Below are 72,089 nucleotides of genomic sequence, written 5' to 3'. Positions count from 1 at the left end.
TGGAGAATTGAGAGGATGCTGTGCTGTTACTTCTCTAGACCTCGCTGTTCTAAATGTTTTGGGTTAAATTTAGCATTTTTTGCACATTTGGGAAAGCCAGTTAGGTGTACTTTCATCAACTGTCTCATTTTTCAGCCTTTTAAGTTTAAAAAAACAGGTTAACTGTTAGTTATAACAACTTGCTACACAGATGGTGAGAATGCTGAGCACCATACAGGAAGAATTTGAATGAACAGGCAGTTTAGCCAATCGTGATTAAAAAGGTCTGAAAAGCTTGAGAGCAGAAGCTTTAAGTTATTAAATGTATAGATGGTTGGATGGATGCTTGGATAAATGGATAGATCTAAACCAAATTTCATACATTTGGTCAGATATCCCCCCGAGTCTCCACTATTCTGTTCCCTATTCACTTCATGTCAGTAACTTGCTTGCCTCCTTTAGTATTTTACAGCAGCCAGCAGGCAAATTCTGTATTGCGCATTCACAAGAGAGCCAACAGCTTATTTGAAGAACTCAAGCAGGGCTCACTGGAGAGAGAGTGCATGGAGGAGAAGTGCAGCTTTGAAGAGGCACGAGAGATTTTTAAAACCATGGAAGCCACGGTGAGCCACAAACTGTCAGGTGGTGTCTCTTGTGGGGCTGGAGACCCAATGGGGGTGGGGGAGCATGCTAGGGGGTCAACACAGTCATGTCTTGGTTGAAAAATAAAAGGTTCATAGGTTCATTCTGAGCCACTGACATTCTGTTGAGCCATCTGGCTTTATTTTTACTTGTAAAGTTCATCCCACTTAAAAGGATAATACTACACAGTAAGTAGTTAAGATAGATTGGTAGCATTTATGTGTCACAACTCCAGGGACCTATTTTTGAATGCAAGGCTGGGTATCATCTGTATGGAATTGACATGTTTTATTAGGCCCTTGTTTTATAAAGTTCCTGAGATTTTCTTCTATCTCCCAAAAATATGAGTGAGTCAGTCCTGCAAAGCACGTGTTCCCTGGCCAGGGTTTTTGTAATCATATTCTTGAAGCTGCTAAAACAAGATCCTTTTGAGGAACAACTGAGTTGGGAAAATGAATGCATAATATGGTCCTCCAGCTGGGACTAATGTCTCTGACTTGCTGTGAGACGCTATGTCCATTGAAAATAAAAACATAAGAATATAAGAGATTTGACAAATGGGAGGAGAGCATTCAGTTCATCAAGCCAGTTTGTTTAGCTAATAGCTAAGCTGTCCCAGTGTCTCATCCAGATTCTTTTTAAAGGTTATCAAGGTTTCTGTTACAACTACATGTCTCAATCATTTGTTCCAGATTTCCACAACACTTTCCGTGAAGAAGTGCTGTCCTAAATGCACTTCCCCTTAATTTCCACTGATATCACAAGTACGTGATTCACCATTAAGTTGAAATAATTCTGCTAGAGCTCAATGCCTTTGAGAATTTTGAAAACCTGATTATGTCTCCACACTGTCTCCTCGTCTCGAGACTAAACAGGTTTAATTCTCTGTGTCTGTCAGGGTACGACATGTCCTTAAGGTGTGGGATGCACTTGATTGCTTTTCTCAACTTCAATTGCTGCTATGTGTGGTGACCAGAATCAGACAGTACTAGAGGTGTTGCCTCCCTAGTGCATTATATAGCCCAAGCATAATATCCCTCAATTTATATTCAACAGTTTTTACAGCATTTTCATTTGCCATTTTAATCATTTCTGCATGTTATTTAGACAACGAAAACTTTTTTTACCAACATAAACCCATAAATCCTATTTCAGAGGTTGCTTCCTTTATGACAGAGTCTTCCATTTTGTATTTATAACTCAGGTTGCTTCTGCAAACATGTGTCACTTTGCACTTTTCTACATTAACCCGTATTATCAAAGCGTTCATTCAGTTCTGAAGTTTTTCTGAATTGTTTTTGCTGCTTCTTCAGTGTCTGCCATTGAGTTACATGAATGCACATTTGTGGTTATCAAATAACCACAAGGGCATTTAAACTGTGTGTGAATGTTAGTTACAAAGAAAGAAAGTAGAGTGACCCAGTAACTTGGCTTTGGGATGAAGGCAGGACAAGAAAGAGGTGGTAGAAAAGAGAAAGAGAGGAAGGAATTGAGTGCATGTGTTTATAGTGCATTACCGCACCCACCACACGACAAACCACCTGGATTGGGACCCAAGAGCAGCGTGTGACACCTCAGCACCACACTGGAACAGTGTGAGTTTTTTTTTTACGGTGGCTAAAGTGCCAATCCTGCCGCCAACCCCCAACTTTTTCCTGTAAGTTGGTGGACCTGCTTGTAAGACAGTGGGGTGGCAGAAAGCAGATTATTTTATCAAGCGAAGAACAAAGAACAAGGCAATAATAAAAGCAACTGTTTACACCAATCTATAAACCCCTCAATGTTCTGACCATAAGGGAAGCCCTATCTACTGAATCCTTGTGCAGAACTTTCTGTTTGGTTTGTAGTTCACTTCTCTACCTTCTGTCTTCTGACTGACTCCCAGCTCCAGGTCACACCACTACCATCCCTCATACATTTTCCACACCCATCATGCTGCAGCCTGGCCAATATATTCATATTCTGCCTGGCTGCATTCATAGATAAAAGCTGTCCTAACGCTATCCTAAACCTACAGTGGTGTGAAAAACTATTTGCCCCCTTCCTGATTTCTTATTCTTTTGCATGTTTGTCACACAAAATGTTTCTGATCATCAAACACATTTAACCATTAGTCAAATATAACACAAGTAAACACAAAATGCAGTTTTTAAATGATGGTTTTTATTATTTAGGGAGAAAATAAAATCCAAACCTACATGGCCCTGTGTGAAAAGTAATTGCCCCTGAACCTAATAACTGGTTGGGCCACCCTTAGCAGCAATAACTGCAATCAAGCATTTGCGATAACTTGCAGTGAGTCTTTTACAGCGCTCTGGAGGACTTTTGGCCCACTCATCTTTGCAGAATTGTTGTAATTCAGCTTTATTTGAGGGTTTTCTAGCATGAACCGCCTTTTTAAGGTCATGCCATAGCATCTCAATTGGATTCAGGTCAGGACTTTGACTAGGCCACTCCAAAGTCTTCATTTTGTTTTTCTTCAGCCATTCAGAGGTGGATTAGCTGGTGTGTTTTGGGTCATTGTCCTGTTGCAGCACCCAAGATCACTTCAGCTTGAGTTGACGAACAGATGGCCGGACATTCTCCTTCAGGATTTTTTGGTAGACAGTAGAATTCATGGTTCCATCTATCACAGCAAGCCTTCCAGGTCCTGAAGCAGCAAAACAACCCCAGACCATCACACTACCACCACCATATTTTACTGTTGGTATGATGTTCTTTTTCTGAAATGCTGTTTTCCTTTTACGCCAGATGTAACGGGACATTTGCCTTCCAAAAAGTTCAACTTTTGTCTCATCAGTCCACATGGTATTTTCCCAGAAGTCTTGGCAATCATTAAGATGTTTCTTAGCAAAATTGAGACGAGCCCTAATGTTCTTTTTGCTTAACAGTGGTTTGAGTCTTGGAAATCTGCCATGCAGGCCGTTTTTGCCCAGTCTCTTTCTTATGGTGGAGTCGTGAACACTGACCTTAATTGAGGCAAGTGGGCCTGCAGTTCTTTAGACGTTGTCCTGGTGTCTTTTGTGACCTCTCGGATGAGTCGTCTCTGCGCTCTTGGGGTAATTTTGGTCGGCCGGCCACTCCTGGGAAGGTTCACCACTGTTCCATGTTTTTGCCATTTGTGGATAATGGCTCTCACTGTGGTTCGCTGGAGTCCCAAAGCTTTAGAAATGGCTTTATAACCTTTACCAGACTGATAGATCTCAATTACTTCTGTTCTCCTTTGTTCCTGAATTTCTTTGGCTCTTGGCATGATGTCTAGCTTTTGAGGTGCTTTTGGTCTACTTCTCTGTGTCAGGCAGCTCCTATTTAAGTGATTTCTTGATTGAAACAGGTGTGGCAGTAATCAGGCCTGGGGGTGGCTACGGAAATTGAACTCAGGTGTGATACACCACAGTTAGGTTATTTTTTAACAAGGGGCAATTACTTTTTCACACAGGGCCATGTAGGTTTGGATTTTTTCTCCCTAAATAATAAAACCATCATTTAAAAACTGCATTTTGTGTTTACTTGTGTTATATTTGACTAATGGTTAAATGTGTTTGATGATCAGAAACATTTTGTGTGAGAAACATGCAAAAGAATAAGAAATCAGGAAGGGGGCAAATAGTTTTTCACACCACTGTATATATGCATTTAAGTGGTTTAATTTGGTAATAGGCTTGTTTGTAAATGCATGTCTGTCTCCTGCACTCAATTATTAGAATTATTGTCAGACAAGTAATACATTATTGGTGAAGAATGGTGACATAGAATTGGTGACATACTGGTCAACATTGCTCAGTCATAGGATCCTAGGTTCAGACCAGGATCATAGTCATTGAGTTTGCCTTCATAAATACATGGCTTTTCTTTGCATGCTCCAGTTTTTCTTTAACATCCCAAAGACTTGCATGTTAAGGTAATCAGAGATGGAAAATGTGTAAATGGCTTGGGGTGAGCATGTGAATGCACCTTGTGATGGATTGGTCCCTGACCAAGGGCTACCTGATGGTGTCAGGGAAGGCTTTGGCTCCCATAACCTATAACTGGATTAAATGTGTTAGAGGTTGGAAGGCTGGATAGAGCTGCATTGAGTGCTACAGTCAAGGAGTGTGATTATATATTCTTGAATTACTGGCACAAACCACTTAGATTGATGACTGGATAGCCCTTCACCATAGAATTTGAATTTATGTAGGACTGTGTGTAACAGATTTAAGGAGTGAATAGGTTACACTGAGCAGTACAATGTTGTTATCCCACCACCCTGAACATAGTGAAAGTAGCTGGACAGGTTTTGGGAACACTCCTTTAACTCTGTATGCTGGAATGAGCCTCCCTGTTGCAATTTTTTGTCTACTGTTCTCTCTGTAATAAATCTGAAACCTTTTGCAGTCTTCTTCCTGTCTCGTTTCCACTAATTACATTTGGGGCACATTTGTCAATGTAGGAACTACCACCTTCTTGTGGGGTCCTTGAGATAGCCTCCTGGTATGTTTAAATATGCTGCCCTTTCTGGATTAATGTCATGTCATATTCAAATCTGCTTAATGCAGACCAGGATCATGGGGGATGCCACAGCCAAATAGGGCATAAGATAGGAACAAACCATACACACACAGACACATACAAACCAAACACACAGAGGCCAATTTAGCATTGCCAGTTCATCAATCTTCGTGTCTTTGGATAGTGGGTGGAAACTGCAGCAGCAGGAGGAAGCCCACACAGACAAAAGGAGTACATGCAAACTCCAGGTAGGGAGAATCCAGGACACAAACTCCGTTCCCCTTACCATGCAGCAGGAATGCTACCATGCTTGCATCCTTTCTGGAGTCAACTTTGTTATTTTTTGTGAGTACCACTTAAGGCCCCCTGTTATATTATGTCAATGTTTGCCAGGCACATATCTCCAACGTTTAAAACAAAATTATTGATAAATTAAAACATAATTCAAAATTTTAGATTTGACTGATGCCCCACCCAGTAGGGTTGGTTTTTGTTCTGTGCCCAGTGCTGCTGTAAACCCTAAAATTGGATTAGATGTGTTCAGTACCTGGATAGATGGATGGATGGATGGTTGGATGGATGGATGGACAAAACAAACAATTTTTAATATACTTTTATGATATTTCTCATAGCATACAATGTGTGTAGAAGGGAGGATTAGCTCCACAAATGGACCAGATTCAGTGCTGGCAATATTTGTGTCACCTTAAAGCTATAACAGCTCAATCTCCTGTCAGGTATACCAGTTGGCCACCTCAGCCAGTCACCACAGACTCTCCTGTAGTGCATCACACAGATCCACCACCTCTGTCAATCACCATGGATCCAAATTGCTACCTTTGTCTGTCACTGCACTTCACTTCACGGATATGTCACCTCGGTTGGTCATCACATCTCCCATTTCCTTATGCCATCACTTGGGTGCCGTTACCCAGATACATCCACAGGCATCTGTCCTTCTCCTTTTAAATGCCCAGCAGAGCAGATGCTGTCCATCCCGACCTTGCATTTAACCAACTGTTCCTTGATCGATCTTTACCCTTGTTTCTTTCTCTCTTTGTCTGTTCTTGATCTCCCCTTTTCTAACGCACTAGCCTCCTTTTTATCTTCATAGCAGACCCAAATGTTGCTAATTAATTACTCATGCTTCTAATTACCCCAGCACAGGGAATCGCACGCTTTCACACTTATAGCACTTGTTGCGGTGGTTAAGCCACTAGTCTGTGGTTCAAACTAACTAAAAACAAATAAAACTCAATAAAACACCTCCCAGATTGGCTGACCACATGTAAGGTATGCTCATGCATTGGTCAGGATGCTCTTTCTCTCACTCCTCCTGTTAGTTTTTGAAGCACAAGCTGCTGTCTTGTTCAGGTGAAGTCAGAGCATGCAGAAGTCTGGATTGTTGAAGTTATTGAGAGCTGCAATTTAAAAATCCCAGATTTGAGCAGGTCAGCAGTCATGCCGTTCCAGCATGTCCAGAGTCCAGTGGTTGTGGAGTCTCAAATGCCAGGAAGTGGAAAAAACTTTTTATAACTTTACGATCATTTTCTTTTAGTACAATAAACCAATCAGTGTCTAACTAGTATTGAAGATTATTTATCCCAAAATTAAGTCCAATCCAATGTGTTAACTATGTGAACATGCAATACATATACAAATGGGGCATTTGATTTTAGCACTGTTTTATTGTGCCATAATTAAAAAATATAACTAAATGATTGATTTTCAGTACAGTGCCCAGTTTTATTGTCAGTTTAAAATACAATACAAAAGCATATAGCATTTTAATTCATATTAATGAATTAAATAGTTAGATTTTAGAGTGGAGCTGATCTTGGTTGTCCTTTAGTTGGTTTCCATACAAATATCTGTAACCCACTGGCAGACAGCCACCTCCACTAGTGTCGACTGTTAAGTGACTCGCTTCCAAGGTCTACAAGTTCTTTTATTCCAAGACATCTTGGAGAATTCTTGGAAAACATCAGCCAATTTATTATTTCTTGCCAATTTGATAGGACGTTTGTACGATTTGGCAGCTAGAATTAAATACTTCTTATGAAACGAGTTTCATTAAAAACAAAAAGAAAGTCCAGTTTCAAGTTAACTCTGTTTCTATGAGATATACAAATCCACAAATTGGAACACAATGTCAAAAATATTCGGAGAAAAGGCAGTTTTGGAGCACATAACTGAATGTTGTACTTTGGGCACACCATTGTTTACAGTGTTTTAGGATTTATGTAGGTAAAAGTGAAGAGCAATAAAATTCAGTGAGTCATTGTGGTTTAATAAGCCTTACTCTCATATAACTAGCCTGTTTAGTAAATATTATATATATAGTACTTTACTACTACTTATTCAATTTCATTTCTACATATTATTGATATTCATAATGGCCTGTGTCTAAAACAGAATTTAAGTAGTGGTTACTTCAATATGCTCAGTTTTTATCCATATAAATATGGTTCTTTTATTTAGCACAATTGTTACTTCTTTTGTAAAGCTTCACATGTTGTATTTTAGTAAATATTTCAATATTAATGAAACACAAAGATTCTATATAAAAAATCTTCTTGACCACTATTATAATAACCAATATTTACATTTTGTCATTTGCAGCTAAATTTCTGGACCAGATATTATGGTAAGTACTCAAATAAAAGCCTCTGGGTTGTATATGATGAGCAACACACTAAAGGGAAGTAAAAACACAGATTTTAAATGGGAAAAACGTTGTGTTTTAATGATGGGTTCTGGGATTCTGTCTAAAAATATATTAAAAATGATGATGCTTCAACAGATCTGACCAGACTGGTAGATTGTTTTATTGGGTGCTTTTTATAAAGAGAGGAATAAAGGGAACAAAAGAAATCACATAATAAAAAAAGAAAAACAAAACTTTTTTCTCCTTATACAGATGGAGACCAGTGTGACCCAAACCCCTGTCATAATGGAACCTGCATTGACCAAATTGGGTCTTTTCTCTGCCGTTGTGATCCTAATTTTGAAGGTCGTCTCTGCGGATATGGTATGTGTTCTCAAGGGCTGGGAGCCATCAGGGTCCATTCATTTGGTTTCAGTTGTCAAAGTGAATGGTTAGACTGCATCAACTAATGCTTGCCTTTTAATGTAGTTGTTATCAACATATACTCACCGGCCACTTTATTAGACACACATTGCTAGTACTGGGTTGGACCCCTTTTGCCTTCAGAACTGCTATAATTCTTTGTGGTGTAGATTCAACAAGGTACTGGAAACATTCCTCAGAGATTTTGGTCTATGTTGACATGATGGCATCATGGCAGTTGTTGCAGATTTCTCAGATGAACATCCATGATGTTAGTTTCCCGTTCCACAACATCCCAAAGGTGCTCTATTGGATTGAGATCTGGTGATGGTGGTGGCCATATGAGTACAGTGAGCTTATTGTCATGTTCAAGAAACCAGTTTGAGGTGATAGATGATATGAGCTTATTGACATGGCACATTATCCTACTGGAAGCAGCCATCACAAAATGGCTACACTGCGTCATAAAGAGATGGATGTGGTCAGCAACAATACTCAACTAGGCTATGGCATTTAAACAGTGTTCATTTGGTACTAAGGGGCCCAAAGTGTGCCAAGGAAATATCCCCCACACCGTTACACTATCACCACCAGCCTGAACTGTTGATACTTTAAATGTTTTAAATGCCAAATTCTGAAATCTACCATTCGAATGTTGCAGCAGAAATCAAGAATCATCACACCAGGCATTGTTTTCCAATATTCTATTGTCCAATTTTGGTCAGTCCATGTGAATTATAGCTTCAGTTGTCTGTTCTTACCTGACTGGAGTGGAAGCCAATGTGGTCTCCTGTTACTCTAGCCTGACAGCTTCAAGGTTCGATGTGTTCTGTATTCAGACATACTTTTCTGCATACCTCAGTTGTAAAGAGTGGTTATTTGAGATACTGTTGCCTTTTTATCAGCTCAAACCAATCTGGACATTCTCCTCTGACCTCTGAAATAAACAAGGCATTTTCGCCTATAGAACTGCTGTTCTCTAGATATTTTCCCTTTTTTGGACCATTCTTTGTAAACTCTAGAAATGGTTGTGAGATCAGCAGTTTCTGAGATACTCAGACCACCCTTTCTGACACCAACAACTGCTCCACATTCAAAGTCACTTAAATCCCCTTTCATTTCCATTCTGATGCACTTTTTGAACTTCAGCAGGTCATCTTGACAATGTCTACATGCCTAAATGCATTGGGTTGCTGCCATATGATTGGCGGATTAGATATTTGCATTAACAAGCAATTGAACAGGTGTAACTAATAAAGTGGCTGGTGAGTGTATATTAGTAATAATAATAGACTTATCTTATGTTGATATTATGGCAAAAGTAAAAACATTATAAAATGGATTCAATATCTATACTAATAAAAGGCAAAGCCCTCACTCACTCACTGACTCACTCATCACTAATTCTCCAACTTCCCGTGTAGGTAGAAGGCTGAAATTTGGCAGGCTTATTCCTTACAGCTTACTTACAAAAGTTGGGCAGGTTTCATTTCGAAATTCTACGCATAAGGGTCATAACTGGAAGCTATTTTTCCCCATATAATGTAATGGAGTCTGGGGTTGGAGATGGCCGCGGGGGGCGGAGTTTCGTGTGACATCATCACGCCTCCTACGTAAGTACGTAGAGCACAAGGAAGAACTCCAAACAGCGATCAGCACAAAACGCCATTTCACAATTGAGAAGGCAGAAAAACATTATGAAGCAAATGATGCATACAAGCATATTCATAAGTACAGCTACTGCGGAAACAAAGCACGGCGTGAACCGTAAGTTTATATTAAATTAAGTTCATAGGCTACCACTAGCGTTTGTAATTTAGTGCCTGCCCATATAAGGCCGTCCATCAGCGGCAATCCAATACAAACACTGCCGGTAAATATTCACGGTGAAGGACTGTGCTTATGCAGAGGAAGATGAGATGGTCAGGGTGGTGTTTGGCACAAACTCATTGAAACTGCGAGAGAAAGTTTTAAGTGCGGGTCTTAGCTGACATTACGAGATGGCACCAGTACAGCTGGGAACCTTCGATGCAAGAACACCAAGCGGCTCCGTGAACTGGCGCATGCACAGACAAAAGCAACAGTTCCAAAGAGTGATGAACAAAACCGAATTACACAATTGAGAAGGCAGCAAAAAAATATGAAGCGTCTTATACATACAATCATATTCATAAGTGCAGCTACTGCGGAAACAAAGCACACGGTGGAAAAAGTGAATGTCCTGCTAAAGGAAGACAGTGTAAAAAAACCCGTGCATGCAGTTTGTCACATCACAGATAAAAGGAAGACGAGCTGTTTATTGATGCAGTAAGGAACTAATCGATGAATGAAACCTCTTATCTTTACAGCGATTGACAAACACGGAATGTAACTTGAACACATCCTACAAATACGAGCCTGATTGAAAGAAATAATGATAATCAAATCCTTGATGACAGCAACATTCAATAACACTCACAAAACAATTACTGTATATTGACAATCATGTTACGTTATTTTTAAAATGTTCCCTTTTCTTTTCATAACTTCTACTTCTCCACTGCGATACGGGTATATATATATAAATGTATATATATACCCGATCTACAATACATACTTTAGCATAGACAAGCCACACGCTGTGGCTAATTGTAGAGTCTTAAGCCTCTAACGCCACATTGAGGTTCGATTCGAGAGGGATGTACTGACTATGTACGCGCTACCGATTCATTTTACCTTCGCATCTCCTTGGTTTGGGGCGTATGAAAAATATTAGGTTACGCAGAATCATGTTACGTTATTTTTAAAATTTTCCCTTTCTTAGCACAAGCACAGCTGAGAAGCTTCGATGCATGTACTCCATAAGCGTTAAAAATAACGCATTTAATCACACTTTCAATTCCAAGCAAGCGGGAACTTTTGTCAATGCATGATTTCCTGGTACATCCATTACACTGATACACACATCACAGCTACAAAAATGTTAGAGTCGGAATAAAGCGCGTTCCTACGACTGATCATTTCGACTACCCGCGAAGCCTTGATAAAAGCATGGTTTTGTGCACACTGAAAAGCAAGCAAAATTAGATGCATTACAGAAAGCGGACTTTGTGGCTCTTACTGGGGATCATTGGACTTCCGTGACCGTTAGTAATTCTAAATACATCTAATTACAAAATGTTCAATGATCACACTGTTTTAGCCTAATGTACAAAATAATTTTGGCTAATGTTACTCAGAGTTTAAAGAGTAAGCTGGTCAAATTACCTTTTATGTTTCTGACTTATTTTTTAAGAAGAAAAACTGCACTTTATGGTGAAATTTTGGTTATTATTATTTAAAGACAATACTATTCTGAAAATGTACTTAAAGTACTTAAACTACCACTTTATTTTTAAGTCTGCCCAATTTTAACCAGGGATGATATTTTTGTTTCTGTTTTGAATTCAAATGCAGTTTAAAGCTTTTTTTCAGAAATTAAAACAGCTTCAGTTTACAATATTCATGTCCATGTCTATTATTTGATTCTGTAAGCCCACTAAAACCGTTTTAAATAAAAAAAAACATTTGCGATTTGGGGCAAATTTACGTGTCGATTACATACGATTAATCAAGATTAATTCTTACACAGCCTCTAATTAATTGGATTAATTTTTTTAATCGAGTCCCACCCCTAATATATATATATATATATATATGTAGATTTGTATATATATGTGTATATACAGTATATATGTAGATATGTATATGTTGTATATACAGTGGTATGTATATATGTGTATATATGTGTGTGTATATATATATTATATATATGTTTATATATATATATATGTTTATATATGTGTATGTATGTATATATATATATATATATATATATATATATATATATATATATATATATATGCCAGCAACACTCATATCAATGACAAAACAATTACATTAACAATCATCTTACGTTATTTTTAAAATGTTTGCTTTTCTTTTTCATAACTTCTTTAACACACTACTTCTCCCCTGCGAAGCGCGGGTATTCTGCTAGTAATTTTAATAAATCAGACATACCCTAAAAATACATTTAATTATGTTAAATACCGATTATAAAATGCATTACAAAATTATTCATGATACATAAATATCACAGCAGGGATAATTACTCAAAAGCTGCTTATGACAGAAGGTACCCCCTTGACCACATGTTAATGTACCCTCTGTAAAAATAAATCATATAGGGAGGGAAAATGAAAGGAGAACACATATAACAAGAAACATATAATAATATTAGCATCAATGGGTTTACCTGTTGAGCTGTTGAACTCCTGTCTGTCATTTGTGATGGCTCACACATCTGTCCACTATAAACTAAAACCAGGTACCCGCTTTCTCTACTCACATCTTTTTCTCTGTCCCCTTCAACTCTTGGTTCCTTCCTCCTACCATTGCACCTTTATAAGCAACTCGTCTCTTGACACAGGATGAAATTACTTCTGCCTGTTGTTGTACCCATCAGGATTTTACATGTCAGTCCTGGCAGACCATTTTATTTAATAGGGTGTCAGAGAAATTTAATTTTGTTTGTGAGATCAATTGTCATGTTAAAGGGAGTGTACTAAATTCATACTCAGTAACAAAACTTGAATAATGATCAGAATTTTCCTTTATCAAAGGAATTATCAAAAATGTTGTTTTTGACATGACGACCATAATATTATAAGTCAAGCAGCACATGCATTATGTCCCTAGCAATGATGTAGCATCACAGTGACCAGACCTGCAAAATGATTGAGTCTACAAAAACTAGAAGCACAAAATGTCAGTACTCGGTACATAGAGTTGTGGTACAATGACCTCAACAAAATAAAAATACAACTGAAAAGCTGCAAAATAAAAAGAAATGTTATTTTGGCTATACTGATAGTTGTGTGGTGGATTTATATCTCTTGATGGATGTCCCTTGTTTGGAAAAGGCTCATATATACTATAGGGACTAGTCTGGTGTACCTGCAACCCTGACACATCAATCATCCTTGAAAGAACACTCCATGTAAAAATAATTTTTTTTTTTTTTGCATGTAGTTTGAAGTGGTTTCTGAGAAAATATTTCAATCTCATGTTTTCATTCAGAATAAAGAGTAAGAAGTTTATGACATAATAGAAGGCAATAACTACCAACATTGTACGATGGCAAATGATATGAAAAACATCCATGGAAAAAAACGTGTTGCATAATTCTTAACCTAAAATCTGCACATGCCCTGTATTTGTGTACTGTCTGTAATATAGGCAGTCAGTCCAAAAAAATAAAGAGTGAGGATCAGGAAAAAGAATGGAGTCAAAGGGGAAAAGCAAGGGTCAGAAATTAAATTCAAAAAGAGAGAAACATCAGAGCCATTCATAGACCAAAATCAAAGTCAAAAGGAAATCAAAAAAAGTTTAAAAGAAATCAAGTAGTATGCTATGTTTGGTCCAATCTTGGGTACTCATAACTATTTTAGAACAATCTTTATATTGGGAAGCTGATGATGCTGATAATGAGATTTCCAGCCTCAGAGAAACCCAAGAAAAACTAGCAGGAAGCTCAATTCATAACACTGGGCTGCAAAATGTTGTACCGATATAATGAAAATGTCATAAGCACTTAGGTTTCACACCACAGCACACCTGTCTTCTTAACTGCATTTTTAATATTGAATCCACTATGAAGGCGATCATAAAAGAATAAGTCAGCTTTGAGAATTGGACTCTTATAGCACTGATAAACTTCTTTAGTGTCATCTAACAGGATGCATATGAAGGGTCTGGCCGATGTTCTTAAAAAAATCAGTTCCAATTTTAGTCCTTAAATTGCCTGTTGATTTTTCAATAAGCATGCAGGTTAATACAAAATGCTCTTTTAACACTGTAGTTATAGGCTGGGAGTTCTCAGCTTGTGCAGTACAAGAGCAACTGTCAGGTGGTATGCGAGGGAAGAACAAAAGTGGCCTTAAAAGGACCATTGGTTACACAATTCAAGTCTCAATGCTGGGCTACTGTTCATTTCCTTTACTCAATCTCAACACACCTGCAGCGAAACTCTGCATCTGTTTTTTCCAACCTGTCCTGTTCTTCTTGTCCATGTCAATCAACCGCCAGCATCAATACAAAGTCTCCTTTGGCTCACATGCTGAGGTAACAGCTGAGGTAACAGCTCCTTCTTACTCCCCACCTCTTTGAGTCAATCCACGCCAACTATGCAACAAGATCGAAGGATTTCAGTGAAGGAGTGTACCTCAGGTAAGTGCTGTCTTTTTCAACGCCTCTGCCTTCACGAGCAGGCTGCACAATGTGTCTCTCTCAGGTTCGGTCCACCAACGTTAACATTTTTTTTTTTGTTTTGGGAAACATATTTGCTTGCCCTCATTTTTGGAACAGTATTAGAAATTGGCAGACTAATGCTAAAGAATATGTAATAAGGTACAAATGTCAACAATTTTTCATAATAAAAAAATTAGAACATTAGAACAATCTAGACAAGAACAGGCCGATCTTACCAAGATACTAGATACTTACATGTATCTAACATTTTCTTTCATCCATCTCCCAAAAAATAAATATAGGCATAGTGTTAACACAGAAGTAGAACTGCAAATAAATTTGTCAAAACTTGAACCCGGCATTGGCAACAATGAACTTATTTATTTAAAGAGCTTCAGTAGTCAGATTTTACCCTGGAGACAAATAAAGTTCGTTCATTGTATCTATCTATCTATCTATCTATCTATCTATCTATCTATCTATCTATCTATCTATCTATCTATCTATCTATCTGTAAAACAGACTCTGGGTGTCATGAAGAAGGAAGGCCTTCACGTGGTCTTTGAGCTATTTTCCTCTTTTTTGACCTGAAGTCAATTCTATGTCTCATTTTTTTTTCTGCATATTACCTGAATGTAACTCTATTCTTTTGTAAATTAAAAGTATGGAAATGTTAGGCATTCTGATTTTTATTTCTTTTCAAACTACACTACTGCTATTTTTAATTTGCAGTAATTAATTAAAAGACACAGACAAACACATACAAACTATCTGTAATCACTTAATCAAATCCCCAAATGCAATATTACTGGGCGGGTTAAGAAATCTTACCTTAAGCTGTGTCTAATAAGACTTCAGTACCTTACAATTTAATATTGAAAAAATGGGGGCACTTCAAAAAATGGAGGTAGAACGCCAAGACAAACAGTTGAGTGCACCTGACTTAGTGATAGCATGTGACATTTAATTAGGTATGTGTCATTGACCTGCTGTAGTTAAGCATTTGCTTTGATCAACACATCTACTATAAAAATCATATTGTAACTGAGATTCAAAATCATGCTTCACTTTAAACTAATGGGTGGCCCTGACCAGATGGTACAACATTCGGTAAGACTTTGATTTCAAAATATCTGAAAACCCCTGATCTACATTATACATCACTGAATATTCTTTTTTTTTTACTGTAATGGTGCTACATTCTAGCAGAATAAAATCTCTCATTTGTCTATGAAAAGACTAATCTGTCTTAATACCAACAATATTTATTTATTTTACTTGAGTGGCTGAGGTTCAAAAGGAAGCATGAGTCTAAGAATTCATCAGTATTTAATGGGGTAAAATAAAATGACCAGACAATACAATGTTGGACTCTAAAGTTGTTTAATAATTATTTCCGATTTTACAGAAGATACATCCAGTATTTGCTCTTAAATAAAATGCCTGCTCATGCATCACAGCTGCATTGTATGTATTTGGTGATGGTATTTAGGTGCAACACTTAAACTGTAAATCCAGTTAATTCAGTCTAAGGGCGCAGAGAGTACAGGTTAAAAAACATGAACAAAAGAAGAAAATACATTCAATTTAGCATAAATAACCAGTAAAATAAAGCAAAAATAATAAGAACATCATTCAGTATTTTAATGACTCCCTGACTTGAGCTGCAAGGAATCAAAGTCTTCTCTTTGGGGTAAATCAGACCTAATTCCCTTTTCTTTTGACTGATACTCCAGTATCAAAATTCCTTTTTTTGATGCCGAGCAGGAGACTGAAATCTGAATTTTTTTCCAGAAACATTTGCCACAAACTGCTCAAATGACAATGGGGGCTGTGACCATCAATGCAGGGAAAATGCCCAACAGAAAAGCCGTCAGTGCAGCTGCATCTCTGGATACAGCCTTGATGATGACAACCGTCAATGCAGTAGCAAAGGTATGAGTGTCACCTTCGTGTGCTACCTAAGAGATTCAACCCAAATGAAACTGAACTAGTCCTCTGGTCCACAGCTCCTGCTGTCTATCAATGAAAGCACTCGTTGTCTACCATTGGGTGGCCAGAAGCTTTTGAATAAATTCCTTGTTATTCCATATTATTTTAAACCCATGTTCATCCGTATACATCATATTCAGTGGGGAGCCTGGAGATTCATACAAGTTTGTCCCACTTTGATAACTTCCAAATGGCTGTTTTTATTAATGAGGGGACAGGGTTTAACCTTCAGCATATTTGACCCAGATACTGGATGATGACAGTGCCTTAGTGCTGTCACCTTTCACAATAATGTTGTGTTCAGTGAGAGCCTTGATACAAGTTTCTGTCATTGTTGTTCCGATATTGTCTCCAGTGAAACTGGAGGTTTTTTTCCAGTACTGCATTACTAATATTTTGTATTCCTCCTCAGAACAATTTCCATGTGGACACCTTCAGGTTGAGAAAGCAGAGGACCCACCACGTGAGATCAAAGAGTGTCGTGGGATAATGCCTTGGGTTGTGGGAGGCGCAAAGGCAAAAAAGGGACATAGTCCCTGGCAGGTAAAGCTTACCTTACCATTTAGCAGGACATCTTCTATATTTTGAGACTGAAGTACTGTAGTGATATCTGCCGAAGCAAACTTTATTCTGAGGAGGATAAGCTCTCTTAATGGGACCAGTCTACTGCTGCCAGTTCTCAAAACTAAAAGTCTGCTTAGCAAGTACTCATCTAACATTGATGCTTGATATTTTCTGTATGGCGTAGTAGTTAAAGCTATTGCCTGACAGCTCCAGAAATGTGTTTTTAAATATTTGCTCGATCATTGTGTAGAGTCTGAAAGTTCAAGCTTTTCTTCTACATCTCCGAATTGTACTTGCAAGATTTATCATTGATTGGTTAAATTGACTGTGTGAGTGATGACATCCTGGATTAATGTCCCATCTAGGATTTTTTTCAACTTGTACCTTTTCTCTGTTGATATGGGCACCAGCTCTTGAGAGCTTTGAACTGGATTAGAAATTGGAGGGATGAGCTTAAGCAAACCATTTATTATGGTGGTCCATATTTCTTTGTCAGAGCCAGATTTTAATCCAGAACCAGTTATATTTGAAACAAATACAGCATCATATGAAAGCCTGAGTTTTCTTGAAACATCTGATTTACAGTAAGTACAGATGAATAATGAATATGTTGCACATCCTTGTTCTCCAATAAGTAGTTGCTGCTGCTTGTCTTAAAGCCACTGTAAATTCTGTGACCTAATAAATTATTCAGTATCAAAAAGTAAGTCACTTGCTCATATGAAAAATTATTAATGTTTTAATGGTCAAAACAATGTTTACAGACAAAGTGTTCCACCTCTTACTTCTTGTTGAACTTAACGGATGGCCTTCTGTCTATTATTACAAGGTTTTAGGGAAAATATACCTAAAGCATTGGCTACAAGGCAGAAGCAAAGTCAGTATGGAGCACCAGTCCATCACAGGGCACAAACACACACAAACTCATGCCAGGCCAAACTAAAGTTTCCAATTAATCTAACATTATGTCATTAGGGTGTATGAAAATAAGAGGATCTAGAGAAAAGACTCATGTAAATTCCATGAGGCAGTAGTAACGCTCATTGTGTCATACAATGATCAGCTACAATATTAAAAACACCGACAGGTTAAGTAAGTAACAATAACATCTTGTTACAATGGCACCTGTCAAGGGGTGGGATATATTAGGCAGCAAGTGAAAAGACAGTTCTTGAAAGTGACGTGTTGGAAGCAAGAAAAATGGGCAAGAATAAAATTGAGATAACTGGGTAAAAGAATCTCCAAAATTTTAGGTCTCATGGGATGTTCCTAGTATGCAATGGTTAGTACATATCAAAAGTAGTCCAAGGAAGAACTACCAGTCAACTGGCAACAGGGTCATGAGCACTGAAGGCTCATTAATGTGTGTGAGGAGTTGAGGGTAGCCTGTCTGGTTTGATCCCAAAGAGCAGCTACTGTAGCACAAATTGTTGAAAAACTTAATACTGACCAGGAGAAGAAAATGTCAGAACAAACTGTGAATCACACCTTGGTGTATATGGGGCTGTGTAACTGCAGACCAGTCATTGTGCTCATGCTGACCTCTGCCCACCACCAAAAGAGCCTGCAATGTTTACATGAGTGTCAGATCTGGATCATCAATAGAAGACAGTGGCCTGTTCTGATCAATCAAGCTTCTTTTAGACCATGTGGATGGCCAGGTGAATGTGTGTTGTTTACCAGGGGAATAGATACATTATTGGAAGAAGGCAAGCTGGCAGAGGCGATTGTCTGCTAGGAAGCCTTGGGTCCTGGCATTCATGTGGATGTTATTGTGTCATGTACCACCTACCTAAAGATTGTTACAGAGCACACACACCACCTCATGCCAACAGTATTCCCTGCCGGAGGTGGCCCTGCCACACTGCAAAAATTGTCCAGGAATGACTTGATGAACATGACAAAAAGTTCAAGGTGTTGATTTGGCCTCCAAATTCCCCAGAACTTAATTTGATCAAGTGTTTGTGGAATGGAGGCCCCACCTCACAACTTACAGGACTTAAAAGAGCTGCTGCTAATGTCTTGGTGCCATGTACCACAGGACACTTACAGAGGTCTCATGGTGCCCATGCCAGGTCAGAGCTTTTTTGGTGGCACAAGGGGGGATAACACATTATTACTCAGGAGTTTTTAATGTTGTGGCTGATCGTTGTAAATTTTAAAGATGCAAATGGTTCAGGAATTAAATTAAACAAGCAGTATACAAAGAAAAAATGCAGGCTGAAGCTTGATTGGTCAGTTGAGCTGGTTGAGCTGTTTTTTTTTTTTTTGCACCTTCGCAACAGCTTCAGAATGCAAAGAATTTTTATCTTTAACATCTTTCTTCCAACAGCTCACAACACAGCGAAACCAGATGTTGTTTTCTGACTGTGATGATTCCTCACAATGCCACCTGATGGAATCCTCCAGAGTTACTTAAGTACAAGCACAAGTATAGGCAGTATACTGCTTGCATAGCAGCAGCATCCTCAAGTGCATGTGTCGAGTGTTAAGTATATCCCCAGCCTTAGACTACTCCTCCTCATGCCTGGGAACTCTTTCTTCAGCCCCTGTTCACAGGATTGGGCAGTTCTTCATAGGTGTTCCTTGACAGCAATAAATAAATGTACTTAAAAGCTCAGTCTCTTAAAATGTCCTCCTTTTGCTTTCAAGGTTCATTCTAAAATTCTGGTGGCCTCCAGACAACCCTGCTCTCTGGCAGCCATTGTAGACATTATAATTTAATCCCTGAAATTGTTTTTTGGAAGTCTACATGTGTATACCAGAATTTAGGGTCCAAGCTACATACAGGGGATCTTGCACCTCTAACAGAAATTTGGGCTGCTTTCTCATGACCTGAGATTTACCAGTGTCATCTGAAGCCAATGCTGGATTCACCATTTATCCCAATTTTGCAGGTTGCTGTGTTCAGAAACCCTTCCTCTGGGTTTCATCTGTGCTTTGTGGGTAGTAAGTTTGTCTTATTCACAAAAAGATCTCTAAGATCCATCAATGAAAGTTTGCAAATTCGAGTTCTATTCCTTCTTTTCTCTAGGCCCTTATTCTGTTTTCAGGCCGGTTCCACTGTGGAGGAGTGTTGATTGACCAGAACTGGGTGCTCACTGCTGCTCATTGTGTCAAGACAGGGACCAAATTCATGGTGCGGCTAGGTAAGTAAAAGGATGTTCCTGAGACTAATATGACTGAATTACAGTTGTGCTTGAAAGTTTGTGAACCCTTTAGAATTTTCTATATTTCTGCATAAATATCACCTAAAATATCATCAGATTTTCACTCAAGTCCTAAAAGTAGATAAAGAGAAACCAGTTAAACAAAGGAGACAAAAATATTATACTTGGTCATTTATTTATTAAGGAAAATGACCGAATATTACATACAGTATTTGTAAGTGGCAAAAGTATGTGAACCTTTGCTTTCAGTATCTGGTGTGACCCCCCTTTGCAGCAATAACTGCAACTAAACGTTTCTGGTAACTTTTGATCATTCCTGCACACCAGCTTGAAGGAATTTTAGCCCATTCCTCCGTACAGAACAGCTTCAACTCTGGGATGTTGGTGAGTTTCCTTACATTAACTTCTCACTTCAGGTCCTTCCACAACATTTCGATTGGATTAAGGTCAGGACTTTGACTTGGCCATTCCAAAACATTAACTTTATTCTTCTTTAACCATTCTTTGGTAGAACGACTTGTGCGCTTAGGGTTGTTGTCCTGCTGCATGACCCACCTTCTCTTGAGATTCAGTTCATGGACAGATGTCCTGACATTTTCCTTTAGAATTCTCTGGTATAATTCAGAACTCATTGTTCCATCAATGAAGGCAAGCCGTCCTTGGACCAGATGCAGCAAAACAGGCCCAAACCATGATACTACCACCATGTTGTCCATGTGATCTGCAGACGAGCTGCAATGTTTTTTTTGAAGAGCAGTGGCTTTCTCCTTGCAACCCTGCCATGCACACCATTGTTGTTCAGTGTTCTCCTGATGGTGGACTCATAAACATGAACTTTAGCCAATTTGAGAGAGGCCTTCAGTTGTTTAGAAGTTACCCTGGGGTCCTTTGCGACCTCGCCGAATATTACACGTTTTTTTCTTAGAGTGATCTTTGTTGGTCGACCACTCCTGGGGAGGATAACAATGGTCTTGAATTTCCTCCATTTGTGCACAATCTGTCTGACAGGTGGATTGGTGGAGTCCAAACTCTTTAGAGATGGTTTTGTAACCTTTTCCAGCCTGATGAGCATCAACAACTCTTTTTCTGAGGTCCTCAGAAATCTCCTTTGTTCATGCCATGATACACTTCCATAAACATGTGTTGTGAAGAGCAGACTTTGATAGATCCCTGTTCTTTAAATAGCACAGGGTGCCCACTCACACCTGACTGTCATCCCAATGATTGAAAACACCTGACTCTAATTTCACCTTCAAACTAACTGCTTATCCTAGAGGTTCACATACTTTTGCCACTCACAAATATGTAATATTCAATCATTTTCCTCAATAAATAAATGACCAAGTATAATATTTTTGTCTCATTTGTTTAACAGGTTTCTCTTTATCTACTTTTAGGATGTGAGTGAAAATCTGATGACGTTTTAGGTTATATTTATGCAGAAATATAGAAAATTCTAAAGGGTTCAAAAACTTTCAAGCACAACTGTATTTACAACACCACTCTGTTGTCAGGCAATGTTTGGAACTGGGACCCAAGTAATAGAACATTTCCCTTAGGACAGCACATGGTGATCAAATTTTGAGAATAAGTTAAAATAAATTAATTTGGGTCAGTGGTTTCTTGTCTTTTTCAAGGAGAATGTTCAAAATGTGCTTCCCCCTTTTCAGGTGACTATGAGCGCCTGCGCATAGAACACACAGAAGAGACCCTGCATGTGACAGAAATTATTGTTCATCCAAACTACACAGAGAAAATTGAGGACAATGACATTGCATTGCTGCGCCTTGAACATCCAGTGCCCTTTACCAAATACATCATCCCTATCTGCCTGCCGCCACAACCACTGGCAGAGAATGTGCTAAACAATGAAGGCACCAATGTAGAAGTAACTGGTTGGGGTAAACAGCATGAAAATGCCAAAAACCAAAGCAGTGCTCTCCGCTACATCAAAATCCGGTTGGCCTCTCATGAACAGTGCTCCACCCTGATGACCAGCAAGCTCACAGAAAACATGCTGTGTGCTGGCACACTTGGCGAGATCAAGGATGCTTGCTCTGGGGACAGCGGGGGCCCAATGGTCACTAAGTACAAGAACACCTGGTTCCTTGTGGGGCTGGTCTCTTGGGGAGAGGGTTGTGGGAGGATCGACAAGCTTGGAGTTTACACAAAGGTCAGTAACTACTTGACTTGGATTCGTAATACTATAGAGGAGCACCCGAGTCTTTGATACCCTATGATCATTTGAAAACCTTTTAGCCTCTTTTGAACAGGGCCTCTGAACTGAGTATTAGCCTCTCAACCTGTAAGGATAACAGATGAATTTATAAAAAAGGGTTATTTTCTTTGATTATGTTACAGTGTCGTCCTAAAAGATAAGGCACTTCATGTGACTATGCTGGTTCTCATTCTTTAGGAAGTTATTGTGCTTTGTGTAGTCTCAGTATCACATAGGCCTTCAGACAAATTAACCCATTAAAGCTGCAAATGCAAGATTTGTAGAGGTGTCTTTTGCACAATGTGGAGAACACTTTATGTTAATAAAAAAAGTCTTCTTGTTGTTCACTGCATTTCTACAGTTTATTTTCATAAAACCTATGATATCATAAGCCCTACAAATGGGGGATTGAGATGCCTTTATAGGTAGATAGTAATAGCTCAGCCTATTCAGTTCAAGTAGTTCCAGCACTATGTAAGGATCTCTAATGAAAGACTTCAACTTAGGGCCTTCTTTGAAAACTGCCAAAGGGGCATTTGGAAATGAAGTATTGAGGATTCATGATATGATTCTGACTTCTCTGTATTGAAAGAAATCAGTTCAGTGAGTCCAATCACTTTAGTAACGCTGTTAATTAACAGACATCCAGGAAAAATCCAATAAAAATTGGGTAAGGAACTAAGATGTGATCCGGAGCATGTGGTGAAGTCTCTGAATATGATTTGGAACAGAAAAAAGACATGACCATGATGCTTTCAACCATATAGGTACTACAAAACCAACTGCACCTCTTGAGTGATCAGTGAAATTCCAATTTGTTAGTTTTATGGCTCTTTCTGCATAGTCAATACAGTAAGTATAAGATTTTTCATATTCTGGAATTGAGCAAAAGAGAGAACGGTTATGACTCAGACCATTCAAACAAGGTAAAATAAGGGCCAAAAAAACAGGGGACTTGGATGCGATGAGAACTAGAGATTTGGGTTTGGAAACCAAAGTAGCAGGCTCAGTTTTACAGCTTGTTTTACTTGCCCATGGTGCATATCGGTCCACCAGATATTGCATATTTGATTAGCATGTAGCTAAATAATTAGGTAAGTCAAAAAAGGTATTGTCATCTTTTAGTCAACAATTCTGGCCAAAAAAGATAAGGCATTCACTAATATTTTCAATGACATTGTGTTCATGGTTATATGTATGGATACAAGTTATGGGTGGGTTTCATATAGTCATTCAGGGCAACGCAATATTTGTGAAACATTTCCTCAAGTTTTTTATTTTTCATTTTTTGTTAAGTGGTTAATTTTGTTATGACTCCGCATACTCAAACAAGGCAAAAGTATAAGGCCTCCAAAATAGAGCCAAATACAGGTGACAATCCCAACTAGCATAACCAGAAAATTTCACTCCTAGTCAGCCTGAGTGGCCACTCAGCAGGCTGGTTTCAGCCTATACCAGATCAAATGAGCTTTTGCTTCTGAAAATGTCCAAATATACTTACATATTCCAAAATGCAAAGTGCCTCTGAAGAGAAAGCAAAAAATTACAGAAAAATTCATTAACAAAGGAAAGAATCAATGCTCAAAAAAGAAGTCACCTAATCGTAATCCAAGCAAACAAATTCCAAATCATTATCCAGCAGAGTAAAGTAATAGAGAGAAGCAATTAAGATAACTAACTAGCAAAAAAGCAATGAAAAAGCACTACTCACAAAACTCGCCTCCCAAGTGTATTCAAATGAACTGGAAGAAACTCATTTTCCCAGGCTGCATTTCAGGGCAAGAAGGGGGCGGTACCATGTGGTAAGGTATTGTTGGCCCAACCTCTTCCGGATCCACCCACAAAGTGCAAGGAACATAGGAGAACCAATATGTGCACAGAGAAACCAAATAATTTTGAAATTAAGACAAATAATTAAATAAATAACAATATTAACATAAATGATAATAATCACAGAATCAAAAATGAATTTAAAATGTAAACATAAGCCAAGGAAGGAGTCCTGGCTTAAACATAACAAGAACTTTGTCTAAAAAGCCATTGGGATGGAGAAACAGACTAGAAGATTGTCATTAGTTTGAGTGGACAGAGTGAATCCAAAAAGACATTTCAAAGCTGTAAGGTATTCCAGTGTCCTTTTTTAGCAGAACAATTGCTCTTGTCTAGATGTGTATTGTTGTGATAGCACAATAGCAACATGGGTGAGCAGGCCTCCAAAGTGCACCAGCCAGACCAGGACCTTCACCCCAGGCAGCAACACTGCAAAGCTCACAGGTGGGCTTTGGCCTACACAGGCCCAAAATGGTGCTGAGGATTTAAAATAATAAAAGTCTCTGAATGTGCACAAAAATAGACAAGAGTGAAAAGGCAAACCCTAAGGAAAACAAATCCAGGAAACAAAATTCAGACAGCAGGGGTCAAAACCAAGAAATATTAATTGAAATATCAAAAGTCAAAACCAGAATGCCATTTATACTGCTGGAACAGTCCCACAGTCTGCACAATCAGGTGGTCCCATTTTCTTGGCATCCACTTTAAACAGACAGGGTGGATAAGTAAAAATAAACCATCCAATAGTAACTTAACACAAAATGAAAAAGTAGTTAATAAACACGATATTAATAAAACCTATTAAGATGGTATGCATTCAAAGAAAACACAAAACATAATTAATAACATGAAAAATTATATTCAAACAATAACAAAAGAATTAAGCAAACAAAAGACAAACTTGAGCCAGACCAGCAACCCTGGCTGTGATCATCATTTAGCTAAAACTGGTAGTGCAAGTGAATTTGTCCCACTGTAATGCAGTGGTCAAATGATAGAGGATGCCCATGTCATGACAATAAGGGTTTTTTAATAACTATCTGCACCAGTCCATGATAAATCGTAGCCTATTGGTCTAGCAATTAAATTGAAGTGCAGATACATCATTTGATTGAAATAAATTCAGCCTATGACATGGCTCGTGACACACTCACTCAATGATTCTTTTCAAGGGGTTTCTAACAGATGGTGTATAAATCTAACACTATAACCTAATACAGAAATAAAAAGATTTAAATAGGAAGTACTAATCACACCACAGCCTATTGTTTGTCACACAGAAGAAATTAGCTGATGGTATGACTCTCAGGGTCTCAAACTTGTGCCCTGGGAATCCACAGTTCCCTGTTTATAGCAATTAACGGAAACTGTTATTTATTTACATGATGTTGTCTTGATCTCATTTTGCTATATTATTGAAAGCAGATCACTTGAATGTTTAACACTCTCAAAGGAGATTAGTACTCCGTCTATGGTTCTTTTGTATTTCCCAAATATTTTCTCTTTAAATCGTCCTTTATTAAGTCATAGTATTAGTTTATCTATTGCTTTAATTATATCACGTTTGTTATAGGAGTCTTAACAGTAGTGGAAAGGCTTGCAATGCACCATCTATTGGAATAAAATGTTACATATATTATTACTACATGCATTACACAATACATTTCAATAGATGGTGTATCATGAATTTTAGCAATGAATACACCCAATAGAAAGTAACTTCTGGACATACAGATATCTATACTAATAAAAGGCAAAGCCCTCACTGACTGACTGACTGACTGACTCACTCACTCACTGACTGACTGACTCACTCACTGACTCATCACTAATTCTCCAAGTTCCCGTGTAGGTAGAAGGCTGAAATTTGGCAGGCTCATTCCTTACAGCTTACTTACAAAAGTTGGGCAGGTTTCATTTTGAAATTCTACGCATAATGGTCATAACTGAAAGCTATTTTTCTCCATTTATTGTAATTGAGTTGAGCTCAAAAGCAGTGGGGGCGGAGTTTCGTGTGACATCATCACGCCTCCCACGTAATCACGTGAACTGACTGTCAACGCAGTGCGTAGAAAACCAGGAAGAGCTCCTAAAAGCGCTGAAGAAAACATGCATTATATAATCGAGAAGGCAGCGAAACAGTAAAAAGCGAGCGAGTGACATATACAACTATATTCATGAGTGCTGCTACTTCGGAAAGAAAGCAAGGTGTAAACCTAAAGTTTAAATTAAGTTCGTAGACAGGCTGCCGCTGGCGTTTGTCATGCCCACAAGCAATGCGGGATACAAGTTTAATGAGAGGACGCAGGATATAAACGAGAGTTTTGATCACTTTGTAACTAAGTTAAAATTGCAGGTGAAGGGCTGTGCTTATGCAAATTCCGAGAGACTGTGTTTGTGGGGATTGACAGTTAAGGCGGTGGGGAGTCACGTCATCATCTCCCCTCCCATTCACCTCATTTCGCTCTGAGCTGAGCTCCACAGCTAACGCGCAGTGTTACGGAAGCAACTTTGTGACGCTGCCACCAAATACTCACAGAAAAATCCACAAGTTAATACACACGCTGTCTCTACAGTTTCTCCACACTGAATCCTCCAGGCACTACTTACAAAAGGTTACATTGACAATCGTGTTACGTTATTTTTAAAATCTTTCCTTTTCTTAGCACAAGCACAGCTGAGAAGCTTCTATGCATATGCTCCATAAGCGTTAAAAATCACGCATTTAATCACACTTTGCAATACAAGCAAAGGGAACTTCTGTCAATGCATGATTTCATGGTACACCGATTACATTGATCAGCATTCCCGATTCATTTTACCCTCGCACACCCTTGGTTTGAGAAGAAGTATGAAAAAATATGAGGTTAACACAGAAAAACAGATCACCAATTGAAGCTTTATGAATAATCGATTCGCCATCAATAATTGTTTTGGTAAAGCCATACTCAGTGTATTCATTAGATGAACGGTAAAAAGTAAGAGCGAGGGGAGGGTGACTTATTGAGGCACGCAGGCAAAACCACAATAGCACGCGGGCTTGATGTAGTGCGCATCAAATCGATCTGAATTGCGATCACATTCGAAAAAAATATATCTTTTCAAGTTCTATTTAGTCCATATGTGTCAAACTCAAGGCCCTCGGGCCACATCCGCCCGGCTGTAATTATATCCGGCCTGCGAGATCATTTTATATATTATTGTTATTAATGGCCCGGGGATATGAAGCGCTGGTAACACAATAAACTACAGATCCCATAATGCAGCGCTTCAGCTGCCTTGCCGAACACTTACCGCGTTAATCAAGTCTAGCTTATGATGCTGCAAGTTATTGCAAAGCTAGCCCACACGATGCCAAGAGAAAAGTTGATTCTGAAAATAGAGCCTTTAAAAACCGATGGGAGGCTGAGTATATGTTTACTGACATTGCCGGTAAACCCGTGTGTCTCATTTGTGGAGCTAATGTGGCTGTAATTACAGAATTTAATCTAAGACGGCACTATGAGACAAAACATCAGGATAACCTGAAAGACCTGAATGCAATGCAGAAGATACAGAAAGCAGAAGAGTTAAAGAAGAATCTGACACTTCAGCAGACGTTTTTACCCGTGCAAAATCACAAAGTGATTTCAAGTGAAGCTGCTTTTATGGGAGACACAAATGCACCAGTGCAACTTGCCCCACTTTCCCTGTTGCCAAGTAATGTTGAACCAAGTCGGCACAACGGTGTTCCCAAATACGCACTTTGCTGATAAACTGAGCGCACTGCGCACTGAGTTGCCACGGCGCTTTGGTGACTTTGAAGAACAAAAAAAGAATTTTGAGTTGTTTTGCAACCCATTTGCGTCGATGTGGAAACTGCACCTGTGCAGATTCAGATGGAGGTGATTGAGCTGCAGTGTAATGGCACACTGAAGGCAAAGTACGATACTGCAGGGCCGCACAGTTTATTCACTCCATTCCGCAAAATGCTCCAGCTCCGTCTACATGCGGCTCGAACCTTGTGCATGTTTGGTAGCACATATCTGTGTGAGAAGCTCTTCTCAGTGATGAAGACTAACAAAACAGCACACAGGAGTCGCCTCACTGATGAGCACCTGCAGTCCATCCTGAGAATCTCCACAACACAGAACCTCACACCAAACAAAACGAACTTGTGGCCAAAAAAAGATGCCAGGCGTCCAGCTCTGATAAAATGACATATGAGCAAAGACAACTGAATGATTTGATTTGTTATTGCTGAAAAAAACAAATTTTATTTATATTTCCAGGTTTTGTTATGCAGCATGTTCATATTTGAATTTGTATAATTTTGACAGGATATATTTTTATGGAGAGCAAAATCTTTTGGGATATTTAAAATTTAAGTTTATTTTTTATATAAAATTACATAAGAGTAAAGAAATTTGAATGTTTGTTCTTTTAACGTTTACTTTATTTCTAACTTGTATAATTTAGACAGGATATATTTTATGGAGAGCAAAATATTATAAGTTATTTAAGGTTTGAGTTGATTTATTCGAATAATATTCCTGTCTGTTTTATTCATATTTATGTTCAAAAAAGTTAAGTTTTAAAAGTTTTAAAGTTTTAAAAGTTTAGTTTTAGTGTGTTCAATAAATGTTTATCCTGTTCAGCCCACGACCTAAAGTGTGTTTTGGATTTTGGCCCCCTGTGCAATTGAGTTTGACACCCCTGATTTAGTCGACACAAATATCTTTGGTTGGAATGTAAGGCGAATTTACTCTTTACATTTGTATGGTGAAGAAAAATTTATGCAATGATGCCTACATTTAACTTACATTCCTACCAAAGATATTTCTGTCGACTAAATAAAATTCCTTCTATTTAAAATTTAAATAGAACTTGAACAGATATGATAGTTCATAATATCCAGCTTGCACGTAAGAGCGGGAGTCATCCGTTTTAACAAACAGCGTATTGCACTGATACAAAATAGCCTGCCCATTTAATTATTTAGGAATGGATAAATAAATTAAGATTTTGTACAAATAATGTTTTTCATTTTTCTTCCTTGATGGATTCTGCCACCCCCAGCAACAGTTGCTCGCACCCCAAAGAGTGTATGTATGTGTATATATATATATATATATATATATATATATATATATATGTGTGTGTATGTATATATGTAGATATGTATGTATATGTATATATGTTTATATATGTGTGTGTCTGTATGTATATATATATATATATATATGTATTTAAGTGTATATACAGTGGTGTGAAAAACTATTTTCCCCCTTCCTGATTTCTTATTCTTTTGCATGTTTGTCACACAAAATGTTTCTGATCATCAAACACATTTAACCATTAGTCAAATATAACACAAGTAAACACAAAATGCAGTTTTGAATGATGGTTTTATTATTTAGGGAGAAAAAATCCAAACCTACATGGCTCTGTGTGAAAATGTAATTGCCCCCTGAACCTAATAACTGGTTGGGCCACCCTTAGCAGCAATAACTGCAATCAAGCGTTTGCGATAACTTGAAATGAGTCTTTTACAGTGCTCTGGAGGAATTTTGGCCCACTCATCTTTGCAGAATTGTTGTAATTCAGCTTTATTTGAGGGTTTTCTAGCATGAACCGCCTTTTTAAGGTCATGCCATAGCATCTCAATTGGATTCAGGTCAGGACTTTGACTAGGCCACTCCAAAGTCTTTATTTTGGTTTTCTTCAGCCATTCAGAGGTGGATTTGCTGGTGTGTTTTGGGTCATTGTCCTGTTGCAGCACCCAAGATCGCTTCAGCTTGAGTTGTGAACAGATGGCTGGACATTCTCCTTCAGGATTTTTTGGTAGACAGTAGAATTCATGGTTCCATCTATCACAGCAAGCCTTCCAGGTCCTGAAGTAGCAAAACAACCCCAGACCATCACACTACCACCACCATATTTTACTGTTGGTATGATGTTCTTTTTCTGAAATTCTGTGTTCTTTTACGCCAGATGTAACGGACATTTGCCTTCCAAAAAGTTCAACTTTTGTCTCATCAGTCCACAAGGTATTTTCCCAAAAGTCTTGGCAATCATTAAGATGTTTCTTAGCAAAATTGAGACGAGCCCTAATGTTCTTTTGCTTAACAGTGGTTTGCGTCTTGGAAATCTGCCATGCAGGCCGTTTTTGCCCAGTCTCTTTCTTATGGTGGAGTCGTGAACACTGACCTTAATTGAGGCAAGTGAGGCCTGCAGTTCTTTAGACATTGTCCTGGGGTCTTTTGTGACCTCTCGGATGAGTCGTCTCTGCGCTCTTGGGGTAATTTTGGTCGGCCGGCCACTCCTGGGAAGGTTCACCACTGTTCCATGTTTTTGCCATTTGTGGATAATGGCTCTCACTGTGGTTCGCTCGAGTCCCAAAGCTTTAGAAATGGCTTTATAACCTTAAACAGACTGATAGATCTCAATTACTTCTGTTCTCATTTGTTCCTGAATTTCTTTGGATCTTGGCATGATGTCTAGCTTTTGAGGTGCTTTTGGTCTACTTCTCTGTGTCAGGCAGCTCCTATTTAAGTGATTTCTTGATTGAAACAGGTGTGGCAGTAATCAGGCCTGGGGGTGGCTACGGAAATTGAACTCAGGTGTGATACACTACAGTTAGGTTATTTTTTAACAAGGGGGCAATTACTTTTTCACACAGGGCCATGTAGGTTTGGATTTTTTCTCCCTAAATAATGAAAACCATCATTTAAAAACTGCATTTTGTGTTTACCTGTGTTATATTTGACTAATGGTTAAATGTGTTTGATGATCAGAAACATTTTGCGTGACAAACATGCAAAAGAATAAGAAATCAGGAAGGGGGCAAAGAGTTTTTCACACCACTGTATGTGTGTGTATGTATATGTATGTGTGTATATGTAGATATGTATATGTATGTGTATATATGTATAGGATTATTAGGAACACCTGTTCAATTTCTCATTAATGCAATTATCTAATCAACCAATCACACGGCAGTTGCTTCAATGCATTTAGGGGTGTGGTCCTGGTCAAGACAATCTCCTGAACTCCAAACTGAATGTCACAATGAGAAAGAATGGTGATTTAAGCAATTTTGAGCGTGGCATGGTTGTTGGTGCCAGACGGGCCGGTCTGAGTATTTCACAATCTGCTCAGTTACTGGGATTTTCACGCACAACCATTTCTAGGGTTTACAAAGAATGGTGTGAAAAGGGAAAAACATCAGTATGCGGCAGTCCTGTGGGCGAAAATGCCTTGTTGATGCTAGAGGTCAGAGGAGAATGGGCTGACTGATTCAAGCTGATAGAAGAGCAACTTTGACTGAAATAACCACTCGTTACAACTGAGGTATGCAGCAAAGCATTTGTGAAGCCACAACACGCACAACCTTGAGGCGGATGGGCTACAACAGCAGAAGACCCCACCGGGTACCATTCATTTCCACTACAAATGGAAAAAGAGGCTACAATTTGCACAAGCTCACCAAAATTGGACAGTTGAAGACTGGAAAAATGTTGCCTGGTCTGATGAGTCTCGATTTCTGTTGAGACATTCAAATGGTAGATTCAGAATTTGGCGTAAACAGAATGAGAACATGGATCCATCATGCCTTGTTACCACTTTGCAGGCTGGTGGTGGTGGTGTAATGGTGTGGGGGATGTTTTCTTGGCACACTTTAGGCCCCTTAGTGCCAATTGGGCATCGTTTAAATGCCACGGGCTACCTGAGCATTGTTTCTGACCATGTCCATCCCTTCATGACCACTATGTACTTATCCTCTGATGGCTACTTCCAGCAGGATAATGCACCATGTCACAAAGCTCAATTGGTTTCTTGAACATGACAATGAGTTCACTGTACTAAAATGGCCCCCACAGTCACCAGATCTCAACCCAATAGAGCATCTTTGGGATGTGGTGGACGGGAGCTTCGTGCCCTGGATGTGCATCCCACAAATCTCCATCAACTGCAAGATGCTATCCTATCAATATGGGCCAACATTTCTAAAGAATGCTTTCATCACCTTGTTGAATCAATGCCACGTAGAATTAAGGCAGTTCTGAAGGCGAAAGGGGGTCAAACATCGTATTAGTATGGTGTTCCTAATAATCCTTTAGGTGAGTGTATATATATATATATATATATATATATATATATATATATATATATATATGACAGCAACACTCATCACTCACAACAGTGAAAAAACAATTACATTGACAATCATGTTACGTTATTTTCAAAATGTTTCCTTTTCTTTTTCATTACTTCTTTAACACACTACTTCTCCACTGCGAAGCGCGGTTATTTTGCTAGTTGACTTGTATGTTGCAACAAAACAAGAAAATGGCAGATAAAGTGTTGGGGTCCAAGCTGGAACAACCCAACCCCTCATTTAATACCACGAGTAGAAAAAAACTGCATTTCAACAGTGAGTCCAACAGGGCTGCAAGTTCACATTCACAATACTTTGCTCTAGTAGCCAAATTAGTTTTAGATTTAGCCATCAATGAATGCCAACTTCTGTTGGCTAGGTTGTTTAGATAGTGACCAGACAGGAACGGGCAGGACCTCCAGTAATTAGGTGGAAATTACATCACTGTTAGTCAAAAGGGTCCTCCTCCACTTTAAAAGCAAAACATGAAATGATATTATTGACTGTGTTACATTATTACTCACCCCCCTTTGTCTTTTAGTGGTCAGAGCCTATAAAACATTCCCTAGGCACACATGTTTAACAATTTTTATATAGAGGTTTCAAAAAGTATTCTGACCCCTTCACTCTCTGCTCTTTTGGTGTTGTAGGTATTCTAAATGGAAAAAGTTGCAATTTTTGAACACGAATCTACCCTCAATAACCCATAATGACAAATAGAAACCATGCTTTCAGAAAGAAAACTGTAATTTTTCATTCATTAAGTATTCAGTCCCTCTAATTCAAGTAGTCTGCAGAAGCTTCTTTGACAAAATATACAGCTTTGAGTCTTCTTGAGTAAGTTTCTAAAGGCTTTGAATACCTAGATTTGGACATTTCATTCCATTCTTGAAAGCATAATCAAGATAAATCAGCCAAGTACTGTGGGAAACCCTTTGTAGGGCTTAGGGAAGTTCTTGGCAGTGGTGAGCAAGTGGCCTTGTCACCTGGGGAACCATTCATAAAATACAAGGCACATAACAAAGAATTAAAGATAAAAGGAACAATGCAAATAATTGTTAAGATGAGTAACATTAACATAAATAAATAATTACAAAATGAAATAAAACAAATGAAACTAGGACTTGAACAACAGCCAGGGAGGAACATAGGTTGAAACATAACAGAGTGTGCAATAAGTGAAGGGGTCTGAATAGTTTCTCAATCTACATAGATAGATAGATTGATAGATAGATAGGTGTGAGGATGAACCTGTGGTGGCTGTCTTCAATGGAAGGGTACACAAGTGAGGAGGTCTTTCAGATGACTACCTGGGATGGACTGATTCCCTTAGAGAGGATATATGGGACCGGTCCATCAACCACAGTCTCAGTGAAGTTTATGTGAAGGTTACATGTCTGATCTTGAGTTTAATGTCTGTGTTGCTACTGCATTATACTTTTCATTCATTCATTCATTCATTCATTCTCTAAAGCGATTTATTCTGAAACTTGTTCGCAGTGGGCTAAAACCTACCCTCATAGGAACCAATGACAGATGCGGTCATAGTGCATGAAAATAAATGTAATCCCCCTCCCACCTAGCATGGTTGATTAGTTGCAATCATCATGACTCCACAAGCCTACCATAAGCACAACAGCCTTGAACCTCTGTACCTATACTTTTAAAATCTACATCTTAGATTTGAATCGTCAAATGTTTACTTCCGGCTAACAAAAACAAAACAAAAAAAACCAACAGAATTAAAAAGATCAGTCTTGACAGCTGATTGGAAGTTGGTTTCTTCTTTCCGACTAAGCAAATATTTAAAAGAAGGTTATTCATCAACTCTGCACAGCTTACAAAAGATCTGGCTTGAGATCCAAACTGAATCGGTGGTAAGTTGATGCATGTGAATATACTTTATGCATAGTTTAGATTAATTGCAGATTTTGTCATTTTTACTAAGCAGTGTTGATATACACAAGATCAAAAATGTACTTTTGTGAGAGTTATTAATGAGGCATATCCTGGCTGTCAAAGTTGCTACAGCCCTGTGTTGGATTGCCACATTAGTAGAAATCAGAAGGAACATCCCAGCTGGAAACAAACAGGACTTTGTAATTCACAATAAAGAGCCACAGTGACATGGTGACACTTTTACGTATTGCTCAGACAAATGTTACAAAAAGCTGTGTTCACATTTATGATATATACAATAATATTAGCACTGCAGAGCCAGAAAAAAGTCTATAAGAAAATCTGATCCTTTACAACATCAAACAGGACAAAATTAACTGATTATTTATTTCAAGCAAAGGTGTTAGATGAACTATGGAGATGTGAATAGCATGCTTATGGATTTGGAGACAAAGTAGTAGTAGTACAAGGTGGTCCAGATCTGATTATGCAGATCCAGGTTGTCTGGATGACTTTGATTTATGTTGGGATGATTCCAGTCTGACATAAAGACGATTCTTCATGTCGTCAGTTTGCACACTTCTCGATGGTCCAGGATTTTTTGGGTGATTTTCTATGTAATAAACTTAATAAGTTATAGTGTAATGAAAATTGCATAATTAGATCTGGACCACCCTATATTTAAGGAGCAAGAAGAGGTAATAGTAATTCTGAAGGGGAACGGGACAGTAATGCGTATAGAGAGGATGGGTATGGAAATTCAGGGGGGGTGAGTGGTGAAAGATTAAGTAAAATACCAGCGCAATTGGAGAAAATTACAAACAGTGATCTGTGCAGTTGTTATATGTATGGCACAAGCAACAGTAGTTGAAAACATGATGGTGTAGGCGAAGCAGATTGAACTAGGGATATACACCGAGTTGCTAGTTTATTAGGTACACCTATGTATAAGCAGAGCAGTGGTATGGATTCAACAAGATTCTGCTACTTTAACATGCAGAAATGAATGCAATGTGCGGCTGATGTAAATTGAATGACTACTGTCTTGCTGAAATCAGCCACTTCTTCCTCATATCATAGAACCCAAATAAGGTTTAGATCTATGGACAGTGCAGACCACTGAAGCAATGAAAAGTCACTGTCATGATCCCAGAACCATTTAGCAATGATCAATGTCTTGTGACATGGCGCATTATCATGCAGAAAGTTATGATCACACAAGGATGCTGGTGTGCCACAAACCCCAAACACAATCCTGGGTTCAAATCTTAGTCTTTTATTCAACAAAATACCTTTAATAAGTCCTGTCCCTATTTTATTACATAGCACAGTACAGCAAATGATTCTCTTCTCTTCTCTTGCACCTCCAACCCACCCCAGTGAGTTTTGCCCTCTTACACGCAAGGCTCAAACTCAACATGTGAAGTCGAGGGCCTCCATTTCAACCCAACCCAGGAGTACTTTCGATGACAAAACTTTGTCTTTAGGAAGCACTTCCAAGTTGGACAGAAACTCGAAATCTCATCTTGCGTTAGCTCCCCCTGGCAGCTCCAAATGAAGACAGCAGGCCAGTTCTATGGGACCACAACTTTCAAGCTGTCATGCAGGCAACCATACCGGGGCTTGCCATAAGGGATGCTGCCACCCAATGCATGGGGGAACAACCTGCACATGTGAGGCAGTCTTCCATTGCCCCATATATATGGCTTTCCGACCAGGAAAGGGACTATTATTTATCCCAGTCAGGACTCTCTTTCCACTTTGTCCATCCATTACAAAGTGTGTGTCTGAATGTGAATAGCTATGAAGGGGTGATCTCAGGCAGCAATAAGGTTTATCTATATCATACTTTTCAGTTATTTTTGGTGGGTGTCAGGGGCTGTAATAAGGGCCAGGAAAACATTACCAAACCATTGCCTTGCCCCCACCAATTCAAGTTTATTGTCCCAAGAAGGAATCTTGGTTTGTCAACAGAGAAAACAAGACATTAAAAACAAAGCAACAAAGAACTCAGCTAGGAGCACCAGGGATGAAGAGGCACTTGAACCATTGTCTTTACACCCTCAGAAACCTGAACCTGGACACAAATAGCATTGTGAATACTTTTATCTGAGAGAATATGCTCTAGCTGATGCTGTACTTGCTTATTAAATTAGTCTGTCAGATTTGCTGTTTTACTACTGCATTTTATTTGATTTATTCCATTTCTGTTGCTAACATTAAGATTTCCAAAACCAAGAAAGCAGAACATAAATTTAAACAAATTCAACACAAGAATTATAACACATCAACCTAATATTAGAATTCAATGTAAATACTCTGCTTCCTTCCCCATTATAATACACAACATTTCCAGTGCTTTTTAAGCTTTCACAATCCTTTTATGTAAAATTAGAGAGTTAGGGACAACCATGGTGTGCTCTTATATCCGTCAGTCATTTACTTTGTCATTCCCAGTGCAATATTAAAACAATTTTGCCATTGTCTTAAGTGTGTGTGTGTGTATGTGTATGTGTGGAAAGAGTTGACAACATGTGAGCGCTCAGTTGAAGGTTCAATGGATACAATACAGTCCTGAGGAAAGAAAGGTGTTTAGGAAAGCATAAACAGAAGAGAGGTACGTCTGTCTGATGTCTCGTGTTTGTTTCACCACAACAGAACTGAAAACACAACATAAGAGGAGAGAGATTACTGCTCATCTCCTCATACCTGGAAAGCCTTTATAGAGGTACCTGAGCTGTAAGGCCACATATTATTGGCTCTCAAAATGTGGCACGCTCGCAATACTATGGAACTATGAGAGCCTGTAAGGAGTTGTAAAGACATCTCATGCAATAACAAGACATGGAGTCTGATATCCACAAGGCGGCAAGATCCATCAACTCTGTCATTACAACAACTAAGGAGCGCTAAAACCAAACACATATAGATGACGTCAGAATGGACTTGATGATGGTTGTGTACAATTGGACCAATATTGCTTGAGGGAGATTGAATTTCCTCAGCTGATGCAAAATGAACATTCTCTTATGGACTTTAATAATGCATGTGATGTTATTGTCCCATGTAAGGTTTTGTGATACCACAGTGCCCAGAAACGTAAATGACTCTGTCATCCCAACAGTTGTGTCATTTATAGCAAGTGATAGGGATAGCAGGTGACTGTTTCCTTATATCTATGATTATCTCCTGAGTTTTTTGAATGTTAAGGTGTAAATTATTATGGTGGGGCCACAATGTTTTGTCTGTATATAGACTTATCATTGTTTGAAATGAGACCTATTAGTGTTATGTCATGTGCAAATTTAAGACATTTGACAAACAAATCACCAGAGGTACAGTAATTTGTATAAAGAGAGAAGAGTAGTGGGGAAAGGACACATCCCTGTGGTACACCAGTAACTAAGGGTTAATGGGTCAGACATGTGTGTGTCCAACCGCAGGTACTGTTTCCTATCTGTAAGAAAGTCTGTGATCCAATGGCAGATTGAACTAGGCAGGTTAAACTGGGTGAATTTCTTAAGTGGGAGCTCTGGGATGATTGTCTTGAACGCAGAGCTAAAGTCCACACACAAGATTCTCACAAAAGCCCCTGGTTTCCCAAAAGGGTTGGTACATAAAGTTTAGACCTAAAAGCATTGCATCATCCACAGAACGGCTGGCTCTGTATGCAGTCTAAAATGGGTCTGGGAAATCTTTTTGTAGCACTTTTGAGGTGATAAGGTGTTTAAAGGTCTTCATTACCAAAGAGGTTAAAGCTTCTGGTTTATAGTCACTTAGGTCTGAGACTTTGATTTTTTTTGCTACTGGAATGATGGTGGAGGTCTTGAAGCAGGCAGGAACAGTGCACAGGTCCAGAGATCTGGATTGCAGAATCATCAGGGCTTTAAGACCATTCATAATGAAGGCTTGCAAAATAATTACAAAATCCTCTTGGAAATGTTGTTTGGTTTGAATTTCATGCTTTCAAGCGGCACAGTGGAGCAGTGGTAGCGCCGCTGCCTCATAGTAAGGAGACCTGGGTCTCCTTACTGGGTCCTCCCTGCGTGGAGTTTGCATGTTCTCCCTGTGTCTGCGTGGGTTTCCTCTGGGCACTCCGATTTCCTCCCACAATCCAAAGACATGCAGGTTAGGTGGATTGGCGATTCTAAATTGGCCCTAGTGTGTGCTTGGTGTGTTTGTGTGTGTCCTGCAGTGGGTTGGCACCCTGCCCAGGATTGGTTCCTGCCTTGTGCCCTGTGTTGGCTTTGATTGGCTCCAGCAGACCCCCGTGACCCTGTGTTCAGATTCAGCGGGTTGGAAAATGGATGGATGGAGGGATGGACTTTGGCTCAATTCAGGCAGCAGTGGAGCAGTGGAGCTGAGACCTGACCCTGCCCAGTTTGGTTCTCCCCATTTGTGCTCCTCACACAGTCCCTTGTGCCTAAATTGTGCTTGGTGTCTGTGTGGCCCTGGGATGGCGCCCTGCCCAGGGATTTGTTCCTGCCTTGTGCCCTGTGTTGGCTGGGATTGGCTCCAGCAGACTCCTATGACCCTGTGTTAGGATATAGAGGGTTGAATAATGGATGGATCACTCAGTTCTGATCAGTGTTCTGGTTCATGGCAAAAAATCTTACAACATTCTATATATTGTACACTTACTTGTTCATGACACTTCTTTTAAAAAACAAAAACCTCTTTAAGGAAACATTTGCTTTTTTCCATGCTGAAAACGAAATGGTACTTAATTAAACTTCAGTTTCAGTACAATATAATCTGTGGAAGGGAAATTTGTGATGTCAAGGAAGTGTTGGAGTATTAGTCGGGTTACCCCTTTTTAATCCAAACATAAATAAATTCAAACGAAAGAATGCTCAATGGCGTACGCAGAAGCAAACTGAATTAAAAAGAAGTCTTAGTTGTCTTTAGCGGGAATCTTTGAGAGCTCTGTGTTGTTAAACAAGTTTTTGTTTTAAATGAAAGAAAAGAGCACAGATTTATACCCTTGCTATTTTAGCTTATTTTACAAATAATTTACTCAATTTTAAGATTTCCTGACTAATTAACGTGTAAAAGATAAATTCATGATCGTTTAAAGAATATAAAGTGAATTCAAAGATAGAAATTTGTAAAAAAAAACAAAAAACTCTTGGAACAAAATAAACAATCTAGATAATCTTGGTAAGCACAGAACAATTAGCACTGTTTGTAATTTGTGTCCAATATGAGACGCCATTCGCCAAGGCGTCTGTTATTATATAGTCCTTCAGCCATTAGGGATGGAGTCAATTGCTCTCAGTGGGCATCCTCTTGCTGCTGCGCTGTGTGACTACGAGACAAGAATGTTAGTAACTATGCCCCCTCTTGCAGCAGGGTGGCATTGCTTATCTCCAGTAAACCTGGAAGGTGGTCTCTGAAACACATGTATCACAGAACATATTAGCACTAAGGAAATCCTCTTTGTGACTGAACAGGTGAAACAATACAAGGGTAAAAAGGGGTTTTAAAGCAATTAGGAGAATACATAAAAAGAAAAGCATATGAAAGGAACTAAAACAACATCCCTATGGGCAAGCCTGTGAGTGCTGTCATTTTTATCATTTCTGTTTGGCTTCTAATATTATTAAAACTTTTATTTTGGGTCTTTTAAAGGTCATTAAATCTAATGGTCACATTTGTTTTTGTACTTGATATGATTCTACCAACATTAAAAAATCAGTAACGTTCTTTAGTGATGACACATTGTTTTTCTTTTGGGCTACACTAGTAAGAGAGTTTTTTGTTGATGGCAGCTATGCCTTTATTAGGTACGGTCAGATGGAAGTATGACATCACTGGGTTGGAAGTACAAAGGTAAAGGTGTGAACTTTTTGGTTGTGAATTTTTCCAAAAGACCTTTGTGTTCATTCTCTTTTATTATTAAATTACTGATTATGAATACTATTGTCCGGCTTATTAACTAAGATTCACACCTTAAGATTTGACACTGTCAATATGTTTCTTTTTATTTTTCCTTATCGAACTTTCCTGCACTATGAGTCTTGATACATGTCCCAAACACTGTTTTCTTAACTTTAGGTCTCTCTGGGTTTGACCCATGACTTGAAATGTTTGACTTAGTGATAACCTCCTGATTTCAGTTTCTCTCAAAGCTGCTGCCACCCTGTGCAGTCATTATTAGATACTAGAAACCACAAACATCTCAGTGCTGAAACATAAAAATCTATAGAATGAAATGTTTCCTAGTGTAGCAAAACTGAAAATAATTACACACAAACAAAAAAATAGATTAAGCAACAACACAGGAAACAAAATAATTTGCTTAAATGACACATTTTGACTTGTTGAAAATGAACATAAGAGCTGGTTATACTTAATGTTCCTGTTTTCTGGCTTCCTTTAAAAGCGATAATGACTGTCATAACATCACATGCCCTCACTTGTACACCCAGCAAAATGCATTCATGTGACATTAGTTGGCATAATGACTTGGTGATATCTAAGCCATCTTTGAAGACTTTATGGAAGATCATCACAAGCAAAATAGCAATAAAATAGATGTGTAATCATAACTTTTGTTGGGAATTTGGGGTTGTGAAATAAAGCCAAACTCACAGATAACTGTTTCACCAGATGGACTTAATTGGTCTTATTTCTATGAAAAATGACAGTAAGAAACAGAAAAATGTACAGTCATCCCTCCTCAATCGCGGTGAAAATCCACAAAGTAAAAACCATATGTTCATATGGTTATTTTTATATTTATATTTTAAGCCCTTATAAACTCTCCCACACTCTTATAAACATTTCCTGCACAGTTATACAGGATAAACCCTTTATATTTTCTTAGATATTAGGTAAGATTTATTGAAATTATGTAAGTAAACACACTGTTTATATACTATGCACAAACATACATATTGTTTATCATTGTGGAGTTTTATTTAATATGTAATACAGTTTTAAACACATTGTAATTGATTAGGTAATATAAAAATAAATGAAAAATCTACAACAATAAAACTTAATGTTATTTTAAAGATATCGAGCGTCTCCAATATCACATATGTTACAGCGATTACGATACACAGGCCACCAGCAATAAATACGTACAATGCAAGAAAAATTTTGTAAAATGTGTTTACAGTTACACTAAATGTACGTAGAAAATCAGTTATGGGTACTCACCAACAATGACACGACAACTTGTCCGATAACGATGAGATAAATGTTACTGCACAACAAAGGAGAGTGTTACAGCTCTTCTAAAGGAGCCTCTTTAAGCGACTGTGTAGCACCACTGTTGTTGCCTGGAGTTGCTTCTTCCACTGAAGGCGTACTAAGCGATGTTTTGCGGGTAAGGAACATCGTGATGGGCAGTTGCTGGTGCTGCTTTTTCATTTGTGTAAGCAGGTTTTTATACACTTCCGTGGCTTTGTCAAGAGCATTTCTAAATTGCAAAGAACAAATCATTTGTGGGTCTCATTCTTCAACCGATGTCTGGAGATCTTTTGCTATTCGTAGAATGGTCGCGAGATGCTCAAGAGTTAGGCCTGCGTCTTCTTCCTGTGCTGGGTCCTCTTGTTCCTTATCTTCCTCACTCGCTGACTTGGTTATCTCGGCCAAATCTTCGTCGCTCAGTGACTCGGAGGGGGAATGCTGCTCTCCATCGCTGAGCCAATCAGCACCCAGGAACTTAACTGCGTGCTCTGATTGGGTAGCTTCTCAGCCATCCGCAAATGGTGTCCTTTGTATGAAATCAACTGGGCAAACCAACTGAGGAAGCATGTACCAGAAATAAAAAGACACAATGTCCAGAGAAATCTGCGAACAGCAAAAATCCAATATATATTTAGATATGGTTACATATAAAATCCGCGATAGATTGAAGTCTGTGGCAAAGTTAAGATTCACATAAGGATGTATGTGCCTTTTATTTGCAGAACATGTCCATTCAACCTGAGAGAGCATAGTGTTGGAAACAGTATCCCAATCAGCAAGTCACTGTTCATGACATATACGCCTCATCCCCTGAAATCTTACCAAAGTTTTTAATTGGTTGATAAAATTAATGCAATTTAGTTAGTGGGGAACAACTGACAAACACCGAAATGTGAAATGTGAATGAGAATATCTGGTTTTGAGGTACCTAGGAAAGGCTGGACGTAGGCTTACTATCTAGCACAGGTTGACATGAGAGGCATTCAAAAGCATTGTTTACATATGGAAGTGAATTTTTGTGAATTTTGTGAAATGAGTTTGACTATGTACTGTAAGATAAATATGATCTTTATAGGGTATTCTAGAGCTTTCATCTAAGCCAGAAACAACAAGGCCAGATAAAAAAGAAAAAAAAAGTGATTTTTATTGTTACAATTATTTTTGGGGTTTGATGTTTAGAATCATGTTCTGCTATTGTTATGTGCCTTTCTTTCACTTTTGCACTTAGTTACTTGTTACTGCCGTGGTATTTATTTCTTACAGCACATTTCCATTTTTTTTTATGAAATGCCAACATTTTTGGATGTTGGTTGTTTGAAACAGTGCTCCATTACTACCAAATGGCAGCTGAACCTTGTGATACATAGCATTTCAGGGTCCTTACTAGTATTGATTGGAGAAACTCAGCTAAAGTGTTTTTTGCAACAAATATGCTGTATTCACTGACAACCTTGTTTGTTGAATATTTAACTGGAAATTCACTTTGCGTCAGTCTTAGGTGAACATTTTTTCCCAGCACTCTATGATGTTTGCAAAGACAGTGTGACATCACAGAGTTGTATCAGTCATGCACTGAACTTTAACATGTTGCATACTTTAAGATCGCTGTCTATCTACTTCACACATGAGTGATGTCACCATCTGATCCAGCCTTTGTACCCTGTCCCAGCATGCATTTAAATAAAAAAAAAAAAATCATTATTTTCGTCTAAGATGTACATTACCTATAATGGGAGTACTATGAGTACTGCCACTGGATACATAATACTGATCCCTGTGCACTTGTTTAGTTGCTAGCCACAGCGCAGCGCCACATGGCTAATTTTGCCTGCATAATTTGCCATGTGCAGCTTTTAGTCTAAATAAGCTTTAAAAGAGACTCCCCCACCTCTCCCCAAGTCACAAAACGCGAGACCCTGTGAAATAATAATAACAAGAGATTTTCTTTACTATTTACAAAGTGTTTTTATCTTCACAATAGAAGAAAAAGTGCAAAATATCTGCAGATAGATCAGAAACAACAGACATTCCAGCTGTGTCCAGAGCCACCACTTCAAACAATGGTAATACCAGTCCCACGCTACCACATCATAACACAGCCAGTGTACACTTATGTCCCAAGACAGGAAGTATATTATAAGGGACGACTGCCTGCCCAACCCGACCAAGATGCCCAAGAAATGGAAGGATGGGGGAAGGCAATATCTTTTAGGTGCTGCCTCCATCAGAACACTAAATGGCAGCTCCCCGGATTCCCACAGGGCACCATGGGACTTGGAGAACTATATCTCAGTCCTGTTGGGTACAGTGGGTGCCACCATGGGGTGCTGTGAAAATGGAGGAGCCATATGACATGAGGTTTCCAACTAACCTGGAAGTTCTTGAAGATCATGTGGGCTGAAGAGCCTGAAGCACTTCCAGGTTGGCCAATATAAAAGGATAAAAATAGACCATAACATTAAATGAAGAAGCAAGACTGTATTACAACAGAAAAGTCAAGGATACAATGCTTGTGATACAAATCTCCTGTCAGCGAGGTCACTTACTAATGACTTAACATGCATTTTTAATGTTATTACCTTGTAGCAGTGTTCCTTGTTTTCAGTGTTCCCTTTGGTGTAGTGATACAGTATTCCTTGTTCTTTGCTCCTTGCAGAAATCTTAAAATGGTCTTGTGCAGATACAGCTTGCTGCTCTTCAGCTTCCTTTGTGTTGGATACATTTCATGCATCTCAGGTATGGATGAACTGGAAAGAGTTTTTGTCACCCAGTCAAGAATAAAGCATGTATAAATAATGGAATGGGAAGCTTGGGATTCAGTAAGAGAGTATCAGATATATGATTAGAGTGCAAATAAAAATCTAGTGGTGCCTCTGAGCCATACTTCTGTGAAGAGGATGATGCAAATAGGCTTCTTTGGAGACTGCGTCAAGCACCAAAAGTGCTCCCAAGTTATCTCCTGAAAGAACCTCCTATCCCTCTGGTAGATGGAGCCAAGAGAGGAGTTGGGGCAAGAGTTTGCTTGACAAAGAGATGGAGGAGGATATACCAGTATTATCAGGAAGAGGAAATGGAGGCAGGTAAGCAGCGGTAAAGCTACAGAGCATAGTTGGGCCTTATGTTGCTTAGTGTTTGTTGTTTTCTTGTGCCCTTATACGCGAAAACATTTTTCTCTTTGTTTAATCTCTTTGTCATTGTCATTCAGGGTTTGGGGTCTGCCAAAGAACATCCCAATTTGTGGCCACAGCTTGACTATGCTTTTGCTTAATTCCAAAACAACTCTCTCACTCATTTACTATATTAATAATATTAATCTGCCTGAATTTGGTTCAAAGTTCTTGATACACAGGATTGTCTGGGTAACCTGTCAATAAGGTACTGTGCTGTCACTGAATACTCCAGTCTTGTGGATCAGCACATAATAAGCAGTGCAGCTCTCAGACATAAAACCACTGATTATTAGAACAAGAAAGCTGACTTCATTTATTACCTTTGTGAAACATGCCAAGAATGACAATGCCCCAAACGGCTCCAAAAGAGAGATATACATTGCTTCTATTTTAGCACACCAAGAAAAAGAGCTGTAAAACTCTCAGCAATGCTGTTAGATAGTCATGAATGATGTCCTTTGACGATTATTACCACAATCTATTTTTTGACTAATCAAGGGCCTTATTGCTTATTGATATTTTGCAGCATGTTGGTAAATAACAGTGCTAATGTGATACTTAAGTGAAATTCACATTTTTCCACTTTTCGTCCTATGACTTCATTTCGCATCAACTAAGCAGGCAAAGGTAGGCTGAGGTAAAATACGGTGGTTCCAGAGCAAAAGATGGTTGAGATGAGCTGGAAATCTACTGTGACTCATTCACTCCATTCATTGATCTATACATTCATAAATTTTATTTTTACCAGTGTTTTTACAGAAACAGGAAGCTGAAAAAGTGTTGAAAATCAGAAAGATCAGGGCCAATAACTTCCTAGAAGAGGTCCTCCCGGGCAACTTGGAGAGAGAATGCTATGAGGAAAGCTGCTCCTTTGAGGAAGTAAGAGAAATTTTCCAAACCACGGAAAAAACTGTAAGTATACCCCTTTGGTTACTGTGTTTTATATTAATGCAAATCAGGTCTACATAATGAATGGAAGAAGCCAGTCAAGATCCTTCACATGCACTCTCTAGATTTGCTAGTGAATTGTCTTTAGTCTGCAAACATGAAGCACCGTGCTTTAAAGTCTGCATGTGTCTTTGAAGTGAATTCATCATTGTTCACAAAACAAATTGCATTTTGTGCCACAGACACACAAAGAAAGATGTTTACTTCCTGTCTGTTGGGTTTTACATGTTGTAGTTCTGCATGTGTCTGCTGTCATTTAGTACTTAAGTAAAAATCTTTAGTGAAAAAGAAAATCCTCTTGTCTTATGTCCTGCCACATGTGGGCATTTTGTTGAGCTGCCAGACTTGCTCTGGTAGTATGATTTCCTACTTTTCCAATTATGATGACAGTCTTGGCAATCACAATCCTAAAGATGCATCTGCTTTGCGCATCACAAAAAGTATATTGGTTAGTGCAGTTTCTTCACACCTACAGAGACCTATAGTACATTTGACTCTCGTTATTAACATCTTGCATGTTCTCCTCATGTTCATGTTAGTTTTCTTCTCTTGTGAAGGTTAGCTCAATTGCTGGATGGGTGTGAGGAGCACGGTGTTTGCTCTCCTACTTTATTGTCATAGGATTTTTTCTAACAAATTTAACAAATTAACTAATTTAACAGGTCTTCATTTTTAACAAAACACCTGTGAAAGATCAGTCAACATATCTTTTTCGCTCATGGACAGATCATTCTTTACTTGTTTATTAAGATTAAATGGATCCATAACCCATAAAAAAATCCCCTCTCTTCAGTCCTGGCTTTTAAGAAAATAGTCTTCAAATTTATCTAATGAAATTTTGCAAGTTGTTTATCACAGAAAAGTTCAGTTGATTAAAACTGTAATCTTCATTTCTCTTTTCTGCCTCATTCATTTGGTCAGTAAACTTTTGAAGTTATCAAATAAGTTGTTTCCAATTCTTTGTATCCGAAGTTTAATTTTCTTTTTTGAGTGTTCTATTTTATTATAACTGTTGTTTTATGTGTTTCTTGAAATGAGGAGTCAAAAGCTGAAGTACTGTATACCTACAGGGTATCATAACATTATGCTTCAGTCTGTATCGTTAAAAAATGCACAAGGACACCATTTTTGATAGGAAAGTGTATGTCTTTCTTAAAATCTGACCTCATGAAATCCAGCAAACACTTATACTTAATATTATACTAATAATTTTTAAAAAAATCTGGTAGATTAGTTTATTGGTATTGTTAATAAGATTAAATCAAAACCAAAAAAATAGTAATATGAAAATGTTCAATTTAGTTAATGTACACCACTAGATGCATTGTAACAAATTCAACGTTACATTCATCAAATAACAGAGACCTTTAGCAAGCAGAACCTCTTCCCTCTGGTTTAGCTGAGCTCAGATCAGTGCAGCAACAGATGCAATCAGAGCTGCGTCAAATGCAGGCTATTGCAACTCATTTTTGCATAAGCTACAGCTGATACAAGTCATTATGACTCACAGAACTCCTGTAAGCTTTCTTGGAACCCTAACACAGTTTAAAAAGCAGTGGTCCATAGAACTGAGAAAGACCATAAGAGGATTTAGCTGCACTACCACTTCAACCAACAGATGGCAGCATCTCACAAGTGTAACAGAAGTACTGAGTTCTATAAGAACAACCTCCAATGGGGTTGCCTTTATAACTTCAGACTTTGAATTGATCAGTAAAATAATTGTGACATGAAACATGTTTTATTCATTATAATTTTGTCATTTTTAAAAATCATAATGTAAATTCATTATATGTAGGTTGCTCCTTTGATGTTCTGTGTAGTCTTACATTTTATATTCAAGACAGAGAGAGAGACAAATAGGTAGGGAAGAGTTAATAAATATTTGATAGATAGATAGATAGATAGATAGATAGATAGATAGATAGATAGATAGATAGATAGATAGATAGATAGATAGATAGATAGATAGATAGATAGATAGATGGATAGATAGATAGATAGATAGATAGATAGATAGATAGATAGATAGAGTGTCGGAGAAACCCGAAAGCTGAAATTCACAAAGTTGCACAGTGCCCAAAATAAAAGAGAAGTTGTCAGATATCAAAGTCGCCGTGAAAAGGCGAGTCATAGCCCACCGTCTGAGTGTCATATTGAAGCTTATTAGGGTATAGAGAAAATTAAAAAAAAATAGGGACACAGTGGGAAAAAAGCTCCAAAAGTCAACTTAAATCTTGAAATTTCCACTTTAATCACGTAGTTTATTTTGTCATTAAAGTAGAACGTCATAAACTTAAATCTTAAAATCGTTTAATTTACTAGTTTCTCAAATACCATCGTAACTAAAGTAGCACGTTAAATGCTTTGTATTGTATTTGTTGTTCTATGTGCTCTGTGTGTGTGAATCACTACATGCTTCTTAAATGGGCTTTCTCTTCTTCCGACAGGACACAGAATCCATTACATTTGTGATATTACAGCTCTCTGAATAATTTAAATAATGAGATGTATACTTGATATAATTTTCTTGATGATAGGAATTAAAGCATTTTGTTAAACATGGGAACACGATGGCGCAGAGACAGTGATGAACTAGTGCCCCTTCCAGCGATTGTTCCTGCCTCCTGCAAGATGCTTGCTGAGCTGTGTGCGACCTTTGATGAAATAATATATTGCAGCAGTGCTCTCTCTTTCAAACATACTAACCTCCAATTCCTGTCCTTCCTTTTCTTTCTCCAAGTACCCTATCGTCATACATTCAGCTCTTTAATAAATGTCAAGCCATCTATAAGCTTAGAACACTGATTCTTCAAATGTTCTTTAAGAAACATTGAAATATCTTCGTAGTACATGTTTAATTATTCTGTCCATCTATCCTTCCAGTGTTGCGCCATCCCCAGCAAGAATACAGAGCGAGGCAGGAACAATCCCTGAACGGGGCATCAGCTTGTTGCTAGTGCGTTTCCACTGTGTCCTCACATGTTTAATTATTAACAATATAGATTATTCAAATGATGTTAACATTTTATCTGTATAATGCAATAAACATATTTTGCTGCATTTCATCTTAAAAATGATATTGTCATCATATGTAAATGTGCGATTTATAAAGTGGCTCAGGTTGTGCAATATTATAACTATATCACAAGTTTACAGTGAGGTGATTGTACTAATAAGTACAAACAGTTCTACAAGGAGCACTTGATGGACTGATTTAGTGCATTTATAGTTCTTGGGATGAAACTATTTCTGAACCGCGAGGTCCGCACAGAAAAGGCTCTGAAGCATTTGTCGTATGAGAGCAGTTCAATAGTTAGCATGGCTGAGGCAGCGTATGCTTGATGCTGCATTCTGATAATCCTCTTTCCGATCAGCTGCTGTAGAGCTGTGATTCCACACTCAGATACTGTGGGATAAATACTTGAGAGTAACAATGCTAAAGCAGCTGTGGTATTTGGAATAGTTTGGCCATTCTGTGGACCATTATATTGTTACAGGTTAATTACAATCAGATGCCTTAAACAAATAAACAACATGCGGTTAATTTCAGTGTATTGATAAAGCTGCGTCAGGGATGTGGATCTAAAAAAAAAGGGGAACCACACAGGAACAGTAGCACTGCTTTGACGCTGGGTGCCGCCAGTTTGCAAAACCGGGCGGAGAACTTGCATACGCCAAGGATTTAGCTGTTGTGAAAATGTGCGTGGCTTTATGCTAAGTTATTTTTTATACATCGCGATGTGAGCATGGAAACAGGAGTACGCAACATTTTTGTGCGTATGCACCGTTTATACATGAGGACCCAGGTTACTGGTCAGAACAGAGATAGCTATCTAACAAGCCTGTTGGCACCTCCTACTCTCATGCTGCTATTCCAACATATGATTTTGGCAAAGAAGCACATTTGCAACTACTGACTTATTGGACACTCTGACAGAAGTGTTTTATATTAATTACATTGGTTTAAATTTTATAGGATTAACCAACTTAGTTAACTAATTTCTGATATAACGAAAGAGTCTCTTCATAGATGTTTCTTGGTGGATATGAGTGTTAAAGTGAAAGAGTTAATAAATCTACCTGTTGCTTAGTTGACTCAAGAATCATGAAGAGGCCAAAGTCAATCCCAGCAACATTTGATGTAAGGCAGGAACAAACCCTGGATGGAGTGCCAGATCCTTGCAATAGGCACTAACCCAAACACAATAAAATCAGATGACTTTCGAGTCATCAATTAGTCTGACGTGAAATGAGGTGCTGCAGAATGGTGGTAGAACTTGTTGTTCATAATAACAATAAGAATGACAAAAAGCTGAACTTTTGTAGAAAATAATATTTTTCCTGTACTTCTCTACAGGCAGAGTTTTGGTACAGATATAAAGGTAAGCATTCTTTTTAATTACCCATTTCATCCATTGCATTATTCATTCCAAAATGACTGCAGAAAAAAACAGTAGCAATTCTGGACATGCATTAATACTTTGCTTCTCTCAGTGCTCCACCAGATTAGACAACTGAATTCTGTACAGCATTGTTTTCGATTTGTTCTGGTTGTAATGTTAGGTTTATTTGACAAATGCAGCCAATTACAGTGCACTGAATTAGTGACAAATTAACATGTATCAATCTAAGACATTGGTGGCTGTGACTATCATGTGACTTTAGGATACCCCCAGTATAAATTCTGTAAAAATGACTCATTGCTATGCACACAAATATCACTAGATTAACCCTGTCTAAAACACTACTGTAAATGTGCAAGCAGCACAGTGGAGATATAGCCAGGAAGCTGCTGTCACACAGCATCAGTTGATCACTTGAAGCTTTACATGATTTATTGTATTCTATTTTATTTTACAGACATGAACCCTTGTCTTTACAACCCTTGTCAAAATGGGGGCATATGTAAAATCGATCACTCAAACCTCTACTGTCTTTGCCCGCCACGCTACGAGGGAAAATACTGTGAAGCAGGTAAACTTTAATACTGAGAATAATGCCTGATTGTTAAATTTGTTTCCATGAGGTTATCTCAAGAGGGGTGAAAGGTGCAGGATGAGAGAGTGAGTTTTGGACAAGGAAGGATGTTCGTCATTAGGGTTTCACTGGGAATAGCAGGCATGATGTATCTAGACAGACCTGCTAAATTTAATATATCAGTTTGGTGCTAACCCTGGGTTTGGACATTATATACACATCTGGATTATAAGGTCATCAACAAGTATGAATAATTGTGCACCAGAAAGAGGACTGGTACCTATACACGTTAGGTTCCTGTCTTGAATGGATTGTTAGCAATTTGGTTTCCTCTATTTTGTCATCCTGAATTAAATTCTAAATTGTTACAGTACACAGACAGATGCTTTGAAAGAACTGAGCCCATGCCACCTTGCATTCTGACTGCAGATAATAATATTGACAGGCTTCATCATAGCACAGCAGGAAGCAAAAACAAAGGGTAGAGCATCATGGGCCAACCACTTCTCATTGTCTCATGATTGTTTTCTCGCCATTTCAGAAATATTTGAATGTTCTTTTAAGAATGGTGGCTGCCAGCAATACTGCACCAACTGGCTCCGATCTGTAGGAGTGTACTGCAGTTGTGCCGATGGCTACAAGTTGGATGAAGATGGCAAGAGCTGCAATAGAGAAGGTAAAAAGCAACAAGTATGGGCTGCTCATCTTTTCTGTCTTGTCATCTGTAATGTGTATTGAGGCACTCCCGGGTTGTTAAAGGCATTGTAAAAATACAAAGGCTGATCAATTAGTAGCCACATCACTTAGCTGCAAATTAAACATAACAACAACAACAAAATTTATTTATATAGCACATTTTCATACAGAAACTGTAGCTCAAAGTGCTTTACATAATGAAGATTAGAAAAATAAAATACACAGTAAGAAAATAAGTCAACATTAATTAATATAGAATAAGAGTAAGGTCCGATGGCCAGGGAGGACAGAAAAAACAAAAAAAACTCCAGATGGCTGGAGAAAAAATAAAATCTGCAGGGATTCCAGGCCATGAGACCGTCCAGTCCCCTCTAGGCATTCTACCTAACATAAATGAAACAGTCCTCTTTGGATTTAGGGTTCTCACAGAAGGACTTGATGATGAGGGTCATGCAGACTTCTGGCTTTTAGTCCATCAATGTTGGAGCATCACGGTGCTTTGAGTAGGTGGTGGTGGCGGTGGCACCTTCGATGTCAGCGCTAGAGGCAAAGCATCTTGCGTTGCACCACAGCGAGTAGTTCATTTATTTGACAGTATGTAGATCGGGGTATATATATATATACTAGCAAAATACCCGCGCTTCTAGCGGAGAAGTAGTGTGTTAAAGTAATGAAAAGAAAAGGAAACATTTTGAAAATAACGTAACATGATTGTCAATGTAATTGTTTTGTCACTATTATTAGTGTTGCTGTCATATATACATACACACACACACACTCACACACGCACACACAGACACACACACATATAAACATATATACATATATACATATCTACATATACACATATCTACACATACACTTATTTATATATATATACATATACAGATCTACATATATATACATATATATACACATATCAACATAGATATACACATACATATACATATATATATATATACACAGACACATATATATACATATATATACAGATCTACATATATATACATATCAACATATATACACACATATATATATATACATATCCACATATCCATAGCACAGTCCTTGACCCTGTTTTTTTGTGAAGCAGAATATTTACCTTATATGGGCAGGCACTCAATTACGTGGGAGGCGTGATGATGCGAGACACAACTCCATCTCCACAGCCATCGAGCTGCAGTATATTACAGTATATGGACGAAAATAGGTTCCAGTTATGACCATTATAACTCATAAACTTGCAATATTACTTAGGAAAATCGCAACATTTTACTCACCAAAAATTTGGATTATTTGTAAACAAAATCCATCCTCCTCTCTTTCCTCAAAACAGTTCAATCACTCTGTCATACAGATTATCCGTGCGCTTCAGTTCCATCAAAAGTCTCTTTCTATCGCCATCGGCTAATGCTGAAAGTCGAACCTGCACTGCCGTATTTCAGGCATAAGTTTTAATTAGCTTTAGGGCTGAAAATGTCCGCTCGACAGAAGCAGTGTACGGGAATGGTCGTAGAATTTCGAAATGAAACCTGCCCAACTGCCCAGAAGCAGCACAACCATTTGTAAGTAAGCTGTAAGTCTATTACAGTATATGGACGAAAATAGGTTCCAGGAATTAGCCTGCCAAATTTCAGCCTTCTACCTACACGGGAAGTTGGAGAATTAGTGATGAGTGAGTCAGTCAGTCAGTGAGTCAGTCAGTTAGTGAGGGCTTTGCCTTTTATTAGTATAGATAAGCAGAATTTTAAAGTCAATTCTGAATGACACAGGTAATCAGTGTAGTGACGTCAAAACTGGAGAGATGTTTTCGGATTTTCTTTTCCTAGTTAGGATTCTAGCAGCTGCATTCTGCACTTGTTGCAAACGATTTATGTTTTTTTTGGGTAGTCCTGAGAGGAGGCGTTACAGTAATCTACTCGACTGAAAACAAAAGCGTGAATTAATTTCTCACCATCTTTCAATGATATAAGAGGTCTAACTTTTGCTATGTTTCTTAAGTGAAAAAATTCTGTCCTAGTGGTCTGATGAATATGCGATTTAAAATTCAGGTTACAGTTAACAGTTACCCCTAAGTTTTTTAATTTTGTCTTGACTTTTAATCCTAATGCATCAAGTTTATTTCTGATAACCTCATTGAATCCATTATTGCCAATCACTAAAATTTCAGTTTTCTCTTTATTTAGCTTGAGAAAATTACTATTCATCCATTCATAAATACAAGTAAGACATTGCGTTAGTAAATCGAGAGAGTTGTGTCATTAGGTGCTATTGATAAGTACAGCTGTGGTAGCTCACATTGTACCCTGAGATAATCTGACCTAACAGAACCATGTAGATTGAGAAGAGCAGCGGACCCAGGATAGAGCCTTGTGGAACACCATATAGGATATCATGTCTCTTTGAGTTATAATTACCACAACTAACAAAGAATTTTCTACCTGCCAGGTAGGATTCAAACTAATTTAGGACCCTGCCAGAGAGGCCCACCCATTGACTAAGGCAGTTTCTAAGAATATTGTGATCAATGGTGTCAAATGCAGCACTCAGATCTAAGAGGATGAGAACAGATAAATGGCCTCTGTCTGCATTTACTCGCAAGTCATTTACTACTTTAACGAGTGCAGTTTCTGTGCTGTGATTTGTTCTAAAATCCGACTGAAATTTATCAAGAATAGCATGTTTATTGAGGTGGTCATTTAACTGCATAATGACTGCCTTCTCTAGAATTTTACTTAAGAAGGGCAGGTTAGAGATGGGTCTAAATTTTCAAAAGCAGAAGGGTCAAGATTATTTTTCTTGAGTAGGGGTTTAACTACAGCAGTCTTAAGACAGTCTGGGAAGACCCCCATATCTAATGATGAGTTTACAATGTCAAGAATACTATCAATTAGCACGCCTGATACTTCCTTGAAAAAACTTGTTGGTATTGGGTCAAGGACGCAGGTGGAGGGTTTCAGTTGAGAGATTATTCTATGTAAATCAGGTTAATCTATCCTGGTGAAAGAATTTAATTAGTTTAAAATGGAGTACTGGGGCTTAGGAGGATCCGCAGTGTTGGGGAGATGTACTACAGTGGGAAGCAAAAGTTTGGGCAACCTTGTTAATAGTCATTATTTTCCTGTATAAATCGTTGGTTGTTACGATAAAAAATGTCAGTTAAATATATGATATAGAGAGACAGTGACATGAGAAGTGAAAGGTGCATAAATTTCAGGCAGGTGCATAAACCACAAAAAGAAATGAAATCAATATTTAGTAGATCCGCCTTTTGCAGAAATTACAGCCTCTAAAAGCTTCCTGTAGGTTCCAATGAGAGTCTGGATTGTGGTTGAAGGTATTTTGGACCATTCCTCTTTACAAAACATCTCTAGTTCATTCAGGTTTGATGGTTCCGAGCATGGACAGCTCTCTTTAACTCACACCACAGATTTTCAATTATATTCAGGTCTGGGGACTGAGATGGCCATTCCAGAACGTTGTACTTGTTCCTCTGCATGAATGCCTTAGTGGATTTTGAGCAGGGTTTTGGGTCGCTGTCTTGTTGAAAGATACAGCCCTGTTGCAGCTCCAACTTTGTCACTGATTCCTGGACATTGGTCTCCAGAATCTGCTGATACTGAGTGGAATCCATGCGTCCCTCAATTTTGACAAGATTCCCAGTCCCTGCACTGGCCACACAGCCCCACAGCATGATGGAAACACCACCATATTTTACTGTAGGTAGCAGGTGTTTTTCTTGGAATGCTGTGTTCTTTTCCTCCATGCATAACACCCCTTGTTATGCCCAAATAACTCAATTTTAGTTTCATCAGTCCACAGCACCTTATTCCAAAATGAAGCTGGCTTGTCCAAATGTGCTTGAGCATACCTCAAGCGGCTCTGTTTGTGCTGTGGGTGGAGAAAAGGCTTCCTCTGCATCACTCTGCATACAGCATCTCCTTGTGTAAAGTGCGCCGAATGGTTGAACGATGCACAGTGACTCCATCTGCTGCAAGATGATGTTGTAGGTCTTTGGTGCTGGTCTGTGGGTTGACTCTGACTGTTCTCACCATTCGTCGCTTCTGTCTATCCGAAATCTTTCTTGGTCTGCCACTTTGAGCCTTACCTGAACTGAGCCTGTGGTCTTCCATTTCCTCAATATGTTCCTAACTGTGGAAACAGACAGCTTAAATCTCTGGGACAGCTTTCTGTATCCTTCCCCTAAACCATGATGGTGAACAATCTTTGTCTTCAGGTCATTTGAGAGTTGTTTTGTGACCCCCATGTTGCGACTCTTCAGAGAAAATTAAAGGAGGAGGGAAACTTACAATTGACCCCCTTAAATACTCTTTCTCATTATAGGATTCACTTGTGTATGTAAGTCAGGGGTCACTGAGCTTACCAAGCCAATTTGAGTTCCAATAATTAGTTCTAAAAGTTTTGGAATCAATAAAATGACAACGGTGCCCAAATTTATGCACCTGATTTTGTTTGAACAATTATTGCACACTTTCTGTAAATCCAATAAACTTCATTTCACTTCTCAAATATCACTGTGTGTGTCTCCTATATGATATATTTAACTGACATTTTTTATCGTAACAACCAACGATTTATACAGGAAAATAATGACTATTTACAAGGTTGCCCAAACTTTTGCATCCCTCTGTATGTTATTTCTAATATCATCAATTTTTTAATTGAAAAATACAGCAATAGCCTCACAGGTTTCGCTGGAAGTATTTTGGAGGCATTCCTTTGTGTTACCTGGGTTTAGCAGACGATCAATCATAGAAGATAAGACTTGGATTACTAGCATTGTTATTTATAATCTTAGAGAAATAGCAGTGCATTTGTTCTCTTTAAATCAGACACTCTTTGGGTCTTCCATGGTATAACAGTGCTAGAAGATTTTTTAACTGTCTTTTCAGGTGCAACTATGTCAACAGCAGCTCTCACTTTAGAATTAAAATGTTCCACCTTACTATTTACATTATCCTTGCTATTAAAGTTGGCACTATAAACGTACTGATTGCTTAGAATGTTTGTCATTTTTAAAGCTGCTGATGAGTCAAAGAAGCGTTTTTTAACAATATGCTTCTCATGAATGTTTTCTATCATTATTTCTATATTAAATAGTAGAAGAAAATGGTCTAATAAACCAATATCAATGATCTGCTTCACATCAACTTTTAGTCCTAACATAAGAAGGAAAAAAACAATTTTCTGCCTTTACATGATAGTTTAATAAAAAAGATCCAGTTTGTTTTTCATAGTGCTTTCTAAGTTAGGTCACCTTCAGTATGGCAATTCTTGGATTTCCTTCCATACCCTGAAGACTTACATTTTAGATTAATTGCTAAGAAGTAATGCTGAGAAGATTAAAAGGCTTAACATATAGATCAGATCTTTTTGTAGGATGGAAAAGTACTGTATAGGTTTATGAGAATTTGGGGCCTGATCTGCCATAATGGGTTACATCTGAACCAGAGGGGCACCAATAACTTAGGGAGGCATATGAGCAGGTTTGTTGGAGATTGTTTAAACTACAGAGTGTTTAGGATGATGGGCCACATCTTATTGAAGGCTTCTGCATTTGACTACAAAGTATTAGTAGGGATGGATGTCTAAAATTAGGGGTGTGTTATAGACCTCCCAATGCAGAGAGTATGCATCTTTTAATATTAAAAAGGCAAGTTTAAGGGGAATATTATAATCATGGGGTAATTTAATTACCCAAATGTTAACTGGACTAATCTTAGAAATGGCAGACAACAGAAGCAGGAGCTTTCAAAAGCAATTAGTGACTGTTTATTAACTCAGTATGTTAAAACACCAACGGAAAGGATAGCCTGCCTAGAGTTTGTTTGTTCTAATAACTAGGATAGAAATGGCAAAGGTGATTGAATCACAAGAATCAAGTGATCATAACATAATACAATTCTCAGCATTTTAGCAGAACGTAGATACAATACAATACAATACAATTTATTTTTTGTATAGCCCAAACACACAAGAAGTGCCACAATGGGTTTTAACAGGCCCTGCCTCCTGACAGCCCCCCAGCCTTGACCCTCTAAGAAGACAAGGAAAAACTCCTTGTAGGGAAAAAATGGAAGAAACCTTGGGAAAGGCAGTTCAAAGAGAGACCCCTTTCCAGGTAGGTTGGGCGTGCAGTGGGTGTCAAAAAGAAGGGGGTCAATACAATACAATGCAATACACAGAACAGAACACAAGAATCCTCAATACAGTATAAAAATGAAAATTTGGAGTAGAATTTAACTGTAGATGATATCATATAATATGATTTGGATTTGTTTAGAGACCTGGAGATCTCATGCAAAGAGTAAAACTGTTAAGTTTAACTGTAGTAGGGAAATGTTTGGACAGATGTGGCAGTCTAAAGGATATAAACTGGGATAAGTTTTTAGGTGTTGAGACAGTCAGGGAAAAGGTTTAAAAATACTATACATACAATGCAGGACAGGTTATTCCAAAAACTGGAATCAGTAAGAAATAAATTAAAAAAAAAACTCTGCTGTGGGTAAATAAAGAGATAAAAAAGAAGCTGCAAAGGAAAAAAAAAACAGTTCTGTAAAGCATAGACTTATAACTCCAATGACAACCGTAAGGCACATAAGACCATGACAGCAACCATTAAAGAGGATATTAGAGAAGCTAAAAGGCAGTGAGAGAGAAATATTGCAGATAAGGTGAAATACGACTAAAAAAAAAATCTTTCTGTATTTTAATAGTAGAAGCACAGTCAAGAAGGAGGGGAGGTGCATCAGGAATAGTAAAGGGGAATTTAAATGTACATACTGTAAAATGGCAGACTTTTTCAGATGTTAGTAAGTCGATAACCTCCCTTCAGTAACAGGGACTGCAAATGAGGTCCTTAGTGATTTAGAAATTGTAGAGGGAGAGCTGCTGCTAAGATGAAATAAATAGTTCTAATCTAACAAATCACCAAGGCCAAATAACACCTATCTTGGAGTGCTGAGTTGGGAGACACCAAAATCTACTTTTATAATGTTTAAATAAACAAAATTGACTACATATTTAGTTTACTTTTTCAAAATGTAGATTTGTTAATGCTACAGACACATTATATACACACTCTTGGTGTCATACAAGTCTGGGTAGAAAGCCCAATTAGATATCCTGCCATGGGGCCCAAAATCTCTAGTGGTGCCCCTGCATAGCCACCATCCCAAATAAAGGAAGAGTAATGACATCAGCAACTGAAACTGTTGCTGAATACAATACGGCCATGTCCGTGATAAAATGAACAAAAAATGGTTGTGCAAACAGCGACAAAATGGTGGCCAGATGTTTTCTTCATCATCACAATGATAAAATTGAGAAAGAATTTAATGGTATTCAAAGATGGTGACAAATAATTAGGAAATAAAAATAGTATTCATCGCACCCTCAAAATTCACACACACCACCTTCTGGGTTTAAAAGTAAAATAGAAGAGCAGTGAAATTCAAAGACATCAACTGTTGTGGTTAAGATCTTAATGCAGCTAGATTCTAGCAGGTTCTGCAACTGGCTGAGTGCATTTCATGCATTATTTTATTTTTCATTCTGAATTATTGCCCTGATGATCTTAGATTGTTTCACATATTTAAGCTCATTATCACATTGCATGCTCAAATGGTGGAGGGGATATATTCATATCATTAGAGTTTTACTAGTTTTCATAATACTTAATTAAAATAACAAAAAAGAGAATTAACAATAACACAGCAAATAAAGAAATGAAGACAGGACAGCATAGAACAAACAGAGAAAAACAATATGAAGGAATTAAAAAGAAAAATCCCAGGAGGAGACCCACAATTGACTATGACATCAGGGCCTGTAGTCTTTGCTCGTCTTCCTGTTACCAACAAAATTTTAGCGACTAAGCACAGATTTTCTTTTTTTTGGGCCAAAAGGTCATGACAGACACAAGATTAGCTATAAAGAAATTAATTCAAGTTCTGTCAACCACCTACTCTGTTTACCACTAAAATGGAGGAGCAGGTAAGGGTAAATGAAGTGAAGTCATGGCGTCATCAAGCATAATAAGAAAAAAAATTTAAATCAAAGTAACAATTAAAAATGAACTCATGTGATGCACTACTCTTTATACATACAAAGATTTGTATCATTCCTACTACTGCAACCAACCTCCATCATCAGTTCCAATCTTCACCGTGCAAGGAATGTCATGGCAGTTTTCATTTTTGAATGATAACACGTAGTTACAGACTGAATATTAACAACAATTTAGCAGCAACTCAAAATATTATGGTAAGCAATCAATTAAAAATCCACCAATTTCCAAGGGTAGCTATGAAGAAACCAAGCCAAATTTACACACCATCTAATTCATTTAACATCTAAATGCAAGAAAATGCATAGCTAGCTGTACAGAACATCAGCAATGTTGATATACACTGTGTGATTTTTTAACTGCTAAATACAGGCCAGCTATGAATAACACTAGTCATGTTCATGCACACCTTGAACCAGGAAACTATCATATTTTATCTTATTTTTATTTTCTAAAACAAATAATGTACTGAAGCTCCAACACATTGAATTTAAAGTCAGTGGTCTGCAAGAATAATTTGTTCCGGAAATGTGCTTGTAATCCAAAGCACTCGCATATCACAGCGAATTTCCCCATAAGCAATAATGGAAATTCAGATGATTCATTCCACAACCCAAAAATATTTATATAAAATGGATTAATGCAAAATATAAAGAAAAAATACATGAACAAATTAACCTGCACTTTACCTTTGAAAAGAATCGTGGCTGGTGTGAGAGGAGGAGGAGAGTTATTGTGTAGGATGACTTTCACTATAATTAATAGAATCACTGCTATCTGGTGGCTCGCTGGAATCTTTTTCTTTTTTTTGCGACTTTAACAGGGAACAGTTGTTTGTGCCTCCTTTTGAGGATTTTGCAGAAATGTGACATTGCATTGTCATTAAACAGATTCATCGCTCGCACACAAAATAGAAAAATGCTTTACACACACACACACACACGTGGTCACAATGCTTTAGTAAACAGTATATGGATATTGACTATACGAGTTAAGCATGCACAATCCCACAGCAAGAGCAAGAGAACCACTATCGGTTCAGGTGTGATCACACGACACTCAGCAGACAAAGCGTATATGTACTACTTGTATTGCAAGACTTTTGCTCGTTTATCAAGATAAAATTTATTGAAAAATGTTGCTTGCCTTGCAAAACACTCGCAGACCAAGTTATTCACAATCCAAGGTTTTACTGTAGTAAAAAGTTTGCTGTTGCCAAATGTGCATCTATATATCATATTTTAATGATTAGTTTCTTCATTTATTTAGTAATTTAGATTTCAAATCTACATGTAATATAGGTATCATTTCAAAATAGCAACCTCTTACCACCAACTGCATATGCAGCAATAGTAACCACAATGCTGCTATTCCCAGCACATTCAAAGGAGAAGGTGTTTCATCACGGTACTGTATGCTCCTAATTCGGACTTTCTTTTTCCCAGCCCAATTTCCATGTGGGTGGAAGCAGATGGACTTTTCTAGGACCCGTTCACTTTTGGACGAGTACTTCTTGAACCACACAGTGGGATATAACCTTCTAGAATTCAATGAGACTCTTGCATCTGGGAATGCCACAAACCACACATTACCAGAGGAAGAGGGTGACTCCCGGATTGTTGGCGGCATGCTATGTCACAGAGGAATGTGTCCGTGGCAAGTAAGTATTGCATTCACTGTGTATTCCAATTTATGATGATAGTGAACCGATGTCTATTCCAAGAACAGCGGATTTGATTTGCTTGTCCATCAACAGGCAAGCGGTGTTTTCAGCAAGTGAATTCAGCTTAGACGTTAGCTACCTGTCTGGGCCAACTCCCATGTGGTGAATCAGAGTATGCCCAGAGAAATAGTGAAGACCAGGGGCCTCAAGTATAAAATGTACTTATGCTCAGTAAAGTGCATAAGCCATTTCTAATGAAAAGTTGTGATTTATAAAATACAAAGTTACCGTAGAAGTTGGCTTATAGTTATAACAGGTTTTGACCATCCATAAGTCCTATGCAGATTTTTTTTGTGATGATATTTTTGCAACATAGGTGGCAGAACAATTATGTGAACAGGCAATCTCGTTTCATTGCACATTTCAGTGATGCATCAGTCATTTCCCGGTGTCCCTGAATTAATTATATCACAGTTAACTGATATGTTCTCTCAATACAGCTGTCTTCAGTGTTGGTAGTAAAACCTAATACATGTGTTTAATGCCAATTTAGTGTGTAGCCTATCTATTTTGTTAATGAAATGGGAATGCTTTGTGTTGTTGGACATAACTGACAATTTCAGGGTTAGCTCTTTTGGAGGAAAGTAAGTTTTCTGGGATTGTGATGATTTTTTGGCTCATGAAATGACTGACTTATATGGCAATTTAGACTTCTAGAACTGTCCTCTTGAAATTGTGTGCTGAATTGGAGCATATATTACCATCACACAGATTTTAACATCCTTAGGTTATTTGGCAGCGGGTGATTTTTTATTTTTCTTGTAGTCATCCCTGAGCCATTTCAGGCCATCTGCAGTATACTGTATGGGATGGTTTAGTTAAGATGCTATCCAGATACATGCAATATCATTAGCGTCAGGATGAGAAAGCCAATATGAAACTGAAATTTTCCTAATGTAATTGATGTAATTATCTGCAAACATATTACAATGTAGGTACCATTAGAGAAAGAAACAAAAGCATTTACATTCAATTAATGTACAACTAATATGTGATGCTCAGATGTGCTGAACTAAAGTTGTTGTGTGGCCAACCCGCAATTCCTTTATTTTATCAAATAGTAGTGTGGAAAGCAGACTTCAGGGTCAGGCTTTTCGGTAAGTAAGCCTGACTGACAGGATTGCAAATAAGTTTAGTACATTACAGCCAACATGTATAATCTTCCTTTCAGGTGATAGCGGGTATACTACAAGAGAGGAGATATAATGAAAGGAACTCCCACGCTTTACGGGTGATAGAAAGGATCACTAGTTTGTTAAAAAGGTAGATGGAAGTGTTTCGACTTGTCAGATGGCACACTGCTGTACAGCCCCACAAAGATTTGCCACATTGTGATGGCTTGAGCTGTACTGCACAGCATGGCACGGAAACATTGACTGCCTACTCCACATGAGACAGACCGTGATGAGTGCATGAATGACCCACCAATGCAATCACAATTCAAAGATGCTAGGATGTTGTAGATAGATAGATAGATAGATAGATAGATAGATAGATAGATAGATAGATAGATAGATAGATAGATACTTTATTAATCACAAGGGGAAATTCACATACTCCAGCAGCAGCATACTGATAAAAAACAATATTAAATTAAAGAGTGATAACAATAAAGGTATAATAGACAATAACTTTGTATAATGTTAACGTTTAACCCCTGGGTGGAATTGAAGAGTCGCATAGTGTGTATGCCGAGTGTAAAGAGACAAGTATTGCAACATTGACATTTGCTTGGTAAAATTATTTTATTTTTTATAAGCTTACTAAGAGCATTCTTAATATTCAGTTCTGCACACTGGCAGCAGTCTGGGCACTGCATGATGGCATATTGTTCCAACTCTTGTTTTTTTTTTCTTTTATTTGTTACTCCTCCTGAGAGACAAGCAAAAAGAAAGTTTTTGAATTCTCCACTTCAGTCAATTATAACCTCAAGTTTACATTTACCCACAAGTTTTGTGCCTTTATTTTACCTTTGTTCTTCCGTGGTTTTGTAGCAATGGAGTCACTCAGGAATATGGGCAAGTGTATATAGTAATTAGATCATGAATATTCAAAAAAGACATTTTTAAGCCATACAGTATATGGTTTCTGACGGGTGGTGACAGCAAGTGGCAAAAAGCATGTGCACAAGTAAATAGTTCTAAGTTGATTTGAGAATTATAAAGGAACTTTGGAGTGGCACATGGAGCGCATAGGTTTTTAAAAATCTGATTTTCCGCATGACGTTTTTGCCTTTCAATTCTAAGAAAACGTTTAGCATGGAATCTAAGCAAGGTTTTATATATGAAGCCCCAGGAGAGGAAAGCACAAAAGGGGGTAAGACAAACCAAACAACAAAACATTATAGGTAAAGAGTACAACAAATTAAGAACAAGGGACAAAAAGTCCTAACACTAATGTTTCCTCGTAAGCACTTTTTAACTTCCCGTAACCCTAATAAAAAAAACAGAGAGCTGGAAAGATTTTTTTTTTAAAGGAGTTACAAAGAAAAGATGCTAAGATAAGAAGAGCACCATCTTTTATTGGTGGACTGTGATGACCTAATATGTCACATGACTGGCATAGTAACAAAAACAAATATGGCTGCAGCAATAAAAAATGAGCAGAAAGTGGTGGTTATCCGGAAAACAAAATGAAGTCATGGCGTCATCAAGCATAATAAGAAAAAATTTTTAAATCAAAGTAACAATTAAAAATTAACTCATGTGATGCACTACTCTTTATACATACAAAGATTTGTATCATTCCTACTACTGCAACCAACCTCCATCATCAGTTCCAATCTTCACCGTGCAAGGAATGTCATGGCAGTTTTCATTTTTGAATGATAACACGTAGTTACAGACTGAATATTAACAATTTAGCAGCAACTCAAAATATTATGGTAAGCAATCAATTAAAAATCCACCAATTTCCATTTTCCAAGGGGTCGCCCACGTAACTCCTGGCTGCGGCAGATAGAGGATCATTGAGTGCGGGACTGGACTGTGTGTCTACCTGAGGGGTTTCCAAACGGGATCCTGAGTTGTTTTGTCATGTAGTGGGTGTTGCAGCGCACTGTATCAGTGCATGCTTCCCAACTTGACTTGACTTGAATTTCCATTAGGGCTAACTAAACTTCTCACTTCTTCTCTCATCTCAAGGTTTTCCTACACTGGAAAAATGACTTTGGCTATTGTGGCGGGAGCCTAATTAATGACCGTTGGGTTCTCACTGCTGCCCATTGTGCGGAGGAATCATTACCTGTATACATCACAGTAGGTAACAGCAAACAATTTACGTTTTCCTCATGACTTTATGGCTTCCTCAAAGCTGGCCCAGGTAGGCCAAAACTACTCAAAAGTAATTTGCTAAAACAAACCCAAAATCAGAGTGAAAGCCCAGCTTCCAAACCATTCTTCTGTAGGTGATCTTCATCATTAGCACAGTGGATCCCACAGAGGTAGTCCTTTGGATTAAGGAACAGGTGGTCATATGTGTAGATCTCTGTTGGTGTGGTGTGATGCAGAGCAGCCTGTAGAATCTGAATGTGGCATTTTCACAAAGGAGGTGGGCAATGGTTAACACCTTTCCTCTCCATTTTGTACAGACAGACTGCTGTAAAACATCAATGCAAATCAGTATAATATTGACTGGCTAAGTAAGGCTTCTGAGGCCCTCTGAGCAACAACAACTTCACCATCAATAAATTTGTGCAGAAGATCCTTCTGCTACTGGCTTGAATCTTAAATTTCTTTGTTATTGGAGAAATAACTGTTTTGACTGTCATTTGGACTTGTAGTCATAGTCGTCTATCCAGTTTTCATTCCTAGTTATCAGACTCTTCTTAAATTTCTCCCACTCCTAATTCATTAGCTCAAGATTCCAATGGGATAATTGGATGTGGTGAAACTTCATTCCAGGAGTCAACATTCTCGGCTTCCAAAATGTGACGCCCTCGCTTATGGTTTAACTGAGCAAGAAGAACAGATTTAATTAACCTGTAATAATCTAAATAGTGGGATGGCGCCTTTCCCAGGGCTTGTTTCCTGCCTTGCACCCTGTGTTGGCTGGGACTGGCTCCAGCAGACCCCCGTGACCCTGTAGTTAGGATATAGCAGGTTGGATAATGGATGGATAATCTAAATAGCTATCTTAGGTACTGTCACATCCGTTATGATCCACTCAAAGGTGGCAACATTTTGTCATTGATGTCGAAGGCTAGTCAGGCCTCTGTTCAACTTTGAGACATCCAACCATGACAGAACTCTACAACTCATCTTTTGAGAGTGATTTTGAAGTAGATTGGCTCTAGTACTCACTGAATCTACAAAAGAATACTCTATTCCTCTCTAGCATTAAAAATTCAATAATATCATAATATTTAAATATGTGTTTTTTAGTATCCATGTTGACTTTTAAAACAAGAAACATACACAATGACTCATTCATATGTGTGTGTGAGAGTTGTACTCGGTAGTTAGGTAGGTAAGTATGTCCTGTCCCTCCGTATCAATTAATGTGAGAGTTTAATGTTTTAGGTAAGTAAGTATGTCCGCTACCTCAGTATCAGTCAGTCACTTCATACATTCTCTATCCAGTTTACTGTAGACTGCTTGGTGAGCATTATTCATGCTTCATCGTGTCTCAGCAATGCTAATGCATTGTATACGTTTTGTGACAAAGGCGCTCTATCGGTGCCGGACCAGACACAGACTGACACCGGAGGCACACTTAATAAAACAAATAAACTTTTATTTTCTTCTTCTGTGGGCCATGTCTTCCTTATACCCACAGACACAACACAGTCCCCACAAGCACAACCCAAAAGTACAAATAAACACAAATCAGATCTTCTTTCCTCCACTCCTCCCAGCAGCTTTGTCTCCCTCCTCCCAACTTTGGCTCCCAGAGTAACAACTGCTGGCTCCTTTTATAACACCCCCGGAAGTGCTCCAGGTGCTCGTTGACCTGCTTCCGGCAGCACTTCCAGGTGTGGCAGAAAACCTGCCCAAGAGGGCTCAGCAGCTGTTGTAGCACTCCTTGGCGGCACCCTCGGATCCCAACAGGGCTGTAACCAACTCTAACCCCAGTGAACCCCTGCGGTAGTCTGAGGCACCACTGCAACCCAGGTAGGTTACCATCCAGCAACCTGGGGGAGATATTGTACAGCCCATGTCTGTTCTCCCGGACCATATACAGAAGGGGTGTCCCGGCCATGCACCATAGTATATGCATTGTAGTGAAGGGCAGCGTGGAAAAAATTCCTTTTCATTAAATCAACTTGCCTGCTGCCAGCACAGCTTGCAAGAGGAAGTGACAGCTCTTTCCAAAATAACACCTCAACTACTTCTCAGAGAGAAGCCAATATTTAACTGTGAATGATTAATCACTTGTAGTTCTGTTCCATTTTCAACTTTAATTTATTTAATGTTATGCATATGGTATGACACATTCAGTTGCTTTATTTGTTTACTAGTCATTTTTTAATTTAATCTTTCATTTTAATGAATGGATTTACTGTAGTTAGGTGGTAGTGCATAGTGTGCTTATTTTTGTTGGTAGTTTTTTACATTTTTAAGGCTAGGCAATTTTCTTCAGTATAAAATATTTTGGAAGGACAATTAGTAGAAACGTTAGGGAAAGTTTTACTTCGAATGTAATTTGTAGAGAGGTATTTGGCTAATGCCGAACCTAAAAGCCGACGGTGGTTTAGTTAAACGTACATCCAGTAACTGCCACGAGGCAGCATGCAGACGGTGATCCACGTCCCCTAACTTGGGTAATTCTTTGGAATTAGATAACACTTCTGCAATATACTGTAGGACTCTAGAATCAGCACAGTTTATGCATGGTAATGGCTTAACTTGTGTTTTTAGTATAATGAAGTTAATCTTGGTTTGATAGGAATATTAATCTTGAAAAACAGCCCACTTAGTTCAGACTAAAAATGTTTTAGCGCATGCTTTCTCTGTTCCGAAACATATGCATCTCAAATCTGTCCTGCTACATTAAGTAAATGATTATATTGCAAAAAGATAGAGCTCAGTGCTACTTGTGATGTTTCAAGCTTGTGGTTTTTAACGCTATCCCATTTTAAGTAGCACACAAAGATAGTGTTTGAAAATAAAGTGCACAATCAGAACCCATTAGTCCAGAAACCATTTAGAACTGACCAGAATTTAAGAGATTTAGGTTGCAGTTTACAAAGGGTTTCACTTACAAGTCCCTGCATCCAATGGGATAGCCTCAGATCCCTATAAACCTAAACTTAAGCATCCTTTGCTATATTAAAAAGATATGCTCTGCCATACCTTTATTATCTAGAATTCTAACTCTGCTGTCATTGTGTTAAATATCCCATTCTCACTAACAGTCAAGTTTTTGAAATGGCCAGCTCTGAGAATTCATTTGCCTTGTCACTCTATCCTTTCCTTTTCTCGAACTCACTACAGCATGCTATGCTACAGTATGAGACTTTTAGCATGTGCCATTTAGCTCTCATCCTCATGTGTCTTAAAACCATGCTGATTCATTATGGATATTTTAAAATTAAAAGTGCTGCTTTAGATTAAAAACTAAATAAACAAAAAATTGTAATTTTATTTTTATTTCTTAATTCATTCATTTTCCTAGTCCATCAAGAATTTGGCTTTGGCTTTCAGTCTGCATGCATCCCTGAACTCACATAATGCTTTTTTTTTTGTTTATTCAAGGAAATTTTGACAAATTCATGCGAGAGGTGGATGAGCAGATGATCCAAGTGAAGAAGGTGGTGAGTCATCCTCATTACCATCCCGCCACCTATGACAGTGACATTGCCTTGATCTTGCTGGATGAACCAGTAAAATTCAATGCTTACGCCTACCCCATCTGCCTACCCAATGCCAATCTAGCTCAACTGCTGTTGCAGGAAGGTACCATGGGACAGGTAAGTGGCTGGGGAGCCACACGGTTCAAAGGAACCTCCTCTCGCTTTCTACGTAGAGTGAACCTTCCTGTTGTGGACCAGCAGGCATGTGTAGCTACCACCACCCAGGTTATCACAGACAACATGTTCTGCGCCGGCTACCTTGAAGAAACTAAGGATGCTTGTCAAGGAGACAGTGGTGGGCCTTTTGCTGTCAACTATAAAAATACTTGGTATTTAACAGGAATAATCAGCTGGGGAGAAGAATGCGCCGCTAAAGGAAAATATGGTGCATACACACGCATCTCAAACTTTTTCTCCTGGATTAAGGATACGATGAAAGCCCACTCAGATAATCCGTAATGTGTATTTTCACAGTAATGACTACTTTGTGCAGTGTCATTGCAAAAATATTGTCAATCCTGTAGAAATCATCCAAGAGCTTTCTGAAAATGTGCATGCTTCTAACATTTTAAAGAAATATTATGTTCCAGTGATATGTATCAGACACATTCAACTTTGAAATGCTCTGGCTGCGAGGCATAATGCGTCCAATTGAGCTGCTGTAGTTAGATTTATGTCTGTCAGTCAGCCTGTATTTCTGGTCAGTGAGTGACACAATAAAGTTGGACCTGCTTTTGCATCCTCTGTGCCTAATTGAATGTAGACAATCACGTTACAGAGAGTGATGAACATAGAAGCCCCAATGCAGACAGCAACTCAGCACAACACTGCCATAAAGTAAAACCACAAACAGCTAGAGATGCTGAGGAAAAGCAAATCATGATGATTTATACCTAAGCAAGAAGGGACACATTGGGTCTCTTTGCAAAGTCAAAAAGGCCTTGGTGAGTGTTGTGACAGGAGTCCCAAAGCATGTCAAGTCCCGAAAAAACACTTCCAAAAATGCCTACTAGAGGGGAAAACCTTCAGCTAGTAACAAGAACAAACACAATTTTATAAAAATAAAAAGATTTTATTTCCACACAAATGTTCTGTCAAGCAGTGAAGCTCCACAAGGCAATCCAAAGCAAATACCTTCCCAATAAATCACAACTCCAAAGTGAGGTCAAAACAGGGCAGAAGGTAAAAAAAAAAAAAAAAAATCTGAAATATCCAAAAGCACCCGTAGAAACACAGAAACTCACCCAAAGTCCCAAGCACAATTGAAATGAACTGTCAAGACCCAATGGATTTATAATACAGGTGGTGCTTGGTTGGGGACCAGTGATGATCCCATGTACTGAGCTTACATTGCAGAAGATGTCACACATAAAAGAACATTTGTGTATCAGAGTAAGAACTGAAATGGATGGGATTCCATTAAAAGTGGCTCTAGATACTGGTGCGGCAATTTGTTTTAAGTTCAAAAGAGACCTAGGAAATATTAAGCCATCTACCTCTGTAGTGAACATACACGGGAAAGGTTGTGTGCCTACAGCATATTGTCAACATACAAGTTAGAATAAATAAGCAAACTGTCCTTCTCCCATTATATGCAATTAGTAAAGGGTAATCAACCACCACTGCCTTGTAGAGACTGGTTGCTTTAAGTAAAGTTAAACTGGAAAGAAAGAACACACTGAAAGTTGGTAGCTTGTAGAAACAAAGACAAAGGAAACAGTCGGAGCATAAATCCAAGTTCTGAAAACCCTGAGAGATTCCATATGTGCTGCAACTGAACTTTGAGACTCATCTACCTCACTGCAATCAGGTGCACAATACCATATAGGAAGGCAGTTCACCCCCAAACACGGATGGCCTTTCTCAAATTACTTCCTGACTAAACAACAAGTTTGGGGCATACGAGTTCCTGTTTCACCTAAGCTATCCGGAATAATGCCTGCAAAGCTACTTACCCATAATAGCCAGGAAACAACAATAACAATGAGCAAAACATTTACAGTGCTGTCTGCCATGCAGAACAATATTTCACCACCATATTGCAATTGATTGCTAAGGCAAGAAGTTCATACAAACATTTAAGCATTACAATACAGCATGTATTTTGAAAAACTAGCCTATTATACTCACCACATGCATCTTCAGAGTGCTAAAGATCTTGTGAACCATTAATAAATCCTAATAAAAACCTGTTACACTCCAGTGTATGTGCATTTCTACTCAGGGAGCAGCAGATGAGAACCAGCATAAACTAAAAAATAGAGACCGCTCCATGCAAGCTGCACATATTCAAGGACAGAAAACAAGTCTGATCTAGCCTAAGGGCTACAGTGAAAGGCTAAGCTGGTAGAAGTTTCAACAATGTATGTTGTGCTTAAACAAGGTTGGTCAAAGAAGTCTTGAACTCATGGACATCACCAGATGCTGGGTTTCCTCCTTTTTAATGCTCTGCCAGGCCTTTACTGCAGCGGCTTTCAGTTGCTGTTTGTTTGTGGGCCTTTCTGTCCGAAGTTTAGTCTTCAACAAGTGAAATGCATGCTCAGTTGGGTTAAGATCAGGTGACTGACTTGGCCATTCAAGAATTTTCCACTTCTTTGCTTTAATAAACTCCTGGGTTGCTTTGGCTGTATTTTTTGGGTCATTGTCCATCTGTATCATGAAACGCCGCCCAATCAATTTGACTGCATTTAGCTGGATTTGAGCAGACAGTATGTCTCTGAACACCTCAGAATTCATTCGGCTGCTTCTGTCCTGTGTCACATCATCAATAAACACTAGTGTCCCAGTGCCAATGGCAGCCATGCACGCCCAAGCCATCACACTGCCTTCACTGTGTTTTACAGATGATGTGGTATGCTTTGGATAATGAGCTGTTCCACGCCTTCTCCATACTTTTTTCTTGCCATCATTCTGGTGGAGGTTGATCTTGGTTTCATCTGTCCAAAGAATGTTTTTCCATAACTGTGCTGGCTTTTTTAGATGTTCTTTAGCAAAGTCCAATCTAGCCTTTCTATTCTTGAGGCTTATGAGTGGCTTGCACCTTGTAATGCACCCTCTGTATTTACTTTCATGCAGTCTTCTCTTTATGGTAGACTTGGATATCGATACGCTTACCCCCTGGAGAGTGTTGTTCACTTGGTTGGCTGTTGTGAAGGGGTTTCTCTTCACCATGGAAATGATTCTGTGATCATCCACCACTGTTGTCTTCCGTGGATGTCCAGGGGCCTCATGCATAACGCCGTGCATAGAGTTTGCACTATAACATGACAAAAGCACAAAAGCCGAAATGTTCTTATGCATAGAAAAATCCAGATGCAGGAATCTCTGCATACTCCAACTTCCGTGTTCTTCTGCTACATAAATCCAGGTCAGCGTGAAAAGTAACGCTAGTGCATGCATGTGCTGTCCCGCCCCAATTCCTTCCAGAATTACACCTCTTTGAATATGCAAATCAATATAAATCGCCCTTAAGCTCAGCCTTATATGAAAAGACAATGGGAAAAGCATGGGGGAAAATATAAGAATTTCAGTGAAAACCAAGTGGAGGCAAAAGAAAAGCATACTATTTGTTGATTTAAACCGTGGTATAATCAACAAAAGGAAGTTGATCAAGTAACATAGCGTGTTGGAGAAACTTGAAAGCTCAAGTTCACAAAGTCGCACAGTGCTGGAAATAAAAAAGAAGTTGTCAGATATCAAAGTCGCCGTGAAAAGGCAAGTCTTAGCCCACCTTCTGAGTGTCATATGAAAGCTTATTAGGATACAGAGAAAAAAAGGCACACAGTGGGGAAAAATACAAAATGTCACCTTCAATCTCGAAAGTTCCACTTTAATCATGTAGTTTATATTGTTATTACAGTAGAACATCATAAAATTCATCTTAAAATCATTTAATTAACCGGTTTCTCAAATCACATCGTAATTAAAGTAGCACGTTAAATGCTTTGTTTTGTATGTGATCTTCTATGTGCTCTATGTGTGTGAATCACTACTTGCTTCTTAAACTGGCTCTCTTCCTCTGACTGGACACAGAATCCATTACATTCGTGATATTACAGCTCTCTGAATAACTAAAATACTGAGATGTATACATGATATCATTTTCATGACGATAAGAGTTAAAGCATGTCATTAAACATGGGATTCACAGCGCAGTGAAATTCGGTGAAACGGTGAAATTATTTATTGCAGCAGTACTCATGGGCGGCTCTAGGCTTGTGGTGGC

General features: G+C 38.4%; 2 protein-coding genes across 2 annotated transcripts in view; both read left to right on the top strand.

Annotated features, from left to right (window-relative positions):
• Positions 1-22,748, top strand: part of proca (protein C (inactivator of coagulation factors Va and VIIIa), a) — a 25,128-nt gene extending 2,380 nt beyond the window's left edge. Inside the window, exons 3-9 of the mRNA XM_039762574.1 lie at positions 442-602; positions 7,735-7,759; positions 8,033-8,143; positions 16,247-16,387; positions 16,857-16,987; positions 20,043-20,157; positions 21,849-22,748. Of these exons, the coding sequence (XP_039618508.1) occupies positions 442-602; positions 7,735-7,759; positions 8,033-8,143; positions 16,247-16,387; positions 16,857-16,987; positions 20,043-20,157; positions 21,849-22,408 (1,244 nt within the window). The 3' untranslated portion in view covers positions 22,409-22,748. The remainder of the gene's footprint in view (positions 1-441; positions 603-7,734; positions 7,760-8,032; positions 8,144-16,246; positions 16,388-16,856; positions 16,988-20,042; positions 20,158-21,848) is intronic.
• An 11,232-nt stretch (positions 22,749-33,980) lies between these two features.
• On the top strand, positions 33,981-68,603 carry LOC120535044 (coagulation factor IX). Its single transcript, XM_039762561.1, has 9 exons — positions 33,981-34,243; positions 44,122-44,201; positions 45,384-45,547; positions 49,944-49,968; positions 50,447-50,560; positions 51,105-51,239; positions 60,794-61,008; positions 64,215-64,332; positions 67,767-68,603. Exons 2-9 carry the CDS (start codon positions 44,132-44,134, stop codon positions 68,321-68,323), a joined length of 1,398 nt encoding a protein of 465 aa, XP_039618495.1. The 5' UTR covers positions 33,981-34,243; positions 44,122-44,131; the 3' UTR covers positions 68,324-68,603.
• Positions 68,604-72,089: the final 3,486 nt, after the last annotated feature.

Source organism: Polypterus senegalus, chromosome 1, assembly GCF_016835505.1.
Source record: "Polypterus senegalus isolate Bchr_013 chromosome 1, ASM1683550v1, whole genome shotgun sequence".
Lineage (NCBI taxonomy): Eukaryota > Metazoa > Chordata > Cladistia > Polypteriformes > Polypteridae > Polypterus > Polypterus senegalus.
Note: the sequence above shows the minus strand (reverse complement) of the source record. Positions and strands in the feature narration are given on the sequence as shown.

What these genes read in the sequence shown, in the direction of transcription:
- LOC120535044 (XM_039762561.1), top strand. Translation starts at nt 44,132, where the DNA reads ATGGTCTTGTGCAGATACAGCTTGCTGCTCTTCAGCTTCCTTTGTGTT. An exon ending in GGGAAAATACTGTGAAGCAG is followed by an intron (nt 50,561 to 51,104) that starts GTAAACTTTAAT and finishes TCGCCATTTCAG; the next exon opens with AAATATTTGAATGTTCTTTT. An exon ending in ACCTGTATACATCACAGTAG is followed by an intron (nt 64,333 to 67,766) that starts GTAACAGCAAAC and finishes TGTTTATTCAAG; the next exon opens with GAAATTTTGACAAATTCATG.